The sequence below is a fragment of the Podarcis cretensis genome, assembly GCF_951804945.1.
Source record: "Podarcis cretensis genome assembly, chromosome: 5".
In the NCBI taxonomy this organism is placed as follows: Eukaryota; Metazoa; Chordata; class Lepidosauria; order Squamata; family Lacertidae; genus Podarcis; species Podarcis cretensis.
The window spans coordinates 19,221,090-19,290,812 of NC_137174.1; the positions used below are offsets into that span (position 1 = coordinate 19,221,090).

The following is a 69,723-nucleotide window of genomic DNA, read 5'->3' on the forward strand; positions in this document are numbered from 1 at the left end:
ATCCAAGAAAGTTGCAGTACTTATGTATGTTAATGACACTATTTTATTTTCTCAAACCCAACAAGGGTTAAGAAGACTTTTGAAATCTCTTCATCAATTGGTAGAGCAAGAAAAACTAAACATTAATTAGGAAAAGACAAAAGTTTTCGTTTTTGCTAATAGGTTTTAAAAAAACACAAGTGGCGAATTGATGGGCACCCCACTGAGCAGGTGAAATCCTTTAAATATATGGGTTTATGCTTTTCTTCAGCTGGGAATTGTAAGAAGTACTTTGTGAATAAAATTAAATTGGCTACTAATGCTGTGAACTCTTTATTGAGGTTCTGCTGGAGTAAATGTGGTAGGCAGATTCCTCCAGCCCTCAAAATTTATGAAGCCAGCACACAAATATGGGGACCTACAAGCAGGCAGAAGCCAGAGACAGAGAGAGATCCTTGATTTCTGATTGAATCCAAAACCCTCTTGGGGTGTTAATGCTGTGGGACCCTCCATCGTAGGCTCAGGTTATATATGTGTGTGTGTGTAAATAAACCATACCTGGTGAAGACATCACAGTATCTGCTGTCCCCCATTCTGAGGAAACTGAACCCTGTGTAAGTGCCTGGAACCACTGGAATCTCACACTGCTCAGAGATTGGGGTGGCATGCAACAATATTTTGGGTGGGGAAGGGAGATGAAAGGCAGGCAAAGGGCAGGATGGATTGCACCGGATTAGCTGCACAAATTCCACCCTGCCATCCTCTCCAAGAGGCAATCAAATAAACACAGAACTGCACTTGAAAGATTTCTGAGTATTTATCAGCTGACTAGCTGCCTTGCTTCCAAAAAAACATTTGCAACGAATGTTTTCGGTTTCAGGGCACACATTTTCCCCTTGTGTCATTTTTTATTTTTTTTTATACAACGCTTCCCTATTTGAACAGCCTGTTAACTCGTTTTCTTGAACTTCTCTGGTTCTTGGTTTCTGTACACAAAGAGTTCAGTCCAAGCCTGAAGTGAACTAAATCTTCCATATGTTCTCTTCATTACTTCTTTTCTCAAATATTGCCTATTCCTTCAGTTCTATTATCTCTCATTTGGCTTGAAAGCCTCCTGGAGACGAAAAGTGTTGCTTCTCTGCTCAGCCCAGCTCTTGCTACAGTCAATAACCATAGTACAGTCAATAAATCTTCAGTACTCCTTAGAGAGGTAGTAATAGCTCAAAGTGCATAAAAGAGTCCCCGGATAATGAAGGACTGTTTCCCTTGCCTCTGTTTCCTTTGTCTCTGTCTCATGCTGCCCTGTTTGGGTGACATTTTTCTCCTCTCCAAAAGAACCTTCTCACAGGAGGGTATACAGTATGTCATTTGTCAACATTAGGCAACATGCTAACAGCAGCTCACCCTGTGCAGTTAGAATATTTATGAACGTTCCATCACTTCTGTGCAGTTCCGTTTGAAACCGGAGGGACCCACAGACAAATCAAGTGTGCATCACTCTCTAAATACAGTAGAGATCTCAAAGAGCCTCTATGAATAGTGTAATGGAAGAGGGCAAAGAATGTTTTGCTCTTGTCTACAGCTGGCAGCATCCAGCTTACCTGTCCTTGGAGACCCAAGCAGTTGTTTTTCTACACCAGACCCCAGCCTAGGCACACAAGCAGCATGAAGCCAAAATGGTCTAGCCACATGAGAAGAAAAGTCCCTGAGAGTCTGGAAGAAATGCACATAAGACCCCCCAACATCAATTTTATGACAGGAGGAAAAAGGTAAAAGTAGAATGGTACTTTAAAATGTGAGGAGGGGGGGAATCAGGTCCAATTGCAGCAGCTTACAAAAAGGTTCCTCACATATACTGAACTTTATGGTCTGTTGAGAAAGATTGAAGGACAAAAGGCTATGTGACAGAAGTTCACTTTTAAGATTCTTGGCCAAGGTGGGTCTTGATTGACAGGTGACATTGCCCAGTCACTCACAAGGCAGTCAGTAGCCAGGAGGGTTAAATGTGCTCTCTGTTCCTTTGAGCACCTCCCCTACATTGCCCAAGAACAACCCCCTGCAGTCCTTCATTGCAAAGGAAGATCAAGAGTCATAGGCAATCTGTATTTCGTGGACTGTGTTCACCACTGCTCTCCTGCTCACGGAGAAACCTCTGAGAAATTTCCAAGGAACCCTGGGATCCCCCAAAAGCACAGTATGAAAGCAACTGCATCTGTCAAGAGGAGGGAAGATGGGATTTTGTGCTTCTTCTAAGCTCCTTCAGCTGTCATTCAATGAGCTAATCACCACCGGTCTGCCTGAATGTAAATATGCTTTCAAACATTAGACAGATGAGCATGCTCTATTGTCTCTTACCTAATTACCTGTTTAAAGTGCCACATAGCTCAGAGGGAAATAAACAATTAAATGATGGCTGGCCATTTTTCTGTGCCTGCAAGGAAAATAGAGGTTGCTGAGGAAAAAATCAGATAGACACAGTTGAAAGCAAATCTTTTAAAAGCAGTCACATATAAGGAGGCAGAATAGCTTCGAAGCACAGTCAAGAGGAAGATCTAAGATGTGTGTGTGCTCATTCATGTGCAGACTATGTCTTCATCTTTCATCTTTTCGGAGCACTTAGCAGAAGTGCAATTTTCTTGGGCTGAAATAATTATGTAAAGATTGAAAACGTGGATCACCCCTAATCTGAGAACTTCCTTCCTTAGAATTAACTGAAGCATTATAGACAAAAATTTGAAGTCGGTAGCATCTTCCCCCTGAACATGATGCTGCAGTTCTAGAATTCACACCATAATATAACAAAATGCAGTATGAGAAATAAAAGCAAGAAAATACAGAAACATATATTAATATTTAATACAATGGATATGCCATCTCACATCTTCAACCACAAGTCCATATGCAAATGCAGACCGCCATGAGGCTGGTGGATCACAGTTTGGGGACCACTGCAATAGGCTATTCAAAAGTTCTAATCTGTGCTTTAAATTTAAAAAAAGGTTGTGCATCTACTGCACATTTCGACTAAGGGTATGGTCTGGACTAATTAAAATAATTATCTTGTCAATCATCCAAGATGCCACTCTTCCTCTCCTTTTTTCCAGGAAACCTTCCATTCATTTCTGTACACAGAGCATCTCGGTCCACAAAGGAGTTTTGTTTCATTCTGAGAAAGTGAAAATATATAAAGAAACTGCAGCAGCAGTCTTAGACAGCACAATTTTACATATCCCTTTTCTAGGACACACATCTGAACACTAAAGAGAAGGAGAACAGTCTTCACTCAGTTATACTTAAAAGGTAAATCATCATAGTTTTTAGCATGTACACAGTGCCCAAAGCACTTGGCAACTATTACGTTGCTAATCTTATAATTCTTATAAGATGCTTTTCCCATATTAAAGAAAGGGGTCACAGGCACTGAGCAACAGGAACTCGCCTAAGGTAAACTTGTGAACAAAGTGAGATTTCAGCCAGAGGTGGCGCAGTTTCTTAGGGCTACACTAGCCAAAATATTGTTTATTTAAAGAACTTAAAGGAAAATATCTAATTGGTGAACAAGGAAATTGAAAAATACAAGAGATAAAAAAACAGTAAAAAACACAAAATTATGTGTACAATAAAAATTCTTCATTGTAGATTGCATGGGCTGCAGACTAAAAACTAAAACGTATCGGTAGATACAAAGATAAGGGGGGGGGGGAGAGGGTTTTCAGAAGAGCCATACTACAAGTATTCACTTTGATTTAGTGGAAGTAGAATTTGCCAAATGGTTTAGGGGAAGTATTGATTTACCATATACAAAAGACTAGTTTGGCTTGGGGTTCATTCATAATTGTTACTTGCTTCTATGGAGTGGATTGTCACCAGATCATGTGATCATATAGCTACATTCACTCGGGGATCATATAGCTACCTTCTATAACATTCACCACGCAGTAACTTAATTTTAAGACCCAATAGTTGTCATTTGGCATTGCTCAAGCAAAGCACAGGGATCTCCAGCCTTTTAGGCCACCTTTAACCCCAAACTTGCATATGGGATTCCTGTTTCATGTTTTCTTCCTCTTCTCCCCCATCCATATCTTTATTCCTCTCTCTTATGAACTCTACTTCACCTTAGCCCTTTCTGTCCCCAAAAAGATCCCAGTGCTGATAGGACAAGCCACCTGAACTAAGTTTGCAGGACATCAGTTGCAGGTCGATGTTCGCTAGTTAATTATCTATAGACATCACTTAGAAGTAGGCTTGTGGTTATGAAGAGGTAATCAGAAGAGCACAGCAATAATATGTCCCGAGTGTATAAGCCCTCTGTCTTAGTTGACGTTATCCACACAGTTTAGTACAAATGGAACTACAGTGGTACCTCCGTATAAGTCCGCCCTGTCCAGCGTCCATTTCGGCGGACATCCACGGCAAACCTGGAAGTACCGGAACAGGTTACTTCCAGGTTTGCTGCTCGTGCATGCGCAGAAGTGCAAACCACTCCACGCACATGCACAGAGCGGTGCTTTGTCGAGCATCCTTTTCGCTGAGCGTCCGGGGCTCCGGAATGGATCCCAGACTCATAAAAAGGTACCGTATTTTCCACTCTATAGCATGCACCCGACCATAACACGCACGTAGTTTTTAGAGGAGGAAAATCCATAGGCATTGCCACCCGTAGGCATTCCCTCCATAACACGCACAGATATTTCCCCTTACTTTCTAGGAGGAAAAATGTGAGTGTTATGGTGCGAAAAATACGGTACCACTGTAAATCCTTAACTGCTCGAGGACATATTGTAGCATGAAAAATGCTCCCTTGGTTAGAGCATGGTTGCAGGTTTGATCCCTGTATGGGATAGGTGCATATTCCTGCATCGCAGGGGGTTGGACAAGATGGTCCTCAGGGTTCATTCCAACTCCTACAATTCTATGATTCAGAAGCAAGATCTATTGTGACCATATAGAAGCCAGACTGGAAGCTGAATTTTATTTCATTGCTGGCAATGGGACAATCTTCTCCACTGCATCTGAGATCTGCAAACTAGCTCATAGGGCAGGCTATGTCACACGCATGGCTGTGCTCCAACACCTCACTGCAACTTGCTCACTTCTCTGCATGGCTATAGTGCAGCATCTGTGGCACCAGTGTGTGTCATGTGAGTGGAGCAACGCATGTACAAGCATCACTGCTGCTTGGGCACCGGTTCAGGAGGACAGGAACATGTGCAGGACTCAGAGGAAACAGCTTGGGGGACTCCTATCACACAGAGACACTTCCAAACTTCCATTGCCTGAGGCAGCTATCTCAATCTACCTAATGTTAAGGTTGACCTTGACAATATGTCAACAAAGCCAGCTGTAACAGCAGCCTCATCTGAGCAGTCATCCAGTTTCTGTGGACACTGTGAAAGATATGTGCTCACTGCACATTTGTATAAATGCTCCAAGGTCATTGTACTTGCAAAATTGGAATATCACATTGCCATGCAAGGCAGTGAAGGAGCAGTCGTTCCTTTGAACTGGCTATAACATTCATATCTCATAGATGGTGTGTTTAAATTTAAATGCCCAAATATTCCTTGCCAATCCAAAGGGGTATGTGTCTGTAGATAGATAAACAGAGCCTGAAGCTCTTTTCATTGGACTGAACCCTGCTCCAGATATTCAACCAATGAAGAAAATTAAATTGCAGTGTGAAGAGAATGGAGAAATTCCTAGCAAAAGAAAGCAAACACTGTTGTTAGGTCGTGCGTCCCTTCTAACGTCAGGCACTCCTGATAAGAGAGAGCATATATCATGTACAGACAGAGGACAGGAGAGATTGTTCTTGTTCCTGAATTCAATTAGTCTGAATGTTTGTTTTTAAGCAAGTGTGAAATTCTTCTTGTTGATTTTGCAAACAACCTATAAGGGGCAGGTTGATATCAATTTCACTGTGGCCGCAACAGGGCTGAGTGGAGGGGGGAATACTTTGGGGAAATGCTGGGCGAAGCAAGATTTTGAATGTTAGAGGAACAGCTGTGTCATTTCTGTTTCTTTAGGAACATTTCCATTGGCCAAAGAAAATATCTTCCTGGTTTTGTTCATCTTCCACCCCACTGTTTTTCCCTCTTCTTCCCCACAGATTCCAGCACTCCTGGAATTTAATTTAATTTTTATCCAGAACCTAAAGGTCTTCATTTCTGCAATTCTTGACCTTTCTACTAACTGGTGTGGTGACCTTTACAATGTTTGGCTCCTGGGAGATCTGCCCATGCCACATTTGCCACAGAGACTTGGCACTGTGCTGACCTCAGACCACTAATTCTTGGGGACTGAATCCTTCCATGAAAGCAGCTCTGAGGAGATGGATCAGTTCCATGGTCTGTCCCATGAGGAGACATGAGCACCAGAGCCTGAATCTCCTCCCCTGAACCCCACAGATACACCTCTGCTGCTGAACTCTGATGAATGGTCCACAGATTCCTCAGAGAACCAAGCGAGCCCTTGAGGGTGTATCCCCACTCCTTGAAACCCCAGAGCCTAGAAGAAGCCAACAGCTGCAGAGGAAGCCACTGACCAGATTCAGCATTTAGGAGGTGGGGCCTCTGCTCTATGAATTCCTACCCCAGGCTATAAAGATCTGTCAGTTGCTCCAGGACGCTGCTGAGATAACTGGTATGTTCTGCCTCATGGGGCAGGATAACTAACTCTGGTCCTGTGACCAACACCCTGGTCCCTGTCCAGGGTGCTGATCCTCACCTTGCCTCCCTGGATCTACTGACCTCCCTCTTGCTTGGGCCATCACCCTTCCTGTGTGATCAGCATCTTCACCAGGACAGGCACGTTGCTGAGAATTCTGGAGCACAGCCATAATTTACCTGCAGAACTAGCCAAGTGCATCAAGCATTCATTGTTATTGCTCTTAAATTGGGTGCAACCCAGAACACACCCAGCATTCTCTGGCAGCTGCACATTCTGGGGGACGGGGCTGATAGTGGTAAGCAAGCTTGCCTTTCAGAGAAGCTTGTTTCCCATTACTGATCTGCTCGTGGAGAAATCCCTAATAAGCTTTCAAAGAACCCTAATATTCTCCTGAGCACTTTGAGAACCACTAAACTAGGGGAGTGACTACTGAAGAACAATAATATTCCCCCCACCAGCAACAGACATCTGAGTTCCATGGATTTTCCACCCAGCACCCTTGACAATTGTCCCAGCCCACACTATTAGTTTAGTTCCCAGGATCATATTTGGGAATCAGTAAGGGGGAACCAAGGTGGTCATCTTGTGTGAGAGCTGTACCACTTTTTTTTGCAGGGACTGACACCACTGAGTGCTCTGTTACTCAACAAAAACAAAGCACATATGTGAAGGACAAGACTCTTGGCCTAGCCTTTGTTCTGACATGCTGGTTTTCTATGTGTAAGAATCTCCCCTCCCCGCTTGTAGTGGCTAGGAGGGAGGTGACAGTTCCATCCCACGACCTACAGTCCAAAGTGGAACGGCCCCGACACAAGTTTACCACTTCAGTAAGATCTAGGCCTTAGACTAAAGGACTTCTCAACAAGATTTTTCAGACTCTGGGGGAGCACAGGCTGGAAAAAGATTCTCTCCTGCAAGGAATCCTGCCAACAAAGGCACCTTGTAAGCACCAGGTGCAAAAAGCCCAAGGTAATTGTCTCTAATTGTGAGCTTCTTGTTAACGCTATAGTTAGCTCAGCCAGAGTTGCTCACAGCATCCTTTCATGTCAATGGGAGTTACATGCATGAATTGCGTGGAGAATGGGGCCATTTACACTACACTCCCTTGATGCACACCATATTGAGCTCGTATGCTGGGAGGTGGTTGTTTTTAAACAATATCCAACATTTGCATGTGTTAAAATGTGGCATTAAGAGTTTTCTTTCTGCAAGTTGTTAGAAGTCCAATTAGATTTCTACAGAGCTGTACCTCCTTGGAGATAATTTCCTATTATCAGAGGAAGATGCATACGATGAAATATTGGTTTTCATATGCAAATTATCTCACCTACTTCCCACCCACCACCCTTTTTACTGCTTTGGGACTAAATGCTTTTGCAAACCTAGATGTTTCCACTAGAAAAGTTTGGTGTGATGGACTTTATTTAATTCCTGTGCAGCCTTTCAGTCCAAATGGATCTCCGAGGTAATATGCATAAAATAGCATTAAATCGGATTGGGACACAGGTGGTGCTGTGGCTTAACCACTGAGCCTCTTGGACTTGCCGATCGGAAGGTTGGCGGTTTGAATCCCCATGACGGGGTGAGCTCCCATTGCTCGGTCCCTGCTCCTGCCAACCTAGCAGTTCGAAAGCACGTCAAAGTGCAAGTAGATAAATAGGTACCGCTCCGGCGGGAAGGTAAACGGTGTTTCCGTGCACTGCTCCCCAGAGTCACCCGAGACTGGAGTTAATAGTCAGGGGTCCCTTTACCCTTACCTAGCATTAAATCTTACATTGGTACCTCGGGTTACAGGCGCTTCAGGTTACAGATGCTTCAGGTTACAGGCTTCGCTAACCCAGAAATAGTACCTCGGATTAAGAACTTTGTTTCAGGATGAGAAGAGAAATCGCGCGGCAGCCACATAAAAGCAGCAGGAGGTCCCATTAGCTAATTGGTACCTCAGGTTAAGAACAGTTTCAGGATAAGAACGGACCCCCAGGATGATTTGCATTCTTAACACGAGGTACCATTGTATTTAAAATAAGAAATAAAACCCTAATAATATTTTTTAAAAAATAAAATATGCCCATAATAGAGAGCACACAAATGTCAGGGTTAAAATAGCAGCATTTAATCCTGAAAGCTTTACAAAATAAATGTGTTCAACCAGCCTCCTAAAAGCTAGGAGAAAGGTAACTTGGCAGTCTTCTTTGAGCAAGGCGTTTCAAAGAGCCTTGCTGAAAGAGCCACAACTGAAAAGGTCCTGGTTGCTTTTAAAGCCCCAAAGGCGCTTACAAGGGAAGACCAGTGGACTTTAGCGACAGGCAGACCAATCCTGTGGGTCCTGATATAGTTGAAAAGAGTAGTTCAATGAGGCACGCAACAGATGAGAATGAGAGTTGGATCCCATCTCTGGATGATGGAAATACTGTAGTCCCAATAAAAGTAAACCCTACCTTGTGGGTGTAACTGAGGACAATAATAACCTGAGATGAAGATAGAGAACTAGGACCCAGATTGCTCACTCTGAAAGGTGATACCAAACTATGAGAACAGCCAAAAGAGAGTCTCATGTGTGGGGCTTTTGAAGCCCATGTCAGTTCAAGGTAAAAATTTCCAGCCAGGCCAAAAAAATAAAAAAAAAATAAAACACACTTGAGGAGGGTGCAGAGCAGGACTAGTAAGGGATGGAACCTAGGAGCCTAGGAGGAGTCCTGAAAGGCAGATAGAGGTGTCTGGAGCCCTATCTGAGGTTCCACATATCTGCAATGATCCATTGTGGAGGCTACCAAAGCATGAAGTACAGCAGTCAAGTCACCTGGGACTAGGATGGACCATAGCTGCCAAACCAGCTGTAGCTGGAAATAGACCACTAAGGTTACATGTGATCCATGAGTACCCCAAATGACACAACTGCTCCTTCCTCACCCTTTCCCAGAATCAGGATCTCAGAACACCTAACACCTCTGTCTTGTTCTGATTCAGTTTCCCATTTTGGGGCCCACCTCCAGCCTGTTATTGCCTTCAGACAATATCCTGTCTTCAAGAACAGCTACCGAAATCCAAAGTTCATGCTGATGAGACAGACTGTTACTGCTCAAAGCTATTGGCCAAAGCATAGGCAACTGCTGCTGCCCCGTGCCACCTATATCTGGTTGTTGTTTTTGACTCATTTCCCACCAACAGTATTCCATTGCTGAATGTGCTTTCCTGTGTTAGGCTGCTGCAGACAAAGAGCCAATGAGAAACAGCAAGTGTGCCCCTGTGTCAGGGACCATGCTGAGGAGGACTGCACTGAGGAGGAGGAGTGGGAGCCTCCCCCTCCCCCTGAATCTTCCCAGGAGCGGGAGGACAGTATCGATTTGGAACAGTGGTTTGCAGAGGGACATAGTTCAGAAGGCAGAAGCTGGGAAATACTGGATGGGGAACAGCTAGGAGGGGGAAAAACTGGAAGAGAGAGGGTTAACAGATTCACAGTCTCTGGACAGCATTCCCACCCTTTCTCCAAAGTCACAGAGAGCTCAGAAAGTGGCAGAACAGAAAGCACAGAGGGTAGAAGCTCAGATTATAAAACGTAGAAGTGATGTAGATTAATAGGGACAGAAGGGGGTGGGGTCCTTAACTGGGAGCACTGCCATTCTGGGAGATGTGTTCGCTGTGATTATTAAAGTTTCTAACTGGTAAGAAGACTCCTTTTCCTTTGTTCTGCTTATCTACTACCATGGGGGAGGAAACTGATACCCTGAAACCTGGCACCCGATGTACCAGGCCTGCTGCCCTCAATCAGACTCTGAGTAAGCTGCTACCAGCTTTTCACTATTCCATTTTAAAAACTCACCTGACTGTTCCATACTGAAATGCCTGCCACATCATTTAGCATTACAGTGGTACCTCGGGCTAAGTACTTAATTCATTCGGGAGGTCCGTTCTTAACTTGAAACTGTTCTTAACCTGAAGCACCACTTTAGCTAATGGGGCCTCCTGCTGCCGCTGCGCCACCAGAGCACGATTTCTGTTCTCATCCTGAAGCAAAGTTCTTAACCCGAGGTACTATTTCTGGGTTAGCGGAGTCTGTAACCTGAAGCGTATGTAACCTGAAGCATATGTAACCCGAGGTACCACTGTATTTTAATATCTGGGGACATGCTGCATGATCTTAGATGCCCACTTTTGGTGCCTCTGCCCAGATTGCGACCAAGGAAGATGCTCTGTAACCTATTATTGTTATCACTTCTAGGGCTGAATTGTGGTTGTTAACCTCAATTCACTACTAATAAATACAGAGGGGGGAGAGGGGGAGAAGAGAGAAGGGAGGAAGGAGTAAAAAGTTGTGTTTAATTCATCTACCACTGCCCCACTGAAGGCAATATCACAGATATTAGCCAAGAGCTTCGGCATAGCAGGGTGAGCTCAGGACAAACCAAGAGACTCGATCTGCAAGTTCCTGGATTTTGTCAGCTTGAGTTACAATATTTAGGGAAGACTAAGACACACACTCACATAAGTGTAAAGCGGAAGGAAGGAAGAAAACAGGCAGGCAGAAGAAGTGCCACTGGTCATATCACCTCAGGCTGCGATCTTGTCAGCTCTCATAAGTTAAGAAGGGTCAGCCCAGGTCAGTTCATGGATGAGAGGGTGCCCGTGATTCTCATCTGTTCAACCCAGACTCAGAGTGAAGAGTACTGCAGCCGTCCTGCACAGAAGAGGATGCAGCTTTCAGTGAATGCAGAGCCAGCTGCATTTGGGGGAGAGTCTAGACAAAACACCCTCCATAAGCCCCTTTCACTTGGAAAAGGGGTTTGCATGCAAACTAGTCATTCTCCCACCAGTTTTCTTGGGCCCTCATGCAAAGATTATTCCATAAGTATCCATAGGACTGCAGCCTTAGAATGTTTATGTCTGCTTTTCAAAGGCATCCCCACACACTCCAACATTTCTCCAATGAAAATTATTATTATTATTAATTATTATTAATTGAGTTTATACACCGCCCTATACCCGGAGGTCTCAGGGCGATTCACAGAAAAGATCACAACATATATAATCAGAAAAAAACAACAACCTAATAACACACAAACACCCCGAAAAGAGCCACATTTTAAAAGGGTATAGAATGTCAAACAGATCAGCCAAAGGCCTTCTTAAAAAAGAATGTTTACGCCTGGCACCTAAAGGTGCGTAATTATTTATGCCCTGCCCATCTGACTGGGTTGCCCCAAACACTCTGGGCAGCTTCCAACATATATAAAAACATAATAAAACGTGAAACTTTTTTTTTAAAAAAGCTGCCTTCATGTCTTCTATAGGTTATATAGTTATTCATCTCCTTGGCTTGGGGGTCACAGAACTGTCGGCATGCAGAGGGTTGAAAGGCCAGCTGACTAGCCCCCAGCTGAGTTTTCTCCTTCCAGCCATCCCGTTGCGAAGACCCATCAGCCTCTGCTCTGATGTAATTCAGCGACCCGGGCTTCAAAGCCAGGGCACACTATGTCAGCAGAGCGAACTGCGTGCACAGAATAGGCATGGGGCTTGTGGAAGCATACTACAACTATGGATTTATTAATCATAAATCAGGACAAAGAAACATGTCATCTCTTTTTTTGTCTTCTCCAAGAGACAAGGGAAAGCAAAAGCTATATACACAACGGAAGTTCCCAGCAAGCTGTGCTGATATGTAAACAGACATGTGACATGCAACAGTTCCATGTCTGCAACTAAAGGTGGAATGGAATTTTCCAACATCCTCCCCCTTTCCATAGAACCTATGGCAGAGTATTTCAACCCAACTGCAACCGCTGTACATATACCTGAAGTTGTTCTCTGTTAACAACCTTAGACAACAGATCTGCAGGAATTTTGTTTCCTGGCATATAGGACACCTGAATGAGCCCTTTCTAAACACACTCCCTTGCACGATGTAATTTGATCTGCAAGTACTTGGTTCTTTGCTTGCAACTCTCTGAAGCTAGCAAAGCCAAACAGGACCTGTTGTCTTGATAAACCTGTATAGGACATTTCACATTAACCCACGTTTCTCTGACACAAATAGGGATGTTCCACTGGATTGACTTTGGCACTATTGGTCTCGCAGTAGCAGAAAGCCTTCCACTCATGCAAGGCAGGGCACCTACAAGAGTGTTCCATATCATATCTTATACCGTTCTGCAGGGCTGCCACCCCCATCTTGGATCCTTTGAAGAAACCTTTTGGGGAATGGGCAATCCACATTGGGACCTTCAAAACTGGATGCCCCACTGCGTAGGCGTAAGTGGTGTCTGCTATCATAATGCTGTGGTTGGCTACAACCCCTTGTAACAAAAAATAGTATAGTGTTGCCAAAAATGACTGCAGCAGTTAGAGATGGTTGGCAAAGCTATATAGAGCCTTGGCTAGTCTCCTGTGGTGAACAGGAGTTGCCTCAAGACGACCAGGCAGGAAAGCTTCTGTAAAATTTGACTAAAAAAAAAAAACTTAACAAAGTGATATGTGGGTGAGTAAAAACATGGCTTATAATTTTTGTGCTCATTAATATGGCTGAGTTAGTGGGAAGGTTTGGCTTGAAACACAGGGAAATAGAGACAGCTCATCAGATAAAGCAGGGGAAAGCGGATTTTAGTAAGATTATGAATGAACAGAGGAGGCAATGTTGAGAGGGGGCGGATATATTATCAAGTCATTAGTAAAATGGCATATTATAGTGCGCTTTATCTTGTGTGGTTTTAAGAGATCATTAACATCAAGGGCTTGTCTGTGTTTCTACACGACACAGAACCTACCATTCTAACACAATGAAAGCATGAAAAAATATTACGGAGACTGCACACAACCATCCTGCTTAATGACTACATAATATATGTTTAGTGCCAATAAACATCATGAAGAGTATTAGTTGCTGAGTCTGGCCTTGCCACTGTTTTTCTAACATTAATAACTCAGCTGTTTTGGATTTTTTTATTTTTTTTAATGCTAAAAGCAGCGTGTCTGCATTATTGACTATGGAATACAGGATTTCATTAAGCAAACAACACAGCCCATTTCAATTGAGGGATTGATTTCCAGAGGAGAGAGAGCATCTGGAAGTGGCCTGCCGACAGTTCCTATTCCTCCCTCTGTAATAGAAATTGCCAACTGATTTAAATTAGGTTTCTCCACATTCACTCCTGGGCTGTGAACTTGGAGCGCAAGTTAATAAGTCCAGAGCAGACAAAAGGATGCACATCACCTCCTCAAAGTCAAGGAGGGGAACGCAGCAGGAAAATCTGACACAATTTTGGACAGCGTTGGGCAAGGGTGGCTTAAAGCATTCAGCTCTCAAACTGAGGTGAGGTTGCCAATTCTTCTTTACCAGCTTCTGTTTCGGCTCTTAGCAGGCCTTGGCAGGTGAAGGTGCCTATCGTCATGCCCTGACGTGCTGCCTTCAGCTGCTGATTTCTGGACCTCAGCGTGATCTGAAAAGCACAGGAGCAGGCCAGCTATTTTTCCCCTCATCAATTGGCAACCCTACATGGAAAGTAGCAATGATCAGTTCCATATACTAGCGTGCCATCAGGGGGCTACACTTTGTATGCGGCAATTCTGAGGGAATGAAAAAAGAGGCACAGAATTTGGGACTTGTCTGATACTGCAGCAGCCAAACAGAGGTTTCCAGGCTAGCCCCCATGCCATGGAAGGAACCATGAGGAGGAGAGAAAGTTGGGGGCAGGGAATAAGAGGAAGACTTGGGAGATGTGTTCAATGGGTCCCATGGGTGATATAGAATTCCACATATCACCCATGGGTGATCTAGAAGCCCAGAATGCCAAACTATAATAATGTCTAAGGAAAGCAGCAGTGTAGCAACACCACCGGTGCCTGGGGCAGAGCTTTTTTTAAGAGACCAAAGTTGTTGAGCTTTTTGGAGCAGCTTCCCACATAATAAAAAATTTGACATTAAAAACTTCTCTCCACATGTCTTCTAAAGGTTGTCTAGTTACTTATCTCCTTAGCTCAGGAGTCACAGAACTCCATAGTTCCCCCCCCCCCCATTTCTCCGATGAAAATAGGGACAGCCTTTTCAATACCCTCCAATGTTTCTCCAATGAAAATAGATACGTCCCCTCCAACATTTCTCTGATGAAAATAAGGGAAAATCCTAAGGAAAAGCAGAACGTTCCAGGATCAAATCAGAAATTGAGACAGCTTCTGTGAATCCGGGGCTGTCCCTGGAAAATAGGGACCGTCAGAGGGCCTGGTTTCCTATGTTCCTATGTGCTGGTAGGAGGACCCATAGCTTCCCCCATCTAAAGAGGTCTCTCTTGTGATATATTGTATAACTAACAAGCACAGCTAGCTCGTTTTTTCTGCTTCCCAAAGGACCACAACAAAAACAGCTTTCCTACCATGACACACAGTTCCTTTTGGGCAGGTGAGTGCAGGTCAGGAGTTTTAATTATGCAGGGCATTTGTCCCGTGTAGGTTTTTCATTCATGTTGAAAATATTCTCTTAAGCATGAGTAATAAGAAAAAGACAGCCTAACATCTCTGGGGTTTCCCCCCACCTTGTTGCTATAATCTTAACCTTTCCCGTTGTTTGCTAACATGTTTGATCAAGCGCCTGTTAAAGAGAAATATTGTGCTGTTGGTGCCAACCAGACCACCTCCACTTGGGTGTCACTGTAATTATTGTCAAGCATTATTGTTGCAAGGGTGTGCAGAGCACATAGATCTTTCTTTTAATATGGAGCTGGCCAATTTAATGGAACATTAGTAATGCAGCCAGCACAGAGTCTGCTAACAAAACTTTACGTTACTGCCGGATGAATTACACTATACCTCTTGAATGTCTAGCAGCTGGCAAGAGGCCAGGATCTTTTACATCTGAAAATGGAGCTTGTTTCTTCCTCTCTCTTCCTCCCGCCCTCCCTCCCTAAAGAAAACAGAAAACAGAAGAACTGGTCTTGGTGAGCTTCATATATAGCAAAGTTTTCCAATAGGCAAGCAATGTAAAACATCAACCCTAAAATAACATTGTGTGTTATTTCATTTAGAGGTGCACTAACTCTTCCTTAGTTTTGATTTTAAGGTAGAAACTAAAACCAGCCATGTTGAAGGGATGGAAAGTTTCAACCAAAAAGCACCTAGATTGCATCTATATTCAACTTTCCTCAATCCTCTTTAAAGCCATGGTTTTCTTTGGATTTTGTACCATTTTTCTCAGTGGGTGCTTTGCCACCATTTCTAGATTACGGTAGTCATAAGTATGATTTCCCCCACCCACAAAATTCAACATTAGGTAACATACTTTGATAGGAGTGAAATGAAAATGTAAGTTTGCCTACAGAAAGCTGTCGTGGAGGGCAAGTGAGGGCAATGGTGAGTGAAGACAAGTGAAGAAAATATAATGAAATAAATGAATATTTTTTGTAAAGGGAAGGCACTTTTCAAACACTGCAGAAAATCCCACCACCACCCCCAAAAATGCAGTAGGTTTAGCTCTGTCTCTAATTTACTTTTACTAGCCTATAAGGATTTTACATATGAACTGGTTTCAAAAGGAATATTTTTAAACCTCAGTGACCTGAGCTTGGTTTGGAAGCCAATCCAAATTCCATCATCACCTTTCACATTTGCCTAACACCCTGGCTCAGTGCGCCCAGGAAAATGCAATTTCTTTTTCTTGCAGAAGTCATTATGACCCATGAGAACAAACAAAGAAAGCTGCAAAACTGAAAATGAGCAATAAAGCCAGCTAGACCACGAAATCTGCCATCTAGCAATTTCCCTCTAAAGCAGAAAAATCAGGTAAACGTGGCCTTGCTTTCCCTTCACCTTATTATTAGCTCAGTAACATTTATCACATAGGTAGTAAATCTACAAAGGTTATAGTGCATTTGCCATATAAGGCTTCGGGGAGGTTGCTTATTGTGCTATAAATTGCAATCAACTAATCCATTCCAAATGAAAAACAACAACAACAACCCAATTTAATTTTTAATTTTTGCTGTCTACAAAGGCGCTCAAGGAAATTGTGGCATCTGTTGGGGGAGTGCAAAAAAAAAAAAAAAGACAACATGAAATCCTATTCATGATCCTTCTTCGCAACTCTCAGATGGATGACTGAAAACCAATGACTTTGGGAAACCAGCACTGTTTGGGAGCTACCAAAATCTCACTTATTCGCCAGTCTCTGCTAGGAGTTGCTGGAGTAGAAACATCACCATCTATTAAAGTGATTTTTAAACCTCATGTTACGTTATTGGAATTCCAAATTTGCTGCGGTAATAAAGTTGCATTTTGGAGCATTCAAAGCACTTGACATACATTCTCTCATTTTTTCCCCTTCTTTACAGTATTTTTCAGTATTGGTTGGTTGGTACATTTTTTAAAAAAAACAACAACAACTAAATAATCACTCCAATCGGATATTGGAGTCAAAGGCACCCCAAGGAAACCATACAATCAAAACATACACTGGTAGCTATTAAGGACAACACAATTGGGTGGTAAAAGAAAAATACACAAGCAAATGCAAACCATGTCTTCCAGTTTTCCAGTAAAGTCGCACAGAAATCACTGGGGTTAACCAATCCCAGAGACTTAGCAACCACAGCAGGCACTATCAGAGCATCCTACGCAAAGTCACCAAATTTCATAAATGTATGGCGCCTATGGTCTGTATGGTCTATGCTTCGTCAGACTGCAGTCTGGGCAGAGAGCATGTGGGATTCCTGGTGGAAATAGCTGGCTGGCCACTGTGGGAAGAAAGATGCTGGACTAGAAGGACTTTTGATGTGCTCCAGCATGAAATCATAGAACTGTAGAGTTGGAAGGGGCCCAACCCCCTAGTCCAACCCCCTACAATGCAGGAATCTTCTGCCCAACGTGGGACTCAAATCCACCACCCTGAGATGAAGAGTCTCTTGTTCTTCCAACTTGTTTTGTTCTTATGTGGGGTGCTCCATGTTGATCATCTCTACATCAAGAAGCTAGGCATTTCAGGAAGAAAAGTTCTAGGGCAGCCTTCTCCCTGTCGTGCTGGTTTTCTGTGTTTGGAGATTAATTTATTTTTATTTCTTCAGAAGCATTCATGTATGTGGGCTGGCCTTCTTCAGTCTCAGACTAGCCTAGCCAGCCCTCTTCCCCTTCCTATCAGCCACACAAATTACTCTTGGATATTGCAGTCCTGTGTTTTAAGTCTGTCTCTTGACCCAAATTGTCTGGCATGTAACCGTGATTGTCACTTGGTCCTATTCCTGATCTCCTGTCGCAAACCCTGTGGTTTTTCAGGAACATAACGCGGAGCCCTTTCCATCTCTCAGCTGGGCCACTGTAGCAGCAGACATATACAAGAAACCTGTTCCAACATTCCAGCATGCTCCAACGTCACACTGCAGTGTGACCAACAGAACACAGGATGGGGCTAGGTAGGTAAAAGGGAGAACTATGCATCTAAGCATAAGGTTTGTTCCAAACGGCTAACATGACCAGGGCAGATGAAGCCCAATGGTTTAATTTCCAATCAGGGTAATGACAGCAATGAGGATAAAATCTGCATTGCACCACAAACACTGGAGCCTAATTCATAGAAATTGCATGCAGTGGGCTTCTGTGCACAAACTGCACAAACCAGGGAACCTCCAAATGCACAAACTCTCCCTAGACACACACTCTCACACACACACAAAAAAAGCCCCATCATAATGGGCTTCATTTTGCTAGCGCTGAATAAATGGGCTTAGGAAAAGGATTCTTGCACATGTGTTTTAATCTTATGCTAATTTGCAGCTTGATTTTCTTTAATAGTCCCACTACCACTTGCTTGGAAATGGGGTGGGGTGGGAGACAGGAGAGGAGGGGAGCAGGTCTAATGGAATGAAACCGTTAGGCATTTTCCTCTAGATTTTCCATGTCAGAGTATGACATCAACATAACCCTTGTCCTTCCTTTTCAGTCTAGACGCTGAATGTCACTTGTTGTGTTGAATTAAGGCTCTAGCCTACACAGATGGGCCCTTCACATTCATTCAGAGTAGCAGTGTGATGTCAGATGGAACTTCATACAGACATATATCTCTCTGAATCTGAGCAGCAGAGGCTTTTGCCAAACGTACCATGGCTCTGTTAATGCCTTTATTGATCAGGCTGGAAAGTTATCATCACACCATATAACAAATAAAAACCCTTTTTTCCTTGGCAGTTCCTAGTGCTTTTCGGAGAGAGGGAAGGATCTCTCTTTCCCTGTTCTTACTTCATTCAGAATCAAGCTCAGTGCATGACAAATGCTATATTCTTCAGCATAGGCATTCCTAAATAGGAATGCAGTCTGGAACCATGCACCCATTGCTACCATCTTTGCTTGCTTGATTCCTTATCTCTATGGTTTCCCGAGCACCAGCCAGCAAATATATTTGGGATGGATCAAGAGAAAAGGATGTTAAGAGCTTTTCATGACCCACAATTCGCCCAAGGCAAGGAGCAAGAAGGTCTGATTTGATAATGTGGGTTTCTTCTCCCTCTTTCATATAAGCTGAATGTTGGAAGAGTCAGGACAATGGATATTCCGCAAAAAATGAAGGGTATCTTTTTATACGCATGGGACGCAGGTGGCGCTGTGGGTAAAAGCCTCAGCGCCTAGGGCTTGCCGATCGAAAGGTCGGCGGTTCAAATCCCTGCGGCGGGGTGCGCTCCCGTCGTTCGGTCCCAGCGCCTGCCAACCTAGCAGTTCGAAAGCACCCCTGGGTGCAAGTAGATAAATAGGGACCGCTTACTAGCGGGAAGGTAAACGGCGTTTCCGTGTGCGGCTCTGGCTCTGGCTCTGGCCAGAGCAGCGATGTCACGCTGGCCACGTGACCCGGAAGTGTCTCCGGACAGCGCTGGCCCCCGGCCTCTTGAGTGAGATGGGCGCACCAACCCCAGAGTCTGGCAAGACTGGCCCGTACGGGCAGGGGTACCTTTACCTTTACCTTTTATCTTTTTATACGCCATGGCGGCAGCAAGAGTTCTTATCGTGGCAAAATGGAAAAGTATTGAAATTCCCTCTGTACATGAATGGATCCAAAAGCTGACAGAACATGCTGAATTAGATGGTCTATCAGAAAAAATAAAGAATAAATCAAAATAGAAATTTGTCTCAAAATGGGAGGTTTTCAAATAATATTTGAAATATAAATATAGTAGTTTAAACTCTGTTGCAGCATTCGAGGAACTTCAGTAACAGTTGCAAGTTAGACATAAGAGTTAAGATATATTAAGAAGAAGTTAAATTATGATAAAAGTGTGTATTGGCAAGAAGTAATTGAAATAAGGAATAGATGGAAGGTCGGGTCTATAGTGTTAAGACCAACTTATGTATTATTGTTTGTTAAGAAAATTTTGTGTTTATTGTTATTCCTGTGGGTATTTCTGTATCTGTGTTTACTTTTCTTTTTTTCCTTGTTGTATCAATTAAAAAAAAAAAGGAAGAGTCAGGACAGATAAAACAAAGTACTTTGTCACGCAGCACATAGACAAACTGTGGAATTTGCTACCACAAGATATATTGATGGCTACCAACCTGAATATCATTAAAAGGGAAAGTTGAGAATGACAAGGCTACCAGTGGCTACTGGTTCTGATGGCTATGTTCTGCCTGAATTGTTGAAGGCAATATGTCTCTGAACACCAGTTGCTGGGAATCCAGTTGCTGTTGTTTGCGGGCTTCCTAGATGCATCTAGATGGACACTGTGAGAACAGAATGCTGGACTTGGTAGATCTTTGGCCTGATGTCACAATGCTGATGTCACAAATCACTGTTTTTGTCAGTTGCTGCTTTCCTAGCAACCACAGTAGATATCCCATTAACATAGTTACAGCTGATTGGCTGAAGAGAAGAGGGGGGGGCAAGGCAGGTTCCTCAGGAAAGGATGTGGACAAGGCAACAGACAAAAACAGAAATTGGGCAAAGCCGACTGGGAAAGGATTAATAAATGTAACAAATATGGTGCAGTTATACAACTAAGTCACGCTAGGATTCTGCTTTTCTTCCAAAACTAGGCTTTTCAATTAGCACTTCCATCTTCCCTGCCTATTGGCCATGCTGGCTGGGAGTCAGAAACATCTGGAGGACACCATATTGGTTGCCCCAACCCAAGGAATGTGTTTCAAGTGTTTCCTTCACCCTTATCCTCTCTTATTGTATGGGAAATAATTGGATTGCAACATGGGAAAAGAGCTGATTCAACAAAGACTGTGATCACGAAGGGTGTCCACCAACTTTTGTATCAATGATTTTTAGAATGACGTTATAAATAATATGGCTCTTGTGGTCTTGGCATCACCGTAAGTCAGCAAAAGTAACTCTGCACCTGAATCATAAGGTGTATCAGCAAACAAGGTAGAATTTCCAGTATTTTTATATGCGGAGAGAAGTATAAGCATGAAATCTGTCTTCTTCTAGCCAGACTTAACATCACATTTCTCATCCCAGAAGAGCTTCTAACTTTATAGAAACAAATTCCAGCTGAGTAGTCGTGGTTGTTGTTGTTTAGTCATTTAGTCGTTTAGTCGTGTCCAACTCTTCGTGAGTGGACCAGAGCACGCCAGGCACTCCTGTCTTCCACTGCCTCCCGCAGTTTGGTCAAACTCATGCTGGTAGCTTCGAGAACACTGCCCAACCCTCTCATCCTCTGTCATCCCCTTCTCCTTGCGCCCTCCATCTTTCCCAACATCAGGGTCTTTTCCAGGGAGTCTTCTCTTCTCATGAGGTGACCAAAGTATTGGAGCCTCAGCTTCAGGATCTGTAGTCATGGTAGGCCTGGCCAAAAGTACTCCTCCCTGTGCTGCCAGCGGAGAGGCATGCCCACTTGCTCTAAACTGGGGGTGTGGCTCGGCAGATGTTGCTGGACTACAACTCCCATCACCATTGGGACCTTTGGCCCTGCTGGGTAGGGGTTGATGGGAGTTGGAGTCCAACAGCAGCAGAGGGACCACAGGTTCCCCATCCCCATCATGGAGATGCCCAATCACATGGTTCCCCAACTTATACTACCCTTCCCCTTTGTATAAAGGAGAAGAAAGGCATGAGCTGGGCAACCATGTGCCCTGTTAAAGATACCAACTCTAACAAGCCCTCCTAATCACACATGGTATTATCTGGATGGTAGAAAGGAGGGATCAGACCCAGTCATCTACCACCCAAAGACCCTTATTGCCCAGGTAAAGTCAAGGGCTGGTTGGATGCAGAGGAATGGTGGAAGGAACCACCATAGGTGACCAGTCTATTTATAGGGTGAAGGTAAAGGTAAAGGGACCCCTGACCATTGGGTCCAGTCGTGGACGACTCTGGAGTTGCGGTACTCATCTCGCTTTACTGGCTGAGGGAGCCGGCGTACAGCTTCCGGGTCATGTGGCCAGCATGACTAAGCTGGTTCTGGCGAACCAGAGCAGCACACAGAAACGCTGTTTACCTTCCCGCCAGAGCTGTACCTATTTATCTACTTGCACAGCGTGCTTTATAACTGCTAGGTGGGCAGGAGCTGGGACCGAACAACAGGAGCTCACCCCGTCGCGAGGATTCGAACCGCTAGGCTCAGTGGTTTAGACCACAGTGTCACCCACGTCCATTTATAGGATAGATGCACCCAATTTATAGGATAGATGTGCCCAATTTATAAAACAAGAAGCTAGACAAACCCATTATGGACCTAATAAAGACCTTAAGCTGTATAAGCTTTTCTTTAAAAAAGCAAGCAAACAAACAAGATGACTGTTACTTACATAATTATTAGTGGTCTAATTTTTATTATTCCACTTTCTTCCACCTCCCTTCTTGGGATTTTAAAAAATTGTGTGGTGGGATATAAACCTGCCTTTTTCCAGTAAGTGTTCTTGCAAGGTCATGAAAATTATCCCAGATGCAGAATATCTATGAGGCACCGTGCCAGAATGCTTGCATTCAGCAAAATTGCAGATGTAATGTCTGTAAATAAGGCTGACTCCAAACGTCTAAACAACACATGTGATAGATGCCTTATAAATACTTAAGCAAAATTGAAATAACACTGGTTAGAATCTAGATCATTTCCTATAATATGTGGATTTGAGAAGTGTTTCCCCAATGCTCAGTGTAACTCTTGCCTGAATTCGTAAAATCACCTACAAGGAAGACCATTCGGACTAGAAATCAGGGTTGGGGGTGGGGAGTCTGGCTGATATTTTTGTATGAGGAGAGTTGCCTTGCTGAGTTTAGCCCTGAAAAGCAGCATACAAATATACTTATTTATAGAAATATTTATATGCCACTATATCATAAAAACATCATATTTTGCAATAATATTCCTATACCTTGCAGCTTTTGAAATATCACAGCCTGGGAAGTATGTAAGCGGCCTTGGTTGCAATTATGGGAGATGCTAATTCTCAGGATCAGAAGAGAATTAACAATTTCCTCCCTGCTGTTGTCTTGAAGAAAAATGCTCCTTTGAAGCTGCCATTTGCCTTGGGAGGAAATCCCCCATTCATGTCTCCCATGGTGGTCCAGACACTTTGCACCTCACAAAATAGGCTGGTGGATCTCAGAGATCTAGTAGAACAACAATCTAAAGTAGATCCTGCAAACTGGAAGTCAGCCCATCTGGTCTCTGTACTCCTCTCTGCTTGCTTCCCAGTTTGATGAAGCTGACTCAGAGGAGAGCTCTTGTAGCCTCTCTGCTTGAGCAGGTCTCCCTGGACACAGCACCTCAATCACCCATCCACTCAAACCAGGACCTTGGCAGGCTGAGCAGAGAGCTTGTTTGAGCAGCAAACATCATCATCATCATCATCATTTTTAATTTGTATACCGCCTTTCTATCTTACAATACTCAAGGTGGTTTACAAGCTGAAGAAACAAAAAATGTACAGTGGTGCCTCGCAAGACGAAAAGAATCCGTTCCGCGAGTCTCTTCGTCTAGCGGTTTTTTCTTCTTGCGAAGCAAGCCCATTGATGGCTTAGCGGATTAGCGCTATTAGCGGTTTAGCGGCTTATCGGCTTAGCGGATAAGCGGATAAGCGGCTTAGCGGCTTAGAAAAAGGGGGGGGGGAACCCGCAGGAACTCGCAATACATTTTCGTCTTGCGAAGCAAGCCCATAGGAAATTCGTTTTGCGAAGCACCTCCAAAACGGAAAACTCTTTCGTCTAGCGAGTTTTCCGTCTTGCGAGGCATTCGTCTTGCGGGGCACCACTGTACATCTTATAACAATCTAATGCAATACAAAAATGTGATAATAAAACATAACTTTAAAATAGGCAACCTCCATCAAAAAAGTAGCGTTCAACAATCATTAGAATAGTATAAAATAATAATCAACCTATAAAAGTTAAACAGAAATCCACTCAACAGTTACAATAATATCTAAACTATAATCAATAAAACAACGGCAAGCCACAGTACATAAAGCAATACAATACACATTGAGAAGCAGAGGTAGAGCAAGGCAGGTGGAAGGAGGTCTCTCCCCTCAAGTTCTTCCTTCAGGCACAGCTTCCTTATGAGGACTCCTAGGGCCAGAGGGTGGGGCAAGGCAGGTGGAAGGAGGCCTTGCCTGATGGAGTCTCTCCCCTCACCCTGCATTCAGAGCAAGCTCCTACAGACCCTCTGCTGGAATGAGATGCTTTCTTGATGAAGCAGAGATGCAACTACGGTGGCTGTTCCCAAATACAGAGCCAGCAAGTAGTGGTGAGAGGGAAGAGGGAGAGAAAAGGGTGGAAGCTCTTTGCCATGTTCCTTGCTACTCTCCATTTTTTTCTGCTGCTCCACATCAAATTTCTAACCATGATGCTAAAATAACCACCATACTAACCTTGCTTTGAACGAACGTGGCTCGAAGTTGCAAAAAACAGAAGAGCAGAAACTCCAGAGTCCAAATACAGTCAGATGGTTGATTTCACAAATGCCTTCAGGGTTCCTGAACACATATGGGAGAAGGGATTGCTAAACACACACAACTCTTGACCACTGTCACCGCCATCAAAAGGCTCCTGGGATTCATCAAAGTAGGCTGCAGATGGTCTGGAGGGGGAAATGGATTTTTCAACATTACGCCTGAAGAGTGTGTTTTCAAAGCTTTGGAAACTAAAGAAATGCTCCGACATTCTGTCCTTTGTTTCCCCCGTTGGGCCTGTACGATGGGGCATCTCCGAACAGCAGGTGATCATCAAACCATATGTGCCACAATGCTTAGGTAAAACGAAGGACAGTGTCAGACTGCAAGCAAGGAAATAAATTAAACTGACAATACCATCTGGAAAAGTCTTCACAGAAACATTGCCTTCTGCTTATTCCCTTTTCTTGACCTTTTTCATTTCACAGTCTAATCTTTTGTCGATCCCTTTAGAATAGGGCTGAGGAACCTGTAGCCCTGCAGATGTTTCTGGACCCTATCAGCCCCAGCCAGCAGTGTTCATTGTTGTTGTTGTTGATATTATTATTATTTTATTATTTTTTATTAGTTAAACTTATTACCTTGTTACTTATAAGGTTTTCTAAATGACTTACTTTTAAAAACATATACATATACATTATACCATTGGCAAGGGAGAGAGGGAAAACCATATAAAACATTAATATTTCATAAAATATATAACAAATGGCAAACAAGGCCTTTGAATAAATAATAAGAAGCTTGGGCGGCACACCAACAATAAAACAGGTTCACTTGAAAAGTTTTGGTGAAAATGTTTACCTGGTCTTCTTTCTATGGTGATCACTCGTAGCTGAGTAAGATTCTCTTCCATGAACACAGATTTAACAGTGAGTCCATAAGTGACTGTGGAGGCCAATTCTGGATCCACGCATCCTTCCACAGTGGGGACATTGGTTTCCAGCCAGCGTGGTGTAGTGGTTAAGAGAGTGGTAGGAGAGTGTAGTGGTAGGAGAGCCAGCATGATGTAGTGGTTAAGAGCGGTGGACTCCTAATCTGGTGAACCGGGTTCGCTTCCCCGTTCCTCCACATGCAGCTGCTGAGTGACCTTGGGCCAGTCACACTTCTCTGAAGTCTCTCAGCCTCACTCACCTCACAGAGTGTTTGTTGTGGGGGAGGAAGGGAAAGGAGAATGTTAGCCACTTTGAGACTCCTTCGGGTAGTGATAAAGCGGGATATCAAATACAAATACAAACTCTTCCAGGCGGGAGTTGATCACGGTGAGAGTTTGCCAAGTGTTCTTTCCTCTTAGCACGTTTCTCCCTTTCGTCTCTGGTACCTGGTACCAAAACTATGTCAGCCACGGTACCATATGGATTTCACTGAGGAGGGTATAGCACAATGGTTATATCAGAAGTGGAGAACCTTGAGCTGTGGCGGGGGGGGGGGGGTTGCAAATGTGATCCTCCATCTCACTCTCACTCTCTCTGGCCTTGTTAGTCCCCCTCCCAGAGCTACAGTTGCCAGTGTGATGTAACAATCAATCCCTCTTCACAGAGGCTTCTGGAAACTGTAGCTATGGGCAAGGAACAGAGGTCATCTAACAGCTCTCAGCACCCTTCACCTACTAAAGCTCCCAGAATCCTTTGGGGGAAGTCATCACTGCTTAAAGAGGCATTCTAGTGCTTTAAAGTGATGTCATAGTGTGAAAGTGGCATTTGCCAAGGTTCTTCTTTTTACTCCGGATCACACGGCTTTTGGAGAGAAGGAGATGAAGCTTATCAAAGGTGGATCTTGTACAGTGGTGCCCCGCAAGACGAACGCCTAGCAAGACAGAAAACCCGCTAGACGAAAGGGTTTTCCGTTTTGGAGGCGCTTCGCAAAACGAATTTCCCTATGGGCTTGCTTCGCAAGACAAAAACGTCCTGCGGGTTTCCCCCCCTTTCCCCCCCTTTTCCTAAGCTGCTAAGCCGCTTATCAGCTGTTCCGCTGATAAGCCGCTTAACAGCTGATCGCTAAAAGCCGCTAAACCGCTAATAGCGCTAATCCGCTAAGCTGTCAATGGGCTTGCTTCGCAAGACGAAAAAACCGCTAGACAAAGAGCCTCACGGAACGGATTAATTTCGCCTTGCGAGGCACCACTGTATCAAGACTTGTTACAGTGACAGCTTTCTGGCAGCAGCAGAACAGACCCTCCAAATGCCCCTATTTTCCAGGGACAGTCCCGGCTTTACAGAAGCCATCCCAGTTTCTGATTTGATCCCACAATGTGCTGCTTTTCCTTAGGACGTCCCTATTTTCATCAGAGAATTGTTGGAGAGTATGCTGGAGGGTATGGGGTTATGGGACCCCTCTGAGCGAATGAGATAAGTAACTATACAAACTTTAGAAGAACACCTGAAAGCAGCCCTGTATTGGGAAGTTTTTTATGTTTAATGTTTTATTATGTTTTATAATGCCACCCAGAGTGGCTGGAGCAACCCAGTGAGATGGGCAGAGTATTATTATTATTATTATTATTATTATTATTATTATTATTATTGGCATCCCTGTTTTCATCGGAGAAATGTTGGAAGGTATGGAAGCACTAGCAAAGGGGTGGCTCCACCACACCTGGGACATGTTTGCTTAGGGGGCACAGGGGACAGTTCTGTCCTTTTAACACCTTGCCACAACTTCCTGTCCCAAAGCAGTCCCCCGCCAAGCTGTCTCACTATGTCTAATGTTAGAGGTGGCCTGCAACAGAGAAAATGAAGGCGTACAAACAGAAAAAGAACACAAAAGCTATTTCAGTTGCTTAAGCTTAGTTAGAGTCGGGCATGCCTTTCGTCAGAGAATGCAAACAGCTGCCCAAACAATTAAATGGGCGAAGGGATCCAATATGACACAAGAGGAGTCCTTAGTGTTCACAGCGCTCAAACAGCACCTATTTGGATAAACGGTGGCACTGCTGCCAGCTTCCAGTGGCGCCTGCACTGTGCAAATTGATATGCCACCTTAAATGCTCCAACATTGATTGAGCACTTCTCTGCTTTTATTTTCACTGCCGCCTCCTCTCGGGAGACTATTGCCCCTGGCCTGACCCCTTTTGCTTCGCACGTCAAGCAAAGGAAAATCACCTCTTGCTACCCTTCTGGGGACAGATATTGATCTGAGTCCCACTGATACAATTCCACTGAAGTTGGCAGAATTACTTTAGGCTTGCGCTCTAGGGAGCTGGGAACAAAAGCTGCCCCGTGATTTCCTGAACCAAACGCCAAGAAAGACCACTCTTGACACATTAGCTGTATGGCACATGCAGGGCCAGAAATGAGGGGAATGTATGATTAGTTACTATTGACACTCATATTACAGAACATTGATGGATTTTGCCCTCTCAATATATTTTCTTAATGGCCCCATCTATGCCAAATATCCCAACGATTCTTCAACATATTAAGAACATAAATATCAACATTTAATTTTCATAAAAGCTTTTTAAAGGCATCATATTGAGTGAGACTCCTCGTAACTTAACTACCACCCTCCCCATAAAGAAAAAGCTTTATTGCACCTCCTGTTTAGAATCTGCTTCTACATTTCACAAACAAAAATTAGCAAAGTGAGTTTATGCACTTGGCGCTACGGGAGGGGGAGAAATCTGATTCCGTTTGCACTTAAAGGCAAACTCACCTATTCTGCACAGTGCGGATCACATACACAATGCACAACACACAAACGGAAACACAATCATCCTTTGAAATTCACGCTTCTCCGGGTTTCGCATTGCAGTTCTCTAGCTAAATCACATGCACAAAATGCAAACACTACAGCAATGTGCGCATTAAAATGCATATATTTGTGAAAATAACTTACAAAAATGCTTTCCATCAGGGAAAAAAATGCTTTGCAAAATTGTGGATATTAGGCAGAAATGTGTACATTAAAGAAATTCACACTAAAATGCTGGTGAATTTACATGACTTTTTTTTTTAAAAAAAATCCCATGTGTATGGAAATGTGGGGAACATTTGTGCATTCTGTCTCCTCAGGAAATGCTAATAACCTAAGTTCTTTGAGGAGAGGGCTCTGACATGGCCAAACTAGACCTGACATTAAATGCATGAATGCAACTAAAGTACGTGTTTTTAAGAGGGTGAGCAACTTCGGAGAGCAATAGGTTTGGAGGGGGAGTTTAGCCCTTTCCCTCCTCTACTTATGAACCCTCTCCCCAAGCTGCTGCTTGCCTTGGGAGAGAATTTCATACGACCGCTGCAGCCCCGCTTCCTTTTGGCTCTCTCCAACCACTGAAAATTCAAGCTGAAAAACTGTGGCTCTGCATTTGCTCTCTAGATCTGCTATCGCCCTATCAAGTTTGACCCCCAGGCTGCTGCTAAAGGTGCAAGGGGGGGGGGACAGTAAAGTGAGGTTACCAGATTTTTTTCAAAGAATCCACTTTAAAAAAAGAAGAGGGGAAAAATTATTTTTAAAAAAGCTATTTAAAAAAAAGAAAAGAAGTACCGGTAATATCTTCTCTTCTGTGGTCTCCTCTGTCGCGTGGCCTTCCTCTGGGCCCCAGGCTGCTCTCCTAGAACACTAGTTGCCATGGAGTAGGCTCGGGTCAGGCCTGGGCTCAGCCACATGTCCTTGCCCTCTCCTACCTGTCTTCCTCAGTGGCGGCGGCAGCAGCAGTGCAGCAAGGTCGGGGCTTCCCTCTTTTTTCTCCTTCCTCTTTCTCTCTCTTCCTTCTCCTTCTCCTCGCGTCAGGCCCAGGGTTTTCCTGGCCCCGGAGCACCACTGGGCAGTCGGCCGGGTGGCCAGGCACTCTCGATTCCAGCTCGATTTGGGTCGCAGGGTGTGTGTGTCAGCGGTTTCCCCAGTTGATGTGCCGGGCATCCCCGGTTCCCCCTCAGTAGTGGCGGCAGTCTCAGCAGCCTGGAGCCAGCCTGGTAGCGCAGTTGGCTCTGGCTGGTTTCAGGAGCTGCTCGGCTGTCATGGCATCCGCCATTTTGCCTCGCCGGAAGTCTCCATATGATGTGTATTGTGCCGTTGAATCAATCACTCAACATTCATTCCCTACTAATAAATCTACAACACTTAAAATATAAATCCGGGGACATTAAATGAAATCCGGGGACGTTCCAGGGATGGATTTTGTCTGGGGACAGATTTGTAAATACAGGGACTGTCCCCGCAAAATGGGGACGTCTGGCAACTATACAGTAAAGGAGTTTGCAAATCTCAAGTAAGATATGCTACTTAGCTCAGTGGTAGAGCAGTGGAGTTTTGTATGCATAAGGACCCAGGTTCAATACCTGACACCTTCAGGTAGGGCAGGAAGCTATCCCTGTCTGAAACCCTGGAGACCTCCTGCCAGTTAGATGAATCTGTGTTCTGATTCAGAACAGGGCTGCTTCCTATTCCTAGTTATTTGCTCTAATTTTAAAAAAGAGAACTTGCTCGGGGGACAGTTAAAACCACATGAGATGGCTGGAAGACAACAGAAACACACACAAAAAACCACTTGAGTTGCCTCCACTGTTCTTGCGAGCCCCAAACCCAAAGAAGCCAAGCAGCTACAGCTGGTTGAGGTCATTCCCAGGAAAGGAGAAGTAGCCAAAAGCTATAAAAGACTGTTTGGCGGAAGCAAGTGTGGTTTTTAGTGGGGTGGATGCATCTGGTCTGCAGTAATGGTGGTTTCTGTAGGCTCATATGCTAAGCCCCACAAAATATGTGTAGCTGCCTTTTCATTTCAGATGTTTTTGCACCCAGTTAATGATGCCTTGATAGGACTCAGGAGGCAAAACACCTTTAAGCTTTGCTGCAAAGACTCATTTGCAATGATCAAACTAAAAAGGAGGTTGGTGAGGGAGGGTGTCTGAAAGAAGCACCCTCCCTTGACCTGAGGAGCAGGCAGCTGAGGTTGCTGGTTGTCATCCAGGCAACGTTAGCCAATGTTGACATCGTTGGGGCTGACTTATTTATCGGTTGCATTTGCCGCCCACTCATTCCCCAAAAAGCTCAGAGCGGTTCTTGTGAGGTTATCCCATTCTATCTTCACAACGACCATGAGAGGCTGAGAGAGTGAAGTAGTGTTCAAATGTTCATCTAAAGGTGCATTCAAGGAGGACGGGGGCTGTGGCTGCTGGCCCTACCCTACCTTGTACACAAATTCAGCAAAAGCCATGTACAAGCTATGTACACACAAGCCTAGGGACGCGGATGGCACTGTGGTCTAAACCACTGAGCCTCTTGGGTTTGCTGATCAGAAGGTTGACGGTTCGAATCCCCACGACAGGGTGAGCTCCCGTTTCTCTGTCCTAGCTCCTTGCCAACCTAGCAGTTCGAAAGCATGCCAGTGCAAGTAGATAAACAGGTGGCGCTGCAGAGGGAAGGTAAAGTGTTTCCATGCACTCTGGTTTCCATCACGCCACAAGCGGTTTAGTCATGCTTTCAACATGACCCAGAAAGCTGTCTGAAGACAAACGCTGGCTCCCTTGGCCTGAAAAGCGAGATGAGTGCCGCACACCATAGTCACCATTGATTGGACTTAACTGCCCAGGGGTCCTTTTACATAAGTCTCTATGCCAACCTAAATCAATGGTTTGACCTTGAAATGCATATGTAGCAGATTTATCTAAATAAATACAAATACTTGATCTGGTTCTACTGGAATTACTTTCAGTGAGGAACATGAGTTTCAATGAGGAACACTTCTGAGTCAGGCGACTGTGAGTGGTACAGACCTTTAGATCTAGAACTGGAACTAGGTCAGGATGAAAAGCATACTTATTTCTTCTTTGAATTATCAGATGTTGGCAAACATGACCTGGGCCTGCAACAGAGTAGGGACCAACTATGATGAAATTAGATGGGCTTCTCCCACTATGTCTGCTCATCCAACTCCCTTAAATTGCTATATTTTAAAAGTAGGCTTTTCAGCTGTGGCCTGGAGCTTACCAATCCCCCAATATGCATAAGGAAAACAATGAGGTGAAATGCCAAAAGTTTGAGCACAAGCTGAAGAGGCAAACCCCTTGTTTGTTTCACATTTAAACAGGAAAAGCAGCTTCCTTCTTCAGCTGTGCAAGAAGCTGTGATGGAAATCTCGTGCACTCTGCCTGGTTCTTTGTTTTTTGCGCATCTCGCTTCATTAGATTGCAGTCACAAAGGGCAAAACGTACCAGCTTTCATTTGGAAGCCTTTCAAATAGTCTCTTAGACGAAGGCTCTGAATGTGGTGGTTTGCAAAGAATGAGCAAACAGAGGGACAGTGGCCTTCAATACAACGAAGTATAAGAATGCCCGTAAATAGCTGCTGTTACCTCATCAAACTAACAGAGGAACATTAGCTGTGGTCTCAGCTGACATGTATTTTTAGAACATGAGTAGACAATTTAGCATGCGAATGAAGGGATGTGTGCTCAGTACAAAAGCAGGTTTCAGGGCAGTTGGTCTTTGTGTGTGGCTCTTGGATTCAGGGAAAAGTATTCAAGATGATGCTGGTAATGTAGGCCAGGTGGCCAGGGTGCCTTATGTGTGTTAGAATGCACTTTGGGTGGTAGCTTGACCTAGAAAGACAGGCAGAGAGTTAATCAATTTATAGGCCACTCTATAAGTGCAAGGCTTATGGGATGGCATGCCATTTAAAAGATCAACAAATACCGTCAAAGCTCCGAATAAAGCAGAGCTGCAGCAAAAGCCATAAAGTAAAATAAAAATCCAGGGTTGTAATCAAGACAATATTAAACCCAGTTATAAAACACTCTGAAAGGCCAGGGCGACTCATATATTTTAAAAAGTGTTTGCCTTGTTCTAAAATGATATCAAAGTTGGTCCCAGGCAAGCTTCCCTTCAAATATGAGATGTCATGTCCTTAAAAATGTGGTCACTGCTCACCAAACAACAGACAATGAGAGAAGCAAGGGTTTGGCCAGGCACATGCAGAAAAGGGCATCTTTGCCAGACTGCGAGACACTTAAGGCCTTACAGAAGCACTTGGAAATATGCCTAGAAACACAACAGCCAGTGCAACTGTATAAGCGGGAGTTGGTAGCCCCCAATCCATGGACCACATTAGGCCCAGAATGGATGCTAATTTGGCCAATGAGGCTATATCCCAAAAACAATTCTCACCTGCCTGACCCCTGATGCCATATATGACCTCAGTTGGGACGTTTTACCATGCCAAACAAAGTGCCACCTTCTGAATTAGGGCTTCCACTTTCTTGTGTTCAAAAAGTCTGGTACCTCTTTACAGTGCGTTTTTCGTGGGAGTGCAGGGGTACGCATACCCCTAAACATTTTGTGAATCTTTGTACTTTTGTCCATTTACTGTATTTATATTTCCTGATGTGAACTATAAAATGGTGATTTTCTTGAGTCAAAATGAGAGTACCCCTAAACATTATTATTTTTTAGAAAAAAAGCACTGTCTCTTTACAAAAGTAAAAAAATCGCTGTTTACATTTTGGTTACAGCCATGCCTACTCACCCAGGCTTTTGTATGGGGTTGATCTGATGTGGTCGGCTGTAAAGTGGTTAGTTGTGCATCTGATGTACCGTGATATTGTCTTTTTCCATTCAATGTTTTAATTGCTTTATTTCTGGAATGGTTGTCATGCTAGTCTTCCACAGAAAAAACCCCCAACGAAGAGTCTTGTGGCACCTTAAAGAGTAACACATTTATTGTGACATATTACCTTGTCCCATGATAAATGTGTTAGTCCTGAAGGTGCCACAAGACTCTTTGTTCTTTTTGTAATGACTTTACATTTTAATAGTACAGTGGTACCTCAGGTTACATACGCTTCAGGTTACATATGCTTCAGGTTACAGACTCCGCTAACCCAGAAATATTACCTCAGGTTAAGAACTTTGCTTCAGGATGAGAACAGAAATCGTGCAGCGGCAGTGCAGCGGCAGCAGGTGGCCCCATTAGCTAAAGTTTCAGGTTAAGAACAGTTTCAGGTTGAGAACAGACCTCCAGAACGAATTAAGTTCTTAACCTGAGGTAACATGTATTTGTGTTTTATGTTGTAAAACACCCTGGGAACCTGGATCTGAAGAAAAGTGAGCTAGAAATTGAAATAAATAAGTAAATAATAGATGCCTCTGAGTATGTGGAAGGTTAATTTTATTGAAATACATTTTGAAGGCTCTAAGGAGGAAATGTTTATGGGCATGTGATAGTTACTTTAACTGCTGACAGAAAGCATTTTTTTATTTTTATTTTTATGAATATGAGGATAGAGTGCCAAAGAGAGCAACCCCTCCCGACACAAAGGTTACCTTCTATTCTCTTTCCAAAGCTCATATTGTAGAAAGTTAGGAAATAACAAACACAATGAATGCACACATGTTCTCTGGCTTTGCATCCTCCTGTTCCAGCAGGTTCCAAGAGGGTTAAATTCTTGTTGGGTCTCTAAAATTCTAAGTAGGCAGCAAGCCTAGGTTTTTTTTTTTTGCATCCGGTTTCCACTACTCAAAAAAATGAGCAGTACAGAAGAACCCTGACAGTGTTTTCCTTGTTCTCTTGGTAAACTCTGCAGATTTTATTTTATTTTAAAGCCAGATATCTTCCCAGCCATTTGCAAGGTAGCCAGTTTGTGAAACATTGCGGCTTTTCATTGACGTGTGTTTGCCATCTTGAAAGCCCTCTCACCTAAAATACGGAACCCTTTTGGCCTTCTCGCAGCACGTGCAGTAAGCATTTTGAATGGAGAGATCTTCATCAACTTTATGCCGATGTCTTAGATTTAATCCTCTTGGCTAAATCACTCACGTTTTTAAGAGAGAGGGTTTTCGGTTGACCTCCACCTTACATTACACACTTTAAAATTGTTCCCTCAGTAGAAAAGCCACCATCCTTCTGAGGTGATTTCCCCTGCTCGATGTATCCTAAATTGTAGGACTCTTCATCTAAGCCAAAAATAATCTCTAGTCTGGGGAAGCAAGGAGGAGTTGTGGATGTGATTTGGGGCAGGGTAGTGGGGTTGTCCCCTTCATGGATCACTGCCTTGCCGTGGCGAAGGGGCTTGAAGAACTCAGAGAAGCTATGAACTATGCCGAGCAGGGCACCCAAGATGAACAGGTCATAGTGGAGAGTTTTGACCAAACGTGATCCACCTGGAGGAGGAACCGGCAAGCCACTCCAGTATCCCTGCCAAGAAAACTCCATGGACAAAGACAACAGGCATATAAAAGTTATGACGCTGGAAGATGAGCCCCTCAGGTCGGAAGGCGTCCAACATGCTACTGGGGAAGAGCGGAGGGCAAGTACAAGTAGATCCAGAGCTGATGAAGAGGCTGGGCCAAAGCCGAAAGGACGCTCAGTTGCGGATATGCCTGGAAGCGAAAGGAAAGTCCAATGCTGTAAAGAAAAATATTGCATAGGAACCTGGAATGTAAGAACAATGAACATGGGTAAGTTGGAGGTGGTCAAAAATGAGATGGCAAGAATAAATATTGACATCCTGGGCATCAGTGAACTAAAATGGACGGGAATGGGTGAATTCAGTTCGGATGACCATCATATCTACTACTGTGGGCAAGAAACCCGTAAAAGAAATGGAGTGGCCCTCATAGTCAACAAAAGAGTGGCAAAAGCTGTACTGGGATGCAATCTCAAAAATGATAGAATGATCTCGATACGAATCCAAGGCAGACCTTTTAACATCACAGTAATCCAAGTTTATGCACCAACTACTGGTGCTGAAGAAACTGAAATTGACCAATTCTATGAAGACTTACAACACCTTATAGAAGTGACACCAAAGAAGGATGTTCTTCTCATTATAGGGGATTGGAATGCTAAAGTAGGGAGTCAAGAGATAAAAGGAACAACTGGCAAGTTTGGCCTTGGAGATCAAAACGAAGCAGGGCAAAGGCTAATAGAGTTCTGTCAAGAGAACAAGCTGGTCATCACAAACACGCTTTTCCAACAACACAAGAGACGACTCTACACATGGACATCACCAGATGGGCAGCATCGAAATCAGATTGATTATATTCTCTGCAGCCAAAGATGGAGAAGCTCTATACAGGCAGCAAAAACAAGACCTGGAGCTGACTGTGGCTCAGATCATCAGCTTCTTATAGCAAAATTCAAGCTTAAACTGAAGAAAGTAGGAAAAACCACTGGGCCGGTAAGATACAATCTAAGTCAAATCCCTTATGAATACACAGTGGAAGTGAGGAACAGGTTTAAGGATTTAGATTTGGTGGACAGAGTGCCTGAAGAACTATGGATGGAGGCTCGTAACATTATACAGGAGGCAGCAACGAAAACCATCCCAATGAAAAGGAAATGCAAGAAAGCAAAGTGGCTGTCCAATGAGGCCTTACAAATAGCGGGGGAGAGAAGGCAAGCAAAATGCAAGGGAGATCGTGAAACATACAGGAAATTGAATGCAGATTTCCAAAGAATAGCAAGGAGAGACAAGAAGACCTTCTTAAACAAGCAATGCAAAGAAATAGAGGAAAGCAATAGAATGGGAAGAACCAGAGATCTGTTCAAGAAAATTGGAGATATGAAAGGAACATTTCGTACAAAGATTTCCATAATAAAGGACAAAAGTGGAAAGGACCTAACAGAAGCAGAAGACATCAAGAAGAGGTGGCAAGAATACACAGAGGAATTATACCAGAAAGAAACGGATGTCTCATATACCCCAGGTAGTGTGGTTGCTGACCTTGAGCCAGACATCCTGGAAAGTGAAGTCAAATAGGCCTTAGAAAGCACTGCAAATAACAAGGCCAGTGGAAGTGATGGTATTCCAGCTGAACTATTTAAAATTTTAAAAGATGATGCTGTTAAGGTGCTACACTCAATATGCCAGCAAGTTTGGAAAACTCAGCAGTGGCCAGAAGATTGGAGAAGATCAGTCTACATCCCAATCCCAAAGAAGGGCAGTGCCAAAGAATGCTCCAACTATCGCACAATTGCACTAATTTCTCACGCTAGCAAGGTTATGCTTAAAATTCTACAAGGAAGGCTCAAGCAGTATGTGGACCGAGAACTCCCAGAAGTGCAAGCTGGATTTAGAAGAGGCAGAGGAACCAGAGACCAAATTGCAAACATGCGCTGGATTATGGAGAAAGCTAGAGAGTTCCAGAAAGACATTTACTTCTGCTTCATTGACTATGCAAAAGCCTTTGACTGTGTCGACCATGGCAAACTATGGCAAGTTCTTAAAGAAATGGGAGTGCCTGATCACCTCATCTGTCTCCTGAGAAATCTCTATGTGGGACAAGAAGCTACAGTTAGAACTGGATATGGAACAACTGACTGGTTCAAAATTGGGAAAGGAGTACGACAAGGCTGCATTTTGTCTCCCTGCTTATTTAACTTATATGCAGAATTCATCATGCGAAAGGCTGGGCTGGATGAATCCCTAGCCGGAATTAAGATTGCCGGAAGAAATATCAACAACCTCAGATATGCAGATGACACAACCTTGATGGCAGAAAGTGAGGAGGAATTAAAGAACCTTTTATTGAGGGTGAAAGAGGAGAGTGCAAAATATGGTCTGAAGCTCAACATCAAAAAAACGAAGATCATGGCTACTGGTCCCATCACCTCCTGGCAAATAGAAGGGGAAGAAATGGAGGCAGTGAGAGATTTTACTTTCTTGGGCTCCATGATCACTGCAGATGGTGACAGCAGCCACGAAATTAAAAGACGCCTGCTTCTTGGGAGAAGGGCAATGACAGGCCTAGACAGCATCTTGAGAAGTAGAGACATCACCTTGCCAACAAAGGTCCGTATAGTTAAAGCTATGGTTTTCCCAGTAGTGATGTATGGAAGTAAGAGCTGGACCATAAAGAAGGCTGATCGCCGAAGAATTGATGCTTTTGAATTATGGTGCTGGAGGAGACTCTTGAGAGTCCCATGGACTGCAAGAAGATCAAACCTCTCCATTCTGAAGGAAATCAGCCCTGAGTGCTCACTGGAAGGACAGATTGTGAAGCTGAGGCTCTAGTACTTTGGCCACCTCATGAGAAGAGAAGACTCCCTGGAGAAGACCCTGATGTTGGGAAAGATGGAGGGCACAAGGAGAAGGGGGCGACAGAGGACGAGATGGTTGGATAGTGTTTTCGAGGTTACCAGCATGAGTCTGACCAAGCTGCGGGGGGCAGTGGAGGACAGGAGTGCCTGGCGTTCTCTGGTCCATGGGGTCACGAAGAGTCGGACACGACTAAACGACTAAACAACAACAACCGTGGGGTTGTGTTCTTGCACCCTGCTCCAAACAGGAGAAACTCAACCCACCAGGAGCCTTCTTGGTAATTTATGTATTCTGGGGCATTGGGTGGCTTCTAGGCTGGTCCAGGCCGCAAGAAGCATGATGGGCTTAAAGGTCTGTATATCTTACAGAGGTCTGAGGCACAACTGTCTCTATTAAGAAAGAACAAACTAGGGCTGGATCTACACTGATATGTAAGAACGTTACAAAAAGAACGTAATATAGCTCTCAATGCAATTTCCCATTGACGATGGATCGCTGCTGTACAGCGCTCCCTGGTGTCACATTTTGATAACGCATTTTTAACATTATAACTGACCAGTGTAGATTTGCCCCCAGTAAACCAGGAGAGAGAATGAATGGTAATGGAGAGATGAGGAAGAATATTGACAGGTCATCCAAATATCATTGCCACTTTTTAACCTAGCAAGTTATGGACAATCAACCCAGTCATTTCTGCTAGCAGGGCAAAAAACAAACGGGCCATCAAGGGACCTATTGTCACTACAGCGAAAGGATGTGTATCTATCTAGTCACATGGTTTTAACTAGTAAATACAGGGTTGAAAAGCAGGTTATGCTTGCAACTCATGATCTTTTGTTAAAAAAACCCACACCATTATATATCTATTATTACGTCTCTCTCTCTCTCTCTCTCTCTCTCTCTCTCTCTCTCTCTCTCTCTCACACACACACACACACACACACATACACACACCTTTTATTTTGAATCCGCAAGGGTACTGAAACCTTAAGAGTACCTCAAGAGTACTGGTTCTGAAGTGAAAAGAGAAAGGTCTGCCATCCTTGGCCATAGACCTGCATGTGGGCTGCTTTTACTTTAAGAATGCTTAGGACAAATGTCTGAAGGAGACTGCTTTCAGCACTTCTTGCTTAATATAATCTAACTACTTAATGTAATCATGCACAGGAAAAAAAACGTATAATGGAAATAACAATATTGGCTATGCAGACACATCAGGAACTCACTGGACTTCAGCTGTCTCTGTTGCCTACGTTAGGTTGTCAGTGGACGGACCACTCTTATCTCAGAGTTGTAAAAGCACAAACAGGAGTTTGCTCTCCAGGCCTCCTTTGTACATTTCCTTCCTGTAATTCTTGCATTAGAAAGGCTCTTAAGCTTTCACACTTTCTCTGATCTTCCCCCCCCCCCCCCAGCTTCCTTTTCTTTACACAGAATTCCTGGCTCAGGGTGAGCTGCCTGTTCTTTCCTGAGAGATTAATTTCCTCAGAGAGATGCGTTTAGAAGAAAGAAAAATGGGTTCAAAACAGCAGGACTCGAGAACTCTGCTAAATCAGGTTTTTATGTAGCTCGATAAAAACAATTTTCAGTAGGGCTCAAGGTTTGTCGTTGAATCTGAGCCCAGCTGTCACAAGGGCTCAGCAATCAATATTTTGTTCTGCTAGTCTATTTAGAAGCTTCTAAGGGCAGAAATCAAGTCTTGTGGGTCTAATCACTGTACAGGCCTCAAACAGAAGGCAAAGCCACTTGTGAGCACATAAACATTGTTAGTTCCACTGTGGATTGGGGCTGATGCCCCCCATCCGCCCCACATTGTACCCAAATGTTAGCAACTATTATAGCATTCATATTATTTATTAACTACTACTGGAAATGCATATAAACTGCTTTAATATTTTAAACTAACCTAAAACAGTATGCAAAGGAATAAAAAGCACGCCACACTTAATAAAACAATATAAAAACAGCATGAAATGCAGTTCTACTGCTTCACAGTGGCCAGTCATATAAATGACCAGCATCAATACTCTGACAATGCTCAAGTGAACAAAAAACAGTTTTAGTTTAATCCAAAAACATGCCTTATTTCCAAAGTGAAAGTGTTCTGCTTGGCAGGTGCCACCACACAAAAGGCCCTACTACTCCATGTAGCTGCAAGATGGATCTCAGGTAGAGATCTGACCACCCAACATCTTTTCATAGATTATCTCTTTATGTGTATTAGGGGGTTGCCATGCCCACAAGATATATCTGTATCTAGAGCATTTAGAAGCAGTCCTATCTGCTTCGGATTTACCCTGTGCCGTCCCAGGGATGGGTCCAAACCTGATCCGTTAAATCAGAAGGTCTGTTTTGCCCCTATTAGATTCCTGGGGAATCTAAGAATGAATATTATTCTTCCCTTTTAACATGGAAAAACCAAGACAAGAGACTTTCCAGAAGGTTGAACACCCTCTGATCTGCCTTGGTAACAATGTGAACCAACTCAGCAATGTGAAAGAAACCCCCAAAATAACTCTGATTCGCCTCATTATTCAGGACACACAAAGTGCAGAGATGAACACCCCTAATATCTATTGTGCCTACATCATCTGCCTGAGCTATCTTTGTCACACTCAAACAGGACCAAGAACACGGTGTGGGCTATGCAGAGCAACAGAAAGAGGGGTGAGGATATGCCGTTCAATGGGTGCATCTATCATATGGGGCAGAGGGGCAGTTCTCACATAGATCTTGGGATGTGGAGGAAATAAGTGGAATCTGGGGAAATGTTGGGGTGGAGCAGCAGTAGAGCAAGCCTTTCAGGCAGCTGGGGCGGGGCGATCCACCCATAGGGGTGGGGCATGTGGTGCACATAGGGGCTGGGCGCTAGGCGCTCATAGGGACAAGACTGTGCCCCTAGGGATGAGACGGGGCGAGCGGCATCAATGGGAACGGGGTGCGCTGTGGGGCCTCAACCTCCCTACAACTGGGGGGGAGGTGGGCGGACAGCGCAGAGCCTGTGAGCGCTGAGACGCGTGGCTTGTGCATGCTGCGGGCCCCGCGGTGACGAGTGCTGCTTGCCATTTTGTCACCCCCCGTCAGGGTGGCACACGGGGTGAACCGCCCCTCCCCCCCCTTCGTATGCCCCTGGGATGGAGAACTTGACTCATGCCCCACCCACTGCTATCAATGGGTCCCTGTTATATCCAATCAAACACTTTCCTGACTCTTCATAATGATGGACATTTCATTAGCTAGTCATATGGACCACAGTGTAAAGCAGTGCATACATTGTGCCTCAGACCTGCAGAAGAAATGCAACTATCTCCTCAGGCCATGTCCCTCCCCAGACCACACTCCAGACTGACCCTGCTGCACAATATCCTCCAGTGCTTTTGCCGGGCCCTGAGGAACTGAGCCGGAATCTGCCATCATCATCTGAGATCCTTCTTCAGGTGCTTACTTCATGAGAGATCCAGATGGTAGCAACACAGGAACAGGCCTTTCCTGCAGTGGCTCCCCATTTGTGGAATGCTTTCCCCAGGGAGACTCACCTGGCCCCTTCATTACATATCTTTTGCCACCAGGCAAAAAAATTTCTCTTCTCTTGGGCTGATTAACATTCTATGAACTTTTAAATGTGTCTGTGGGAAGGGTGTACGTGTTTTGCTTTTGCTTTTATGTTTTCATTTTGTATTTTTACAGTGCAAACTGCCCTGTGAAAGGCAGTAAATAATAATAATAATAATAATAATAATAATAATAATAATAATGTGTCATTGAAGTGTGATAATACCTCTTGCTAGTCTGAATGTATGATGGAATGAGGTGGGAGGGTCCATAGAAACGTATGGCTTTTGTGTGGCTGGAACGTAGCCTAGGGTTGCCATACGTCCATCCAAAACAGTGACTGGGCGGAAATTGTGTAAATGCCCAGGAATATCTGGACATATGGCAACCCATGTCGGAAGTTTCCCAAAAACCAAATTTCCCAAAAACCAGCTCAAAAACTTACATATTTTAGATCTAGCCTAATATTGTACAAAAGTATGAGCCATATACATTGGTATATCCACAGTCAGGCTTCAGGGAATCTGTACTTTCTGCCTCTGAGCTTTCTGTTCTCCTACTTTCAATGCCCGCCAAGTCCTGGGAAGGGGAGGGTCTGGAATGCTTTCTAAAGACATTGGGTCTGTCAGCTGTCTCTCCCCTTCTTCTTCTTCCTGCTCCTTTCCCAATATTTCCCAGCTTCTCCTCTCTACAGCCTCTGAACTGTGACCTTCTACAAACCACTGTAAATCTATACCGTCTCCCTCTTCTCTGTGAAGTGCGGGGGGGGGGGGCGGCAGTCTCCACCATTCCTCCTCAGTCCAGTCCCTGACATCCACTTTCCCTCGGGCCCTGCCCACCACTAGAATTTGTGCTCTTGGAAGGTTGTCTACATTCTGTTGTGGACGATCTTCACCCCCAACAGAATGCAGACAACCTTCCAAGAGCACAAATTCCAGTCGTGAGCAGGGTCTGAGGGAAAGTGGGTGAGGGTTCTTATCAATGAAGTTGATCCTGACCTATCAATTTAGTGAAACGGGGTAGAGACCCATTCTAAGTTTCCACAGAGAAGCTGTAGCCCTAACTAGAAAGAAATTCCCACCCGACTCTGTTAATTTAGTCCTGGTGGCTGTTTAGTGTGTCAAAGTCAGTGTCAGGCTGCTCTTAGGCATGAGTACGCAGAGTTCAATCCCACTGATTTCAATGGGATTTTCTCGTTCTAAATAAACGTGCCTAGCATCAATTGGGAAGTTTTTCTCCTTGCCGTCGGCACAGTACGTCACCACTTTGACTAAATTAATCAAGGCAGAAAATTGCATGAATGATCATTATTACACTTGCTGAAAAGAAATGTGTCAAAAATATGTATTATACAACTTTTTTGGAAAAATTAGTCTCTCTAATTTTTGATAACTGTTTTGACAGAACCCATAGGTAGCTTTCATTTAACCATGTTGCTTTTTTAAACGGAGCAAACTGAGATCCTTATGTGGGAAGTGCATCTTTTATTCAAACCAACCTTGTTTAGCACTACACCTGTCAGCTTCCCTTTACAATATTCTGATTGTGCCGATTTTCCTTTCCAGCCCTGAAAGTGGGCGGCTGTGACACCCTCTATGCTCCAATCAGAACCTCGTGCAGTCATATCACCACTAAGTAATGACACCCTCAAGCTGACAGGCTTCCAAAATCCCCCCCCCCCTTTCTTTAAGGTCTCACAACTGGTGCAAATCCTCGTAATTGATTTGGATTATGGGGCTGGTAATACAGCACTGACTAGCAATTAATGCTAACATTTTAGTCTCATTTCGTGCTGTCAAATACTTTTGACACTTGTTTTATGTGCTGGATTGTCAAGTATGGAGCCACTTGTCTCATTATATGCTGATTGGCCTCCTCCCCTTCAGATTGCTGTTGCAAACGACGTTCCTATTTCTTTTAACACTTTATTGAGGGGTAGGGGATGCAAATGACAGGCAGGGATAGGCAACAGAGTGCCCAGCGGATGCTGCTGGACTATATCTCCCATCGTCCACACCCACTGGCAGTGCTAGCTGGGGCTGATGGGAGTCCAACAACATTCAGAGCACAACAGGTTCCTCATCCCTGCTCCAAAGGGTTCTCGCAAGTCATGTAGTGTTTGTGCAATAGCAGGATTCCCTAATACAGAACTGGCGCATTCTAGTGGTGAGGAATGTTAGACAGGACATGGCCAGTCATTAGCTCATGAGTAGCCTTAAGTATGGGTGGCACTGTGATCTAAACCACTGAGCCTCTTGGGCTTGCTGATCAGAAGGTTGACGGTTCGAATCCCCGCGACTGGATGAGCTCCCATCGCTTGGTGCCAGCTCCTGCCAACCTAGCAGTTCGAAAGCACACCAAAAGGTGCAAGTAGATAAACAGGTACCACTCCGGCAGGAAGGTAAATGGTGTTTCCGTGTGCTGCTCTGGTTTCAGTGTTCCGTTGTGCCAGAAGCGGCTTAGTCATGCTGGCCACATGACCGGAAAAACTGTCTGCAGACAAACGCTGGTTCCCTTGGCCTGTAAAGTTAGATGAGCACCGCAACCCCAGAGTCGTCTGCGACTGAACTTAACTGTCAAGGGTCCTTTACCTTTACCTTGAGCCTTAAGTAAGCCAATCTATCCCAGCCTCAACGCCTCGTTTGCAGTATGAGAATTTTATTTATTTATTTATTTATTTATTGTTATTATTATATTTTTATTTTGCTAAATATACATAATTCCTAGATGATTTACATGAGATGTTAAAACCAATACCGTTACTCATTTCCCTTCCAGCAGGAACAAGCCAGCAGGAAATCACACCGAGCAACTTGGAGTCAACTCTTTATTAGCAAAAACAGGATCTGCACAGGAGTGTCAGGCCTAATGAGCACAGCAACTCATCTCCGGTAGGTCTGGCCCCCTTGCTGAGATTGAAGGTCCCTGCCTCCCCACAGCTGCCTAAGTCCCCTCCTCTCCAGAGTTTTCTCCAAGCAGTCTGAGACTGTACCTGCATAAAGCTAACTTCTCCTCCACCCTCTTCATGCCTCCCTTGGTTCTGGGAGAACGGGGGGAGGGGAGCTTTTCACAGTAGGAGGGGGAGACACTTGTAACTCTTCACCAGCCGGACTCATTGGCCTCCCTCCTCTCCTGCCTCTGATTCTGGACTTCCCTCTGCCACAGACTCTCCCAGCTCACTAAGCCCTGTTACCTCTTCAGCTTCTGACACATCCTCCTCCCAGTCCTCTTCCTCTTCTCCCTCAGACCACTCATCATTGTCCCACCACCAATCCCCAGGCTCTGAGCCTTCATCCCTTCAGGGTTCCCCAGCTGGTTCCTCCTACTATTCTTCTGTATCCAGCCAGTCTGTGACACCTTACAGAGTACCTTATAAAACTGTTCAAAACCAATTTTGCTGGAAGCCGCATTGAAGAGGGGGTTGAAGGAGAATCAACTTTCTCCCCCATGCACACTGCCAGTGGCACCCTGATTTCATCGTGTTTTTTATTTATTAAATTTAATGTTTGCCTTTTTCTTTGCCAAAGGCAACTCAAAGCACCTTACAACCAAATAAACAAACAAAAACCCACATAGATACATTACATTCCCCCCAGTACATTAAAGTAATACATTTAAAATACATTTAAACCCTATAATGAAGAAAATCATGAATCTCTTGGTACCTTTTATATGATTTGGCATTCCTTTTGACATATACAGAGGTGCCGTCATTTTAAAGACAATGATCTGATAACCTTGATCATCTTTACTTGGATTTTGTTATTTTATCATTTTTGGGGGGAGGGGGATATGGGAGGGACGTGCACTCCAGACCTTTATTTTTTTATTTTTATAGTATTTTCATTAAGTTTTCAACAAAAGTAACAAATGCAATAACATTCATAAACAAAGAAAAATATACATAAAACCATATCACTTCCATAAAGTGGGATTCTCTGAATCCCATGACTTCCCTCCCCCACTCGCATTCCTGATTCCCTAAATTTCTTATCAACTGCATATCATTTCTACTCCATTTTTTTTCTAACCGCAGATTTCCTATACTATTTCTGAAATTACAAGTGTTCTTAAAATCCTACCAATGTACAGTGGTATCTCTGGATACGAATGGGATCTGTTCCGAAGCCCCATTCACATCCTGAAGCGAATGCAACCTGGGTCTACACATGTGCAAGTTGCGATTCGCCGCTTCCGCACATGCGTGTGACGTCATTTTGAGCGCCTGCGCATGCGCGAGCGGCGAAACCTGGAAGTAACGCGTTCCATGACTTCCAGGTCACCGCGGAGCGTAACTTGAAAACGCTCAACCTGAAGCATCTTTAACCCAAGGTATGACTGCATTTACATTGGGATTTTGCTATTTTGACTCACGTGCAACTTGTGTGCTTGTTATATAGTTTTCTTATTATATTTTCAATTTTTTCCTGTTGCTCTAATTGTTCTCTCTGTTTTATATACTTTATAAAATAAACTAATAATAATACAAACTTTTTTTAAGAGAGAAGCATTTTAAATTCCCCGCCCACTCCAAGAGGCCACAGATGGTTAGAGGCCAGAGGCCTGGTAAAAGAGGAATGTTTTTGCCTGGCACCTAAAGATATATACGAATAAGATAGGGCAGCTATCAAGGCAAAAACACAGAATGGAGCAGGAGATAAATGAAAGAGGAAGAGGGGAAAAGTTGGCAAGGGAGAAGACTGGCACTGCAGCAATCTGGAGTGTAATTGCAGCATCAGAGGGCCATGTTTGGGAGTGGACATTTTCAGTTTGTTCCATGTTGCAAGCGATTTTCAGGTTCATTCCCAGCCAGTGGTGTAGCGTGGGGGGTGCAGGGGGGGCCGGCCGCACCGGGCGCAACATCTGGGGGTTAGGGTTAGGGATAGGGTTAGGGGGCGCAAATCCAGGGTTAGGGGGCGCAAATTACTTGCCTTGCCCCGGGTGCTGACAACCCACGCTACGCCACTGTTCCCAGCTGAACCTTTCCAGTAACCTTTGCTGCTTCAGTCCAGACTATGCAAGCAACTTGAGCTATATGATAAACTAAATCACATTTAAATTTGGCCATACTCTACTGTCTTCAGGCTAAACTTCCTAATATGAGCTCTTTCCACTAAATGTGTTGGAAAGTCTTCCTGGCTGTTTCTATTGGAATCAATTTGCTTTCTCTTCCAACATGACGAAATACATTTGGGGCTGCTGTAATGCAAACCAAAAAGATATTTCAACCTATAATTTGCTGGATTTTAGCATTGGATGGAAAAGACATCTTCAAATAAAATGTCACCGTTTTGAACACCTCCCACTTTGTCCTTTGCCTGTGTGGTATCATTGACAAGATATCTATATCATAGCTTTGTTGATGGCTTACTCACATATACTGAGCAACATGAATGGATAAAATGTGCACAAATTATCTAAGGAGGTGTGGCAGAGAGAAGGATTAATTGTTATGTAATTGGGAAGTCTCCCTGATTTCCTTTCTTAGTACAAAAGCATCACTGTGTTAGAAAATTCACAGTTGAGTTAAATGGTGTTAGAGAAGATGTAGTAAAAGCTTCATTTCTTGCTATTAAATCACATTTTATTTAAACAGCAAACACACCACAAAACATCACTAACATGACATGCGATGTGAATGCTTTGAATTTGCCCTGCTCCCATTCTATGTATGTAACATGCAAATCGGGCCTCTTATCAACTAGCCTGCTATATATAGTGAAGATATATTGCAGCTTATTACAATAACTCTGTATCTTCCTTAAAAGCCAGGCTTCCCCCCCCCCCCGACAATCTGAAGCCAGCATTTATTACTTTTATATTCCTTTAATGATTCAAACTTCCCTCCACCCCAATCCCCTTATTTGGTACATGGCATTTTATGAATTTAACAGTTTTTATTAATTTAAGAGGCTTCCATTGAGCAATAAAATGGCTCAGCGTGACAACGAAAGTGTCATAAATGAATTGATTTGTCACCTATCAGTGGTGATTTCATTATTGCGGCTATTTCCTTTCAATTATCTGCGGATGGAAAGATGCTGGAATAACATCCCCATTATCAATTGAAAGGGATAGGGAAATGTGAACAGTTTCCACACACATACATTTCCCCCCCTTCTGATTATTGATGCCTTCCATTAATTTTTATTCCTAGAGGCGGAATCTTCCTGGAGATAAACAAGATATTTTATTCAAATGGGTTTGTGTGAGAGCTGGTCTCGAAGGCAAAAGGGAGATAAGCAGCAGAAGATTTCCAGCACAGTGGCTGCATCCACATAATAATGCTGCTTGTGGAAAAAAAAGGGGGGGGTTGTTTTGCTTTTCCAAGTGGATGGCTGATGCTCAGCAGGTACTGGTCTGCCATTAAAAAAAAGGAATAGGGATGTTGTTCATATTAGAATGCAATCTGCTACACTGGTCTACAGCTAGTGGGCTGTGACTTGATCTACAGTGGATCATACTAGCAGCTTTGTGGCCGTGTTTTGCAGAGTGGAAAAAGAGGGAAAGAGGGAGATGGATGCAGAGAGAGAGGTGAGGAAGGAGGGGGTGGGAGGTGTGTGTGCGTGTGTGTGTGAGGGATAGAGAGAGAGAGAGAGGAAATCGTCTTCTTGTGGCCATCAAATGAGATTATTCTCTCATCTTTAATAGCTAAAGAAGCTTCCCCAGAGAGCATTAATGACTTAGAAGATATTTCTTTAATATACGTTGATGGCTGGTGGGTACTAACAAGACACACACTACCTGTTTGGCAAAGTAGCCAGATCAGAAGCTCATATGGCTGGTCACCACCTCTCACCTTAACTTAACTCACAGGCTGTTGGGAAGATAAATGGAAGGGAGCTCTTTTTGGGATACATAATAAATAAGCTCTAAACTCTGTTTGAAGGGACAACACCATTATTGCCATACGCTGCTTCTATATTTCACTGGCAGAACAGAAGGTTGAGGGGGGGAAACAGCTTGAAGCATGGAAGACATTTATAAAGCTGGCATAAATTCAAGGTGAATGGCAATTTCAGCTTCTGCCTTGAACATGTCATTACCTCACTGACCTCTAATTGCTAATAAAGGTTTATTATATACCTAGTATTAAAAATAGCCTGACTGGAGTGTGTGCAAAGAGTCTTCCCTCATGTTAATTCTTTGACAAGTCATGAATGTCTTCATTAGGCAGCTTCTGAATGGGAGAAGGATTTTTTTTAAAAAAAAACACGGCTGGGACAATCCAATTGCTCTGGAATCTGTCTTCCACAGAGTGCTGAAATAGAGAGAAAAAATATTTGCCAGAAGACATCCATCCACCCATCAGTACTTTCACAAGTCAACCCACTGAATCCAGACCATAACGAGCTGCAATCAAAGAGCAGAACCTTTGCAAAAAGGCAGGTGCTTCCCAGTGCCCCCAGCAAGTAAGCTAATAGGACACTCTAGAAGGGCAAAAACTGCCATGCCCGTGAGATATCCTCAGATCCATCATTGCATCTGTCATGAAAGTCATCGGCATTCTCTGCTCCCATGTCTGAGGCTGAGGGTCACTTCTAGAATTTTTGCCTCCAGTAAAAGACATTGATTTACAGGCATACCTGCATTGATCAAGAAAGTAACACACAGCACAAACCTATATAACAGAGGTGGCAAATCTTTGGCTCTCCAGATGTTGTTGCATTCCAATTTCCATCAGTCCCAGTCAGTATGGCCAGAGATTAACCACACTTGCTAGCCATGGTTAAGGAGAAGTAAGTACCATTTTGTTCAATAGGACTTACGCACAGGAACACATCTCCTGCCAACCTAGCAGTCTGAAAGCACGTCAAAGTGCAAGTAGATAAATAGGTACCGGCGGGAAGGTAAACAGCGTTTCCGTGCACTGCTCTGGTTCATCAGAAGCAGCTTAGTCATGCTGGTCACATGACCTGGAAGCTGTACGCCGGCTCCCTTGGCCAATAAAGCAAGATGAGCGCCACAACCCCAGAGTCAGTCATGACTGGACCTAATGGTCAGGGGTCCCTTTACCTTTACAGGAACACATGCATAATAGAACTGCAGCCTTAAGCACCTGACAGAAGAACACAAATTTTCAACATAACAATATCTGTTAAGTTTAGCTTTTAGAGAAATTCATTTGATTATTTCTAAGGAGAATGTATAGTCTTTGTTTATTAAATGGGGGAAATCTCCCCAGCAACTCAAGAAAGCACTGGCTAGCTTTTTTGTTATTGCTTCCCTAAACTAACAAAATATCCTGCGTCAAGTAACAGGATGCATTCAGCGTAAATGATTGTTGATCTTAAGAGAAATATGGATCACTAGCAAGAGCCTCTGGGTATTTTTCGTTTGCGTTCCAGGATGAGCCTTCAGCAAAAGGAAGTTAGTAATATCAACAAATTATATACTGTTGGTTGGTGTTCCACCACTGTGGACACCCGTCAGTACAAGAACCCCAGCTGGATGGAAACACTGCTGGAATTCAAGGGTGCATTGCTGTTAGTGTGCAGCAGCCCCAGTGCATATCTCCTGTCTCCAGTAAGGAGTAACAAGGACATTAAGCCAGGAGAAGGAAGGGCACCCAGGGAAGAGATGGACGCCAGAGTTGCAATTGGTGGAACAAGTCTCATCCAGAACTGTCACCCGAGGCTGGGTGAGCTGCATCCCAAATGCCACTGGGATTTTAAATTTATGTATTCATTTATTTATATTTATTTTCATAAAAATTTATACCCCACTTGATTGTAAAAAGCCTCAACACTGTTTACAAAAAGAAAAAGCCAGTCTTCCGGGGAGGATCGCGATGCTATATAAAGGTCTCAACTGTTCGCAGATTTAGTCAAAGGAGCTGTTTCCCAGCAATAACTGCTAGAAGAATTACCCAAGATATTGAGCGCTACCATAGCACTCACTGCTCCCAGCCAGTGGTCTGAAGGCATATGAAGCTCAGAGGGGCTGACCCTGGATGCTGCCTGGATGGGAGATCAAAGAAACATGTGTAAACTACTTTTGATCTTCTTGGAATAGTTCTTGGTTTACAAATGTAGTAGGTACAACAAATACGTTGCAGGAAAAGTACTAGTCTTTCTGGGTGCCCAGAATCTGTAGCAACGCCATGGGTTCCTATAGAACCAGGCCTTAAGGCAGGATGGACATTATAATTTAATAGATTTTGTAATCTATTTGTAATGTAAAAGATTTTACAAACTTTGACCATTCTGGTCATTGTGCACATATCCCGACTTAATTTTGCACATATAAATTCTGGGTCCTTTCAGACCAATCAATCTCTTTCGGTCAGTAGATTTGGCATATTCCATTATTTTGATTAGATGAAGCCAACCACTGGTGGCAAAGATTCTGTATTGAAAAAAAGCATAGATGCGTTCTTGTCTACCACTGGGAATCCACCTCACCAGATCAAAGTATTGTTAAAAGTACGTAAAGGGGAAGGCCATGTTTGCAGAGCTTGCTGAAACCATGCTGAAAACCTGGGAAAAAATCAATGTGTTTTTCAGAGCTCACACCAAGAGAGGGAAGAAAAGTGTTCTTTGAGAGCTGTAAAGTCACTATTAAACCACCACTGTCACTCTTACAATGTTCCATCTGTCTTCGCCCTCAGCAGGACGCCAGTACAAGGGCTAAGTGTGGAAGGTTTTCTGAGGTAACCAGCAATCAATAATAACCAAGCAATAAAAGTACTATGAAGTCATGGGGCAGCTAATGCCACTCCATGAGCCTTGTTTGCCATCTCATGGTAAATTTACCATGAGCACACTCCACTTTTAGGTGACATCTACTGTCCTGTGAATGACTGGCGCTACAGACCCCTCCATCAGCTGCAGAAGAGGAGAGAGTCTGCATCATTAATCAAGCATATTTATGTAGCAGCAGGACATCGCCTTCCTGTGAAAGTTTCTGTTCCATGGCCATTAAACCCTTAAATGCAGCAATACTCCTACAGTAATCTGAGAAGGACACACAGCAATTGACTACAAAGTTGTCATTGAAATTATTGCCACCTACATTTTTAAAAACTTAACTGTATTTATCCATCAATATTTAATTTGGGGGGCTTTGCCACATCCTTTCAAAAGCTGCAAAATGAGCATTGCTTTCACTTTAGCCCCACTTCATTTTGCCATGATTTCCTATAACCTTTCACAAGAACTGTTTACACTTGCCCACGCTTTTTCTCCTGTACTTTTAGGGTTGCCATACGTTTGGGATTTCTCGGACATATTGGGAATACAGCTGTCTCTAGCAGTGCCTGAGAGGAAATCTGCTAAATGTCTGGTAAATTTCGGACATATGTTAGCCCATGTTAGCAATGCCCTTTTTGCCGATTTTCCATAAAAAATAGCTCAACTTTGTCCCGCCCCCCCCAAAAAAATCTCAACAACTTTTCTGTCCAGATTTTCACTGTTGAAATATGGCCACCCCATGTACATTTGCTTCATTTGTTTCCATTTAATAACTTAGGACTTGCCTCCAAAATGGCAAGTCAGATCCTACTAAAATAAATGAGAGCAACACAAGAATATTGCTGAGCTCCCATTCCCCTCCATCAAATTTGTACAAAACCCAGACTTCTCTGCCAGATTTGAGGAATCTTATCAACCACACAACCATTTTGGGCCTACTCTAGACCATACAAAGACTAGGGGTGGTGCGTTGTGTCAGTGCATCTTGCTATTAATCAGTAGGTTGGTGGTTCAAGCCCCCGCAGGAATGGCTGTGGGGATTCCTGCATTGCAAGGGGTTGGAAGTGATGATGCTCTGGATCCCTTCCAATTTACAATTCTGTGATTGGGCCCTTAAAAGACTCTGGACTCTGTGGAGAAATGCTGCATATATGTCTGATTATGGCTGTGCATGGAACAAATAAATATTCTTGGAACTCTGGGACTGTCACAGTTTAAGGCCTTGTGCTGTTGGGAGAATGCAAGCCTGCTTAGTAGTAGTTCTCAGTGACATGTTCTGACAGGAGAGAGAGATTGTTTTCAGAATTTATTAGGCAGGGCTGGATCAGGTAACTGCATTCTGATTGGTAAGGGTGCCTGGAACTTCAAGACAGTTCAGAATTAACTGCCAGTGAGAGAGATGGTTTGGATTTTGTCAGCTGAGGAGATTATTATTATTATTTATTTCATTTCTATACCGCTTCACATTTTTAAGAAAAATCTCAAAGCAGTTTACAGCAGATTAAAATGTCAATCCAGAATCAAACATTTCTGAAGAAAGTCAGATATAAAGTATACAGTCAAAGCAGCATAATTAACAGAAAACTAAAATATTATCTTAAAGATTTCAAAGTAAAACATTACAAAGGAGGTCAAGTACAGAATACATATTTAACACAAAGTTAACATTTCAAAAAAAACCAAGCCCAACATTGCTAAGTGAAGTCAAATATAAAATGCACATTTAAAACAGCATAATTAATAAGAGAATAAAATATTGTCATAAGCATGACATGGCTGTTTGGCAGGCACAAAAAAAGATACTATTATGATGGTACAAACAGAATTAAGTCCTGTTGATTTCATTGAGGCTTACTTCCTTGTAAGTGATTATAGGATCACAGCCAAGCTTGAGGTTTTGTTTTGTTTGAGCACTTGCTGGGATTTACTCAAGGGTAGACCTTGCCGTGTTGTTGGCGAATGCAGAAACCATTATACCAAACCATGAAATAATGCAAGACTAATTTTCAACAGTCTCCAGAGTGGAGAAGCTTCCGACTTTCTAAAAACATATTTATAATGCTTTCCCCTGAGCAAAATAAGGGACATCAGTTGGACTTGTTTGTTTTCAAAGCTGTTCAGAAACCTAGGCATCCTGACCTTCGTGAAGACTCAGTAAACTGATGTACTCCTTTGTTTTTTAGCATTGTTTTGATCCAGTTGTGCATATTACGCACCCTTATTCTTTGTTTTTTGTTTTTTTGTGACACACATTTCTGACACAACTTGTGAATGGGCATAATGGGGGGCGGGAATGGTTATCATAATTTGGTGTACAATGCAAGTATTGTCACTTCAGACGGACAGCAGCTTAATGATAAAAGATACAACCGTGTCCACGTTTTGAACAAATATGTACGCCCTAATGATTTGACTCTGCCACAGTTCCTGCACTGCACCAACCCCCCTCCCTACTCCCCTTTTCAGTTAACAACAGTGACTACCATGTTGGGAAAACAAGTGAGATGGAGGGAATAAGGGGGTTTATTAGGAATAGCTGAGGGGAAAACTCAGGCCTATAGATGAATACCCAGAATGTTATTAATACATGACGGGTGAATATCAGAAGGGAGCCGGTAGTTGAGTTAATCTGAGAGGCTGCACTGTGTAAAAGTCTTGCCAGAGGAAGGTTACACAAGTGGAAATCCTAAATTGACTGAACTGTCCAAAGTACAACAAGAAAAACGAAAACTTTGGGCTTCGGAAGAAGATTGTCCCTGGTATCTTGACTGGATTGTGCTGTATTTTGTTGGGGTGCAGGATTAGGGAATTTGTCCCAAGGTAAAAACCGCTTAGAGGCTGGTGCCAGCAACAGTGTATCTTGAGTTTTCAAAATCTGTCAACAAGCACCTTGAAGACCCTTGTGATATTCCCTTATGTGTATAATATTCCTTTTTTTAAAAAAAGAAAAAGGCCCCACCAATTTCATCCTGTCTGTAGCACTGGTGTCCATCTCACACCTAAACCTAATGTACCAACGTTCTTAGTGAATTGGTGGCTGCAGAAATTGAAACAGTAATACACAAATTTGTGTTTATATGAGTGAGGCTGCGGAAACCAGCGTATTCATGACAGACTCCCCTTAAAATGGGCAGTGGCTAGAGAATGAAGTAAGCAAGGTGGCAATGGCAAGGAGAAACAGGTTAGACAGCAACCTTTCCAAAGTGTGCCTATGTGGAACGTGATCCTTCCTCCTGGAGAAAATGGAGGACCAGCTGGGATGCAGGAGAGTGGCACAGCTGTGGCACAATGGCATCATCATCATCGTCATCATCACATGCCATGACCCAGAGCCCAAACATCTTCTTCAAACTTCACTGTGAATGGAACCTGCCAAACACTTGTCATCATAAAATAGTTTCCAGAGGTAGCTTCATTCATGGCAGATGGAGGATCTTGTTCATGGCTTCGCTATGCTACTACCCTCTCGAAACTGGACAATGTGAATCAGCCTTCACTTGAGGTGGCAGCAGGAGTTGGCAGTGGGAATTGAAGGTAAGTTGTATCTTGTAAAAAAAGATTGTGTGTTTTTAAGCATTGCTCAAAGCTTTAAAAAATGCTATTGTTTTTAACACAATGATTTTAAACAAGCTTAATCTTTAAATGAGCTTATTTTGATTTTAGTATTTCCTCTTTACTCAAGTAATTTCTGAACATTTGAGCTATCGTCACTGCAAAAAGATTAACGCACAGATAAACATGACTCATTTTCCAATAAACTAATGTTAAGGGGGAAGTTTGCCTTTCTGAAATCAGAAGTTCTTTGGATTCCAGCAGAAGCAAAAACGTTGTTGTTGCTTTTAAAAAGTGATGTACAAATTGCCTGAAATGAAGCACTGACAGACACAAGTGTTTGCTGTAGTGGGAAGAAAGGGGAGGAATGTTATACTCAGTGTGCGTGTGTAATGAGCATGTCTTTCCAATGATCCTTTTGCTGCTGTAAATCTTCCACAGAGCGGTTTAAAATTCTTTGTGAATGTAAATGCATGGGTGGTCAGGGTCAGGAAAGTATCTTCCCTCCTCCTTTCCCTAGACAATTGAATACTTTTAAGAAGCCCTGCCCTCCTAGTTACATTTCAAGATCTGCTCTTTTTACATCCCTCTCAATCCAGGAGGGGGAAAAATAAATCTTTTTCTGAAATGAACAAAAGCTTCAGCTAAAGAACAGTACTACTCCATAATTGTAAAGAGGGAAAGAAGGTTTTCTTTTGAGGCCTGAGAAAAAGTATGTAGGGAATACATATAACTACCTATAACTATAGGGAAATTGTACTTATGGCTGTGAAGCCTCTGTCACCAACTGGTTCAGCTGATGTGGTGCTTTGGAATGTCCAAAGCTGACCACAAAAAATATTCAATATTCAAAAATATTTGGCCTTCTGTGGGAAGGCCAAATTGTCTGTTTGGCGGCAATTAAATCATTCCATAGGCTTATAGATAGGGGTATGTGTGGAGCAGGCTAAAAACTGGAAGGAGCTCCCTGAGGGCAGTGAACCTCAAATAGTCCAGAAAGGGCAGGGGGTGGCTGAAGAAGAGAAAGATATTTTAGTAACAGCAAAAGAACCTGTTGGATCAGGCCAATGGCCCATTTGGTTCAGCATCCTGCTGGGGGAAATTTCAATGCTAAAACCTACAAATTCTTTTCAAATATCCCACTGACCAAGTTAGGAGTGTTTCTGACAAAACCTAGCTCTTGCTTTCTCCTGGCAAGGATTATTGGACACAGACCCACATCTTGATGACGGTGGGGCACACCGCCCAGCACTCAAAGACCTTCCTTCTTTGTCAGTAATTCTGAGATCACAGTGTTTCCCCCTGTCTCATGCTTCACCCTGTAAATTAGTTTCTCCTGATTGCTGGGGGGCAAGAGTGTGTACAAGAGAGACAGAAAGAGAAGAAAGTTTTTGGAAAATCTTTTCAGATCAGGAATGCAGACAGTTGGAAAGGTTGCAAAGTGCTAGATAATGTTTACAGAAAAGGAAAATGCACACATACTACCCACAGTCACTTCCCAGCAAAAAGATAAACTCAAAACTGAAATTCTAGAGAACTTCTAAAGTAGAATGAGGAGGAAATGGAAGCCTTTTTCTCAGAAGAACAAAACTTTTGAGAAACTGGAGGTCAGGTTTTGACAAAGCATTAAGTTGCATTCCTCCAAGGAACTTTTCTGTGGTGACTTAGGGTGCTGCTGTTGTGAGTGAAAGAGAAGGATCCTGCAGAAGGTGGCTATGATGGACATTTCCAAAGTCCACTTGCTCTCTGCTTCCCCACAAGAGGGCAGAGCCAAGCCTGAGAATTCTGAGGCTCTATGATTCCATACAGATAACTTGACAACACTTCCTCAAAGATCCTGGAGCAACCAATATCTTTCTTGGAAGAATGCTTGGGTGATTTTTTGTTTGTTTGTTTTGGAGTGGGGGAGATATGAGGAGAACTGATGCAAAACCAAAGAAAGAAAGACCTTAATGAGGGTAAAAGACAAGTATTATAGAAAGGCTACCCCCAATATCAATCTGGTCTGGGCAGAAATTTTGGTGGTGTTGCAAATATGCCAGATTAACCGTAGCAGATTGTGATGTGAAGCTATTAAATTGAACACATTATTCCATTGCTACTGCCCTGCAAAGGTTTTAGCACATTCTTGGGTAAAGGGGTAGTCTTCCCCCACCCACTGCCGTTAGCTATGAGTCACAAAGCAAAAGCTCCATTCATAAAGAGGGGGAAACACCTCACGTGGCACGCAAGCTGTCATTTAGGCAAGGTGGAGAGAAGAGCAGGCTTCAGAGCAAAGACAGAGGCAAGGGAACACCCAAAGTGTACAAGAAACACAGGAACCACTTAACACATGCCCAGTCAAGTTAACATATTTATACCAATTTATGAACTTAAGACGTGTCATCCTGAATCAGCCATTAATCTCTCTGGTCTCATTGCTAAACATGAGTGGAGAAACGTATTATCAGAAATACAGGGCAATTTCCCAAAATGACACTCCCATGTCAAGTTCCTCTCCCCCTCTGAACTTAGCTTACTTTGGGCCCTGACATCAGGACACTGAGCAATTCCCTAGCCATCACTCCAAATCACCTGTTGCCACATGGGACGGCAAGGAAATACTCTATATCATGATATCAGTTAGATCCTGGCTGGGGCAGGTGGGGGCAACCATTACTTTTGGACCAAGGGCTACATTCAGTCTTGACCATCCCTCTTTGAGCTACATGCCACCAGTGGGTGTTACCAAAAATGCACATGGCCACCCCACATTAGCATGTGCTCATTCTTCCTCTGATCCATGCAAATTAAAGGTAAAGGTAAAGGTACCCCTGCCCGTACGGGCCAGTCTTGACAGACTCTGGGGTTGTGCGCCCATCTCACTCAAGAGGCCAGGGGCCAGCGCTGTCCGGAGACACTTCCGGGTCACGTGGCCAGCGTGACAAAGCTGCATCTGGCGAGCCAGAGCCGCACACGGAAACGCCGTTTACCTTCCCGCTGGTAAGCGGTCCCTATTTATCTACTTGCACCCGGAGGTGCTTTCGAACTGCTAGGTTGGCAGGCGCTGGGACCGAGCAGCGGGAGCGCACCCCGCCGCAGGGATTCGAACCGCCGACCTTTCGATCGGCAAGTCCTAGGCGCTGAGGCTTTAACCCACAGCGCTACCTGCGTCCCCCATGCAAATTAGGAGTAGGTTATAGTTGCCTCCCAGCTCATCAGATGATTGCTCCGATGATCAGGGAGGGGATAATTTGCATCTCTATTAGAGTCCTGGCTTGGGTTGAGAGGTTTCTCTAAGCGCCTCAGGGCTGTGTCTAATTTTTTTTAAAGTACATTTTCCTGCTGCAGACCAAATACTAGGATCTTTGGGGTTCAGGGGGAAAATTGTACTGGAGGCGTGGGTTATATCAGTCCCCTCAGCCAGGGTTAGCCACTTCTCAGTGAGACCCTAACAGTAGGAGCTGAAGCATACTGCTACCCAGAAGTCTATGCCAATGTCCTTTGTGTGTTTGGGATGTGTGTGTGTATTACATTTTAATCAGCCCCACTGGAATGTCATTTCATAGGCTTAGCCCTTGCCTGCTTTAGTTGCTTAGCATGGATCAGTGCCCATCTGGGACATCATATCCATGATTTGCATTGTTTCAAGCCATGTCTCTGCCCAATAAGGAACAAATCCCAGGAACTCTGCTTTGGCGTGCTGTTACAACACTAAGACATTATACTAAGGGACACATTTTGCTCTTTTCACAAGCAACACTGTTGGCATCCATACAGGAGGACAATTTACTTATTTATTTCACATCTTTTTAGGCACCTAGGCAGCAAGATATTGAACTGGCTTACAAAAAAGAGAGATTATATTACATAAAGCAAAATATAAAAACCTAATAAATACAAATTTCAGAGATAGTCACACTACTGGTTGTAGACAAATCAACAACAATACTAGACTAGCCAAAGTGGAGGGGGGGGGGGACAAAAGTGCAGCTATTGTGTGAATTTTTAGGGGAGGAATTCCCTTTGGGAGAATGACAGACAAACAAACCTAACTCCAAACCTCCTCCCAAGGGGATAATGCAGTTGCCATGGCATAATTTGATGCAGAAACATGAGGAAAACAAAATGTGTGTTAGACATGGAAGCACAGAAAGGAATGTGGATGACACAAGAGAGATGCTCCATAAGGAATGCAAACCCAAAACAATTTGTAGAAAAGCCAGCTCCCCAAGGAGTCATATTCACTTCATGACCAAGAAACAAAACTGACAGTAGAGGTATATAAGCCTGGGCTAGACTGGTTTCCAAGAAGTTCTATGGAACAAAGAAGGTGAGCTGAATTCTGGGAAATGGGGGGTGAAACTCTGCTCCTCAGACAGGTTATTATGGCCACCACGTGAACTTATTTTCTCTAGTCTAAGTGAATGGATGTAAGAGAGTACTTGAAAGTCATATCTGCCTTTCACCCCTGAGAAGTGGCCCAGACTCTGCCAACCGTGTCTCTATATGCATTGCAACAGTCCCCACAACATATAGACCCTCCACACACATGTGCATCTCCCATCACAATTATGGGCATTTGAGTAGCTGTGCAGAAAAATGGGGCTGTTCAGCCTTAGTTTTGTAAAATGGGAATAACCACAACATATGAGGAATAACAACCTGAAGATGATTATTGGAGAGGATTGCCATAACGATTATGAAATATTCACTACACCTTTGTAGGTCTACACATGACATGATTGTTGCCTCCATAGCTACTCCTGTGCCGCTCCTGGTAACAAATATTGATTGAATATATTTATGTCCTAACCTTTCTTCCATGAAACTCAAGGTACTCTGCATAGGGTTACCACGGTAATCTTTAGTCCAGGCACTGATGACCATCCTTAGGGCTCGTCCACACTTCACTTTTCCCACACCTAGGAAGCCCTTGGACTTGTTCATGCCTTCAAACTGTTCCCTGGAAACTGCATTGTTCTACCCGTGTAGTTAGAGCTGATTGCCAGGTCATGAAGCACACTGGTGATTTGCCATCGACTCAGCCTGGTATCATCAGCACAATATGTCATCAATCACCATGCAACCCACTGTGACCACATGGGCAGAGGAATATATGTTACCATGAGCCTCGTGGGAGCAGCCAAAGGAGGAGCATCAACCATGTAACATGTAAAGGCAGTCTTAAGAGACAGAATGGACTATAAATCAGAGCTAATAAATTTTATCTCTTGTAATTTGCTAGAGGCTTCCCTCTCCAGTTCATAAGTTTACAGTGTCTAAATTTAATAAAATTAAAAATTTGGACATCTCTTGGTCTTTAATCATGCATATTCTATTATAACTTCTACCCCTCTGAGGCCTCACTTGGATGTTTTCCCACTGCATCCATCCTCTTTCTCCCTCCCTTCTTTTCTTTCCCAGGTTGCTGAATCACTGGACTTTTTCATGATTACATTAAAATCATATGTCAAACCTCTTGATTGAAAAAGTCATCTGGGTTATAAAACTATGGTATGGTGCCAAAAATAAGGGAAATGTATAACTTCCTCTGTTGCCTTTCACCAAGGATGTGTATGAAAAGCATTTTTCTTAGGACTCACTCATATTTGGAAGTGTGTGTGTGTGTGTGTGTGTGTAAAGAGAAAGAGAAGGAATGAGATTGAGAAAGAGGTGTTTTCGTTTTCACCCAGGTGTATTTCAGGAATAAAATGGATGTGAGACCTGCAAAGCAACCAGATTACCTTCTTTGTAGGCTTCAGTGTAGCTTGGTAGCTGAAGATGCTAGTTTTAATTGGCCTTTGACAGTCAGTGGCTACAGTGCCAATTGCTTGGGTAGGGGCTGCAGATGGAGGCTAATGGAAAGAGTTGTCCAGTTCTAATCAGACTGAAGAAGAGAGAAGAAACCAGAGTCTGACTGCTTCCCAGGGAGACTAATTGTGTTGCAAGACTAGTTTTACCTGAATGGGTGCATCCCTGGTCATCTCAGATATGTATAAACAAACAGATATAGTAAAAATGTCTCAAGTTTCCAGTAATCTCTCCTCACAGGGAAAGCAGATCCCAGGATTTCACACCAGTCAAATGAGAACATGAAATAATACTGTAATGAAAATGCTGTTGTCTATTGTCAGGTGCAGAGATATGTTTAGGCAGTTGTCTGGCTAATAGCTAAATATGCTTTATTAATGGACACTGATGGCTAGAAGTAAGTTGCTTAAATGTGCATTAATAGCTATGGGGGCTAATGGCTACTAGCTAGAGAAAACTGTAACTCGCTGGGCACTGGAAGGCAGTCACCAAAGGAGACAGAAGCCAAAATTATTTCAGCTGACGGCAGGATTCCTAGTGCATGCTGTTTGCTTTTGGAGGGCTGATGCTGTTTTAAAGACTAGCATTGTCAAGCTAGGTGTCTGCCTGCTCCTTCAGTTCAACTTGCATGTTTGTAAATAAACATATTACAATAACACCCACTGGCACAGCTCTTTAGTACTGTGTAGCAAAAGGATCCGCACAAAGCAGCTACAATAGGTTGGTTATTATGTTTTATATGGTAGCAAATTCCTGAATGGCAGGGAAATGTGACCTCCCAGAGTTCAAAAAGAATTTGGCACACAAAAGTCCATTCTGGAGCTTCTTAATGAACTCCCAAGTTTATTGGAGGTTTCCTTGAGAAGTGAAGTGCGGCTCTTGTATATGCCTGGCACACACTCAGAAGGCTTTCCCCCATTCCAAATTATAGCAGACCGTACAAAAATGCAGACACTGCTGCATATTGTGCTGCTAGCTAAATTAAAACAGGATTCATATCCGATATACTGCATCAATACTAGACGTTTTCCCTCCATTTTCTTTCCATTTCCTGCCACAATATAGTTTTCCTTCCTTCCTTCCATCCATTTCCTCCCTCCTTCCCAGGAAGAGCATCAGGACCAGTGACTGACAAGGGAACCAAGGGCCACAGAGAGGTCTGCCCTTCCAGGAATAACATTATGGCAAGGGGGAGATGAGGTTGGTCTCACTTACATTATGATTATGATTTGGATTTCTTGCCTGCCCTTTACCATAAGATGATAGGGGATTTTACAATATAAGAAATCACTTCTGTCTTGACTTCCATCAAAGGTCACAGCAGAGAAGATAGCAGCCTTCCAAACTAAGTTGAAGCTTAGCTTGGTGGTAAAACTACTGAACACATTCTTGAAAATCTTGGTTTGGAATCTTTGCTTCCATTGTATCACCTTCACTCCTTCCTTGGCTCCTTATTTGCAATACCAGATTAATCAGAGTAATCCTTCTTTGGACAACACTTGGATCTGCTGGAGAAATGGTGTCATAAAGACTTTGCTGCTGTTTCATTTATTTAAAGTTTTGCTTCTAGGATGTAGTGCAAGGAGAGAAGGTTAGAATGGCAGATGTACCGTATTTCTTTGAGGCTGAAAATACAGTTTACTTTTATGCAAAGTGTTGGCATTAAAAGAATGGGATTTCTGAGCCCTTCTTCCAGTTGCATCACCTGACTGTGTCAGCTGATGACCCAGTTTTTCTTCTCATAATCAACACAACAGCTTTTTGTCTTGTAGTTTGCCAGTGTGAGTTCTCTCCTCATACAATACATACTAGTAAGAGACTGAAAAGCAATCATTCTGCCAGCTAATATTGTTTTTAATCCATCCCTGCTTGTTCCATATAATTTATTCTTATACATAATAATCCCTGCCTCTAAACATAAGGTTTGTCCTGTTTGCCTCAAACATTTGGTAAATAAATACCGTATTTTTCGCCCTATAGGACGCACTTTTTCCCCTCCAAAAATGAAGGGGAAATGTGGGTGCGTCCTATGGGGTGAATACAGGCTTTTGCTGGAGCCTGGAGAGCGAGAGGCTCTCGCTCTCCAGACTTCAGGAAGCTCTGCGCAACCCTCCGGAGCCCGGCGCCAAGCCGCGCCAGCCTCTGGAGGGTCGCGCAGAGCTGCCTGCCCTCCCGGGGTCCGCGCATCTCTGCGCGACCCTCCGGAGCCCGGCGCCAAGCCGCACCGGCCTCCGGAGGGTCGCGCAGAGTTGCCTGCCCTCCCGGGGTCCGCGCAGCTCTGCGCGACCCTCCGGAGCCCGGCGCCAAGCTGCGCCAGGCTCCGGAGGGTTGCGCAGAGCTGCCTGCATTAGGAAGCCTCAGCGCGCCCGGGCTTCGCACAGCTGTGCACAAGCCTGGGGAGTGCGGCTCCCTAGGCTTGCGGATAGCAGGCTGTTCTGGGGTCGGGGGAAGCTTGGGCTTTCTTGGACCCATAAGATGGGACTCTGATAATACTGAATTTCTGTTTTTATAGTAGTGTTTTACTGGTTTTTATGTTGCATCTCTGATTTTCTGAAACCATGCTATTGTTTTTATATGGTATTTTTTGTATACTGCTTATTTATTTATTTTTTAATAAATGTTTATTAAGATTTTTTAAATACAAATTCAAAAATAATCACCAAAATAGCATATATCATAACATATTTTCAAAACCTCTTTGGACTCCCTCACATCTCCCGCTCCCACTTACATCATCTTAAGTTTTAACCAGCAAATTATCGTCTTATTTAAGTTCTTAACTCCCATTCTTTTAAACATGATCTAATCGTTCTCCCAATGGTTTATATTTTCCTCGATCTACTTATCATCCTAATTCCATCTAATTTAGTGGTGGTCAATTATTTATGATCTAGCATCCTTCTTAACATTCAACCAAATTACAATACTTGTTTAAATAAGTCTTAAATTTCTTCCAGTCTTCTTCAACCTTCTCTTCTCCCAGGTCTCGGATTCTGCCAGTCATCTCGGCTAGTTCCATATAGTCTATCAGCTGCATCTGCCACTCTTCCAGTGTGGGTAGATCTTGGGTTTTCCAGTGCATTAGCGATAAGTATCCTTGCTGCTGTTGTTGCATACGGTATTTTTGTATACTGCTTAAAGGTAAAGGTAAAGGTACCCCTGCCCGTACGGGCCAGTCTTGACAGACTCTGGGGTTGTGCGCCCATCTCACTTAAGAGGCCAGGGGCCAGCGCTGTCCGGAGACACTTCCGGGTCACGTGGCCAGCGTGACATCGCTGCTCTGGCGAGCCAGAGCCGCACACGGAAACGCCGTTTACCTTCCCGCTGGTAAGCGGTCCCTATTTATCTACTTGCACCCGGAGGTGCTTTCGAACTGCTAGGTTGGCAGGCGCTGGGACCGAGCAGCGGGAGCGCACCCCGCCGCAGGGATTCGAACCGCCGACCTTTCGATCGGCAAGCCCTAGGCGCTGAGGCTTTAACCCACAGCGCCACCTGCGTCCCTGTATACTGCTTAGAGATTGTTAAATATTTAAGTGGTTTAGAAATCAGAGACAGTCTTCCTCTGAACACCACTTACTGGGGATAATAAGCAAGAGAAAGCTATTGCCCTCATATTCTGTTTATGAACTTCCCATAGGCATGTGGTTGAACATTGTGAGAGAACAGAACACTAGACTAGAGGAGCTTTTGGGCTGGTCCATCAGGACTTTATTTTATGTTCTTATATTTGCTAAGGAAAAATTCTGGGGTGAGAGACTACTCAACAGCCCAGCTCGTCAGGGTCCAAGTCCCCCGCAGGTCCATGTGGTCAGTAAAAAAAGGAAGTTCCAGCCAAGCAATTTGGAGCAAAACAGCGGTCAGTAGACCATTATCTTTATTGTTGCACAACAGGTTCCCACAGGAGTAAGAACCCCAAGCATGGGGTGACATTGGCTTTTAAAACTTCCCACAATCACCGAGAATACAGTTAGTGCAGCATCATTGATACATCATCTTTGCATCACTGACATGTCACAAAAGGGGAGGGGTAGACAGGGGTTACACTAGTTCAGCCTTGGCAAACATGTCCAGACAAGTCTCTTAACACCTCTCAAGTACCTATCACCAAAGAACAATAGAACTCTTTACATATCCTTGTCCTGTGGCAAGTCCGGGGATGATCTCTTGGGATTTTATGGTCAGCGATTAGCTCGGAGATTGCCACCCTTGGGCACTCCCTGGGTGGAGTATTGTGGATGGATTATGGTGGGAGAGAAAGGTAAAGAAGTCCTTTTCTCTACGGCTAAAATGGTGTTGGAATGAAGAGAATCGGTCAAACCACTGATTTTATATGAATTTATACAGCACGGTATCTTCCCTGAGCTGTCAAGTTGAAAGGATACATTCAGGCATAATTTTTGTAACATTGTAATATCTTTAAAGATGTGCCCCCTGTCATTTCTGTAGCATATTTAAGAGCAAACCTTTCTACTTTGCTGAAATTGCCTTCACTAGCCCCTAAGATCTAACCCCCTGTGCAGAAGAGCTATCAGCAAATGGAGGTCAGAAATGGGCATCATCTCCACACACACATTCACTCATGGATCCATGCATTCTTTCCAAAATGTCACCTCAACAAAACAATAGTTACCAAGCTTATGGATACTGGAGTAAAATGTAATGTCTGGAAGACTCTGGAAGACAAAGAACAATATGGATGTGCTCTAAGGATACTTCTAGCACACTAGGGAGGCACAAAAACACATACACACAGCTTGTCCTGATCCAAGTCACTGATGAAGTCACAGAGTGTTCTTGGAGCTCCACGCAGGATAGTGGTCTGTTATATACAGCTTGTATCTGTCGTCTGCCTTTATTAATCATTTCCTTCATTTTTTCATATCTGGCAGCAGTTAGTACCTAAACATATCAATAAAAGATTTGGTATGACAATTAAAAGCCTTTTTGTGTAAATGTAAATTAATTCAGTAGTGAATTAAAGATATTTTAATACATCCTAACTATAACCTACTTCTTCAAGTGCAGCAATGGAATTACAGCAGTACAGTGGAGTTAGCAGAATGTTGGCTGTCAACATTCTGACTTTTTAAAGGGAGAATAACCCTATATAACACGTAGCATAGGGAATAATGTGAAATGTTTGAAACAGTGCTGAAAAACATAAGATCCCATTATCTCCCCCTTTTTAACATCTGTTTAACACAGTCAAAAGTTTGAACGCAGTCTCAGCCTACCATCTCAGCTTCCATCTGCCCATCAGAATTGATGTTTTAAAAGTTTCAAATGTTGCAACCTTCCCTCATAGGAAAGTTGCTCTGGCACCTTGATCATTTTGGTTGTCTTTTTCCAGTATACTTCTTGAGGTGTGGTGACCCAAACTGTACACTGTAGTAGAGTTGTCTCAGTCTGGGAGGTTGTCTATGTGCTTTTAAAAAATAGTTTGTTTCTCTAAGCATTATTTGCAATGTTTATGTGTGTTGCACAGGAAGAAGCACTGCTAAGTCCTCTCCATTTGTAAAAGGATTGATTGGCTTGGCTGTGGAAAATCCATCTGCAAAGATGTATTAACATGTGCCTGGTAAACAGTGGAAAAACACTGGCTAGGATCAGAGCGCTCCAGGCAAGCACCCAGAGTCTCTCAAAGCTGACAGGGTTCTCCATCCCTCCAGTTGAAGGCTTCATCTTGCATAAGCTTTCACAACAAAATATTACTTATGCTAAAATCCTTAATGTGAGATGCCCTTTTAAAGAGGTTGCTTCATTTAATAACATTCATTGTATTAGCTCCCCCTAAAGTAATCACTGACTTTGATGAGAACATGCTCGGTGTTCCTTTATTTGATCTGGGAATAAAATTAGCACGTCTTTGCTTTGGTATCCGCTCCTTTTGCTCAAATAAATAAACATGAAGCTGTCACTGACAGAGAAAATCCAAAGCTGCTCTCTCTCTCTCTCTCTCTCTCTCTCTTTCTCTCTCTCTCTCTCTCTCTCTCTCTCTCTCCCTCCTGTTACACACCTTTGATTTTATGTAAAGAGGATTCTCCTACAACACAGCACTCTCTTTAAAGTACATTAAGCACATTGTGTTTGCTTTCTTCTGCTGCTTGTTTCCCATGCAAGGGGAAGGGGAGGGGCAGACACTGAGTCTCCTGTCCCAACAGAAGAGTCCTCTTATCAAGTATCCTTTCCTTTCGGTACAATTGGCTATATTGTTTACTGTGGTTAATAATCAGAGGTATTAATAGCCAAGACCCACCCAAAGCCAACAGGGTTCTAGCAGTAAATCTTGTCAGAGGCCTAAACTTGCACAGACTCACAGGCATGCTTGACTTGGCTCCTTTTTCTTAAAGTACTCTTAAATCATGCTCGTGATATGTAACACATGTGCATAATACTGCTACATTTCAATTACAACTATGTTTGGAATGCAGCACACAGTTCTGGCTGGCCCATCTCAGGATGGATATAACAGAGCTGGGAAAAATACGGAAAGGGCAACCAAAATGATGAACTGGATTGAAGCACTTACCTAAAAGTAAACTAACACAAATCAGATATTTTACAGTTTATTGTTTTATTTATATCCAAGCATGTCAAAGTGCAAGTAGATAACTAGGTACCGCTCCGGTGGGAAGGTAAACGGCGTTTCCATGCACTGCTCTGGTTTTGCCAGAAGCGGCTTAGTCATGCTGGCCACATGACCTGGAAGCTGTACGCCGGCTCCCTCGGCCAATAAAGCGAAATGAGCGCCACAACCCCAGAGTCGGCCACGACTGGACCTAATGGTCAGAGGTCCCTTTACCTTTACCTACCTTTCCTCCCAGGATCTCAAGGCAGCACATATAGTTTTCACTCACCCAAGTGTGCCCTCACAGCAGCCCAGTGTGGAAGATTAGACTGAGAGAAAGTCACTGGTCCGAAGTCACTCACACTTGGCTGAGAAGAGATTTCAGCCTAGGTTTCTTTGAGCTAACTACTATACCACACTGATCTTCCAACCAATGAAAGATAAATAAATGTGTACAGATGTAGCTGCAACAAAGAAATAGTTATGTTTTTTTTCTGCTGTGGCATGAGCTCTGCTTGAACTAGACTCTTCAGTATTGCAACTCCCATCCACTGAATATCCCCATAAGCACTAAAAGCTTGTGTAGAAGGAGCCATGGTTCTAAGTAGGTGCCATGCCTCCACCTGATATCCCCTAAATTGTGGAGTACAGTCTGTTAAAAGGGTCCCTTGGACTCCTGTTTATTGCCCTTCCTTTCCTGATCTGCTCAGGGCACAGTAGCAAATATACCTAAAACCCTGCAGCCAATAACTGTCTGGCTACTAAGATTCAAGTCAATATGTTAAATACATTGCTAAGGATTGGCTTTTGTTTATGCTTTTTTAACATTTTAACTGCTCTTTTGATAGTTATGTAGAGCTTTTTTTCCCCCTAGTGTTTTTATGAACCTGGGAATACCAGTTAAGGTAAAAAGGTGGCATTCTATTTTCAAACTACATAAATGTACTCCCTGCATCTTCAGAAGGCATTGCCTTGTGGGGTTACCAAGTCACAGTGCTGTATTGATGGTGGAAGTTCCATCTAACAAAATTTCTCTTTCTGGTTTAGGCTTTTAACCACGTTAAATCAGACTTGTTCTCTTTGCTGATCATCCTTTCTGACTTTAATCTTTGTGAAGTCATTCCAAAATTCCTTCTTGGTGCAGTCCAAGAGTGAGAAACCTCTTGTCTAAGGACTGAATGTGATTCTCCAGGCCTTTCTATTAGGCCCTCCTCAAGCCACAGCCTCTCTCTTCACTGTCCCTACTTTTCACCCTCTTTGAGTATCCTTTTACTTGTCTGGAATGGATCCTGTCACTCTGATAATGCCTCTTTCTTGCCTGGATGAAGGATCAAGAAACGTGCGTGAGTGCATGTAGAAACTAGCCCATTGTACAAGGGCTAAATATGCATTCGTTGTTCTGCCCACTTTTGCCTCCGGTCCCACCCACCACTGGCCTGTGGTCCTTGAAAGGTCACCTCTGCACTTTTTGTTAAAACCATCTATCTTTCCTTCAGATCACTCTTTCTCAGTTAATTTCCATCACCCCATATCTCATTTCTTCTGGGTCTCTTGGCTCTGTGTCCCCATCTTTAGCCTGCCCCTGTTTAAGGTTTCAATTCCAGTCTAACCAACAAATTTCCTTTCCGTCACAGGACTGAAAGCTATTGAATCCCCTGAGTAACTGAATACTTCACATCACCACCGCAGCCCAGTCAATCAATGGAAAGAGCTGCCACAAACACAATATGGATAAGACTATGCAAAATATTCATATGCAGACATTTTCACCAAAAATTCTCAAAGTTATCAGTGGGGCTAGCTGCCTCCTTTAACATACTAGGCTAAAACTAGGCTAAAAATGGAAGACTTCTAATTCCATGCTTCAACCAACTCCCAGTAGCAAAATTTGGCACTGAGCCTCTTAGGAATAGTTCTGCTCTTTTAAGATATTGCTGCTGAAATTCAAATTTTTCAATGATGAAGCAGACTGCTGCCATTCTTTGTTTCATGTGTTAATCTGTTTTATAGATGTATGCAAAGAGTATTATTTTAATAACTGTCAACATATATGCCATAAAATATGTGATACTCCTGTCTAGATGGGGTCTGGGGCAGGTGTCCCTGTAACCCTACGTAAGCTATTCTAGGGCTATCTCCTTTTCCTCCTAAAATAGCAGAAAGGAAGAAGACTGAAACCTGTTATCTTCTCTCACAGGGATCAGACTGAAACCAGGAAAAGCTGTTGCATTAGGAATTACATTAAGTAACATGGTTTCACTAGCATGATTTAGCACTAATATTTTTGCTAGTGAGTACATGTTTCCTCTTGTCTCTTAAGATCCTACATAGACTCCCTCTGGCTGCACTGGGATTTGGCAGGAACTCTGCATCAGGAAGAAGGGGTGATTCTGGGATTGGAAAAGGCCTCTGGGGCCAATATATCTCCTGACAGCGTACTTATGTAATAAATTGTTAGTTAGTATAAGCATATGCAATCATAACTCTAGCATGGGAAATTGTGGTTGTTCATTCTTTATCCTAAGCCTCTTTGTAAGGAAAGCTCCAGGGATAGTGAGTACACATTTCACATCATTCTTTTCTACTGAAGTTGGGTGGAGAGGAGGGCAGAGATCTACTTCCACCTTCAACCCAGGATAAAATTGATTATTTCTAAACCATTCCCTAGTCCTTCCTTCATTTCATTTATTTAGATCAGTAGCCACACCTACACCCCCTGGAATGCAGGAAGCAGTGGCAGACCCTGGAGCCTCAAATTTCAGTGGCGCCCTGTGCAACACTAAAATTCTGCACCCCCATCTCACTCCCCCCATTCTACATCATAATTGCGGCATCCCCAAGGCTCTATGCCCAGTGCAACTGAACCAGTCTTGCTCCCCTAAATCTGCCTCTGCAGGAAGCCTCAGGTTGGGTAGTACTTCATTTTTACATGGGTATGGGGAACCTGTGCCCCTCTGGATGTTGTTAGACTACAACTCCCATAATCTCTGGCCACTGACCACATTAGATGGGGCTGATGGAAACTGGAATCCAATAACATCCGGAGGGCCACAGCTTCCCTGTCAGTGTCTGTGAATATAAACCTTAAA

The 69,723-nt window shown here is 43.5% G+C and overlaps 3 long non-coding RNA genes across 3 annotated transcripts; all 3 read right to left on the bottom strand.

Annotated features, from left to right (window-relative positions):
• Window positions 1-2,813: 2,813 nt before the first annotated feature.
• LOC307216622 lies at window positions 2,814-25,433 on the bottom strand. The gene is made up of 3 exons (XR_013839228.1): window positions 25,312-25,433; window positions 24,430-24,638; window positions 2,814-3,145 (listed from the first exon to the last, which is right to left on the bottom strand). It is a non-coding gene; the product is annotated as an uncharacterized lncRNA (long non-coding RNA).
• A 22,807-nt stretch (window positions 25,434-48,240) lies between these two features.
• LOC307216634 lies at window positions 48,241-59,148 on the bottom strand. The gene is made up of 2 exons (XR_013839241.1): window positions 59,069-59,148; window positions 48,241-48,290 (listed from the first exon to the last, which is right to left on the bottom strand). It is a non-coding gene; the product is annotated as an uncharacterized lncRNA (long non-coding RNA).
• Window positions 59,149-63,905: 4,757 nt separating this feature from the next.
• LOC307216624 lies at window positions 63,906-65,135 on the bottom strand. Its single transcript, XR_013839230.1, has 2 exons — window positions 65,078-65,135; window positions 63,906-64,965 (listed from the first exon to the last, which is right to left on the bottom strand). It is a non-coding gene; the product is annotated as an uncharacterized lncRNA (long non-coding RNA).
• Between the last annotated feature and the right edge of the window lie 4,588 nt (window positions 65,136-69,723).